General features: G+C 46.8%; 4 protein-coding genes across 11 annotated transcripts; 2 read left to right on the top strand and 2 right to left on the bottom strand.

Annotated features, from left to right (window-relative positions):
* Positions 1–12372: 12372 nt before the first annotated feature.
* Positions 12373–29416, top strand: LOC103636240 (SUPPRESSOR OF ABI3-5). Of its 8 annotated transcripts, none has more exons than XM_008658600.3 (16): positions 12373–12782; positions 16377–16509; positions 16705–16745; positions 16970–17714; positions 17798–17869; positions 17959–18051; positions 18130–18209; positions 19672–19825; positions 20301–20385; positions 20459–20550; positions 20624–20692; positions 20776–20946; positions 23322–23496; positions 23613–24524; positions 24839–25029; positions 29037–29398. In XM_008658600.3, exons 2-16 carry the CDS (start codon positions 16462–16464, stop codon positions 29214–29216), a joined length of 3108 nt encoding a protein of 1035 aa, XP_008656822.1. In that variant the 5' UTR covers positions 12373–12782; positions 16377–16461; the 3' UTR covers positions 29217–29398. The 8 variants fall into 8 exon arrangements, with proteins under 8 accessions (XP_008656822.1, XP_035817767.1, XP_020398226.1 ...); XM_035961874.1 differs by having other exon boundaries at positions 12375–12782; positions 19675–19825; positions 29037–29416; XM_020542637.2 differs by lacking the exon at positions 24839–25029 and having other exon boundaries at positions 12375–12782; positions 29037–29378.
* Positions 29417–30749: 1333 nt separating this feature from the next.
* On the top strand, positions 30750–32799 carry LOC542641 (40S ribosomal protein S24). The gene is made up of 5 exons (NM_001112165.2): positions 30750–30966; positions 31073–31114; positions 31209–31379; positions 32133–32219; positions 32309–32799. Exons 1-5 carry the CDS (start codon positions 30883–30885, stop codon positions 32336–32338), a joined length of 414 nt encoding a protein of 137 aa, NP_001105635.2. The 5' UTR covers positions 30750–30882; the 3' UTR covers positions 32339–32799.
* Positions 32800–32814: 15 nt separating this feature from the next.
* Positions 32815–34515, bottom strand: LOC100285164 (uncharacterized). Its single transcript, NM_001372180.1, has 5 exons — positions 33862–34515; positions 33608–33732; positions 33345–33511; positions 33142–33226; positions 32815–33070 (listed from the first exon to the last, which is right to left on the bottom strand). The coding sequence occupies exons 1-5, from the start codon at positions 34465–34467 to the stop codon at positions 32911–32913; spliced, it is 1143 nt and encodes a 380-aa protein (NP_001359109.1). The 5' UTR covers positions 34468–34515; the 3' UTR covers positions 32815–32910.
* A 6389-nt stretch (positions 34516–40904) lies between these two features.
* LOC103637431 (transcription factor RAX2) lies at positions 40905–42381 on the bottom strand. Its single transcript, XM_008659629.3, has 3 exons — positions 42198–42381; positions 41829–41958; positions 40905–41745 (listed from the first exon to the last, which is right to left on the bottom strand). Exons 1-3 carry the CDS (start codon positions 42331–42333, stop codon positions 41139–41141), a joined length of 873 nt encoding a protein of 290 aa, XP_008657851.1. The 5' UTR covers positions 42334–42381; the 3' UTR covers positions 40905–41138.
* Positions 42382–70507: the final 28126 nt, after the last annotated feature.

The following is a 70507-nucleotide window of genomic DNA, read 5'->3' as shown; positions in this document are numbered from 1 at the left end:
GCCGCGCTGAGTTGACGCCTCGGGGACATCTTCCGGTGGGCGGCCCTGGGGCTGTTTGTCCTTCCGGAAGATAGCCTCAACTGCCTCCTGGCCAGAGGCGAACTTGGTGGCGATGTCCATCAGCTCGCTCGCCCTGGTGGGGGTCTTGCGACCTAGCTTGCTCACCAGGTCGCGGCAGGTGGTGCCGGCGAGGAACGCGCCGATGACATCCGAATCGGTGATGTTGGGCAGCTCGGTGCGCTGCTTCGAGAATCGTCGGATGTAGTCCCGGAGAGACTCTCCCGGCTGCTGGCGACAGCTTCGGAGATCCCAGGAGTTTCCAGGGCACACGTACGTGCCCTGGAAATTGCCGGTGAAGGCCTGGACCAGGTCGTCCCAGTTGGAGATCTGCCCCGGAGGCAGGTGCTCCAGCCAGGCCCGAGCGGTATCGGAGAGGAACAGGGGGAGGTTGCGGATGATGAGGTTGTCGTCGTCCGTTCCACCCAGTTGACAGGCCAGCCGGTAGTCCGCGAGCCACAGTTCCGGTCTCATCTCCCCCGAGTACTTTGTGATAGTAGTCGGGGTTCGGAACCAGGTCGGGAACGGCGCCCGTCGTATGGCGCGGCTGAAAGCCTGCGGACCGGGTGGTTCGGGCGAGGGGCTCCGATCCTCCCCGCTGTCGTAGCGTCCCCCACGCCTGGGGTGGTAGCCTCGGCGCACCCTCTCGTCGAGGTGGGCCCGACGGTTGCGGTGATGGTGCTCGTGGCCGAGGCGACCCGGGGCCGCAGGCGCTGTGTTGCGCGTGCGCCCGGTGTGGACCGAGGCTTCCCGCATGAATCGGGAAGTCGCGGCACGATGTTCCGAGGGGTACCCCTGCCTTCGGGAGGTGGAGCTTTCGGCCCGTCGGACCGCGGCGTCCTCCAGGAGATTCTTGAGCTCTCCCTGGATACGCCGCCCCTCGGTGGTTGATGGCTCCGGCATCGCGCGGAGAAGCATTGCCGCTGCAGCCAGGTTCTGACCGACTCCACTGGAAGTGGGTGGAGGCCTTACCCTGACATCGTCGGCGATGCGATGCTGGATACCCTGGGGTAGATGACGCACTTCTCCGGCCGGAGGTTGGCCCGCCCACTCCTGCCCGATGTCCCGGCGGATCGGCTCAAGTGTTCCTGCTCCCTCGTCGAGCCTGGCCTGCATCTCGCGGATTTGCTCGAGCTGTGGGTCATGACCTCCCGCCGGGACGGGGACCACAGCTAGCTCCCGAAGGATGTCAACGCGAGGCACAGGCCTAGGGAGATCGCCGTTCTTCGGCATACCAAGATGGTTGCCTTCGTCAGGACCCCCTAGATCGACGTGGAAACATTCACGACTTGGGCCGCAGTCCTCGTCGCCGAGGCTGCGGCTACCGTCGGAACAGTCGGAAAGGCAGTAGTCACACACGGTCATAAAGTCCCGCATAGCGCTGGGGTTACCAAGTCCGGAGAAATCCCAACAGAAGTCGGGCTTGTCATCTTCCTCGGGCCCCGAGGGCCCGTAAGTCGAGACGGACGTCAGTCGGTCCCAGGGTGACCGCATACGATACCCTAGAAGCTTTGGACTCGCCTCTACTAGAGCGTCCACCAAAGCGAAGTCGCTTGGCGGGTTGAGGCTGAATCCAAAAGGCGTGAGATGGAAATCGGTTGGTACCTCTTGGTCGACGGGCGGTGACGAAGTCACGTCAGGGACTGACTGCACCGTCGTCTCAGGTACGAGGGTGACGCCCAACAAGTCCTTCACGAGCGTGCTGGCGTCGTCTGTTTGCTTGGGATTGGCGTGTTGCGGGGAGACGGCGCTCGTCTTCGTCTCAGACGCGAGGTCGATGCCCGACGTGCCCCCCGTTGGGGCGCCGACGCCATCGACTCGCTCGACAGCCAACGAGGTGTCGCCTCCTGCTTGGCCTTGGTTGCCCCGCCTCCTCCTCCGTCGGCGGGGGAGGGGACGGGGCGAGCTCGAATGTTGTTCTTCCACTATGCGGGGAAGGCGTCGTCGATTCCGCCACCGGTGAGCGGGCCGTCGGCCGCCATTGTCGCTGTCGCGCGGCGGGAGAAGGAGTATCATGTCATAGCTGCCGTCGAGGGACATGAACTCAAGACTCCCGAAACGGAGCACCGTCCCGGGCTGGAAAGGTTGCTGGAGACTGCCCATCTGGAGCTTGACGGGAAGCTGTTCGTCAACACGCAGCAGGCCCCTACCTGGCGCGCCAACTGTCGGTGTTTCGAACTCGGGGGGTCCCTAGACCGACGAGTAAATTATCGTCGCGTGCCCCAGCCCAGATGGGTCGGCGCGAGATGGAGCGCGAAGGGGGGAAGGAGCCGGAGGGAGACGGGCGTGAGAGGTGGAATCCCGCGGCCTTCGTGTTTGTCCCGCGCCCTGGTCGGGTGCGCTTGCAGTAGGGGGTTACAAGCGTCCACGCGGGAGGGAGCGAGCGGCCTCACGCGAGCGTCGTCCCGTCCTTCTCCGCGCGGCCAACCCTCATAAGAGGGCCCTGGTCCTTCCTTTTATAGGCGCAAGGAAAGGATCCAGGTGTACAATAGGGGGTGTAGCAGTGTGCTAACGTGTCTAGCGGAGGAGAGCTAGCGCCCTAAGTACATGCCATCGTGGCAGCCGGAGAGGTTTTGGCACCCGGTTCGTGTGATGTCGTGGCCGTCGGAGGAGCGCCGGAGCCTGGCGGAAGGACAGCTGTCGAGGCTGTCGAGTCCTTGCTGACGTCCTCTTGCTTCCGTAAGGGGGCTGAGAGCCGCCGTCGTCATAGAGCGTGCGGGGCGCCATCATTACTCGTATAGCGGAGCGAGCCAGATGGGACGCCGGTCTTGTTCCCCGTAGCCTGAGTCAGCTTGGGGTAGGGTAATGATGGCGCCTCTTGTGACGTGGTCGGTCCGAGCCCTGGGTTGGGCGAGGTGGAGGCTCCTCCGAGGTCGAGGTCGAGTCTGTCTTCCGAGGCCGAGGTCGAGTCCGAGCCCCTGGGTCGGGCGAGGCGGAGACCGTCGGCTGAGGCCAGGGCTGAGTCCGAGCCCTGGGGTCGGGCGAAGCGGAGTTTGTCGTCTTCCGGGGCTGAGCCCGAGTCCGAGCCCTGGGGTCGGGCGAAGCGGAGTTCGTCGTCTTCCGGGGCTGAGCCCGAGTCCGAGCCCTGGGGTCGGGGGAAGCGGAGTTCGTCGTCTTCCGGGGCTGAGCCCGAGTCCGAGCCCTAGGGTCGGGCGAAGCGGAGTTCGTCGTCTTCCGGGGCTGAGCCCGAGTCCGAGCCCTGGGGTCGGGCGAAGCGGAGTTCGTCGTCTTCCGGGGCTGAGCCCGAGTCCGAGCCCTGGGGTCGGGCGAAGCGGAGTTCGTCGTCTTCCGGGGCTGAGCCCGAGTCCGAGCCCTGGGGTCGGGCGAAGCGGAGTTCGTCGTCTTCCGGGGCTGAGCCCGAGTCCGAGCCCTGGGGTCGGGCGAAGCGGAGTTCGTCGTCTTCCGGGGCTGAGCCCGAGTCCGAGCCCTGGGGTCGGGCGAAGCGGAGTTTCCTATGGCGCCTGAGGCCAGACTTGGCTGCTGTCATCCTCACTCTGTCGAGTGGCATAGCAGTCAAAGCGGCGCAGGCGGCGCTGTCCTCTTGTCAGGTTGGTCAGTGGAGCGGCGAAGTGACTACGGTCACTTCGGCTCTGTCAACTGGAGGACGCCCGTCAGGATAAAGGTGTCAGGCCACCTCTGCATTAAATGCCCCTGCGATTTGGTCGGTTGGCGTGGCGATTTGGCCAAGGTTGCTTCTTTGTGAAGACTGGGCCTCGGGCGAGCCGAAGGTGTGTCCGTTGATGGAGGGGGTCCTCGAGCGAGACGTAGATCCTGCGGGGTCGGCTGCCCTTGCCCGAGGCTGGGCTCGGGCGAGGCGTGATCGCGTCCCTCGAATGGATCGATACTTGACTTAATCGCACCCATCAGACCTTTGCAGCTTTGTGCTAATGGGGGTTACCAGCTGAGATTTAGGAGCCTTGAGGGTACCCCTAATTATGGTCCCCGACACTACTCTTTGCTAATATCTTTTTGTGTTGCTTCAAGTTAAAATCACATTTAGAGAAGCAACGCCTTGCAAGAAAGAACTTGTGTTATTTCCCTTCTTATCTAAGCCCTCTTGCTTTATTCTCCATTGACCTATTAGTTGTATTGATTTATCAATTCCGCATTATTTGAAAGCAATACTCTTTACAAGCAAAGGACTTAGTTTTTATACTCCGATAATTGTGTATCTTGTTCTAACCACTAATCAAGGGATCTAGTTGGGGTGTAAAGTTATAATTTTCAGGTTTCGCCTATCCATCCCCCTCTAGGCGACTTTCAGCGCTCATCGACAGACAGCCTCCCCAACGGCCACTTTAGTGGTTGGGGCTATAAATACCCCCCAACCACCACACTCAAGGCATCCAAGTTTTCAGCCATTGCATTCAATACAAGAGCTCTAGACTTCACTCCAAGACACAAACAAGAGATCAAATCCTCTCCCAAGTCCGTAATCACTCCAAACATTTAGTGACTAGTGAGAGAGAGTTATTTGTGTTCATTTGAGTTCTTGTCGCTTGGATTGCTTTTCTTATTCCCCATTTCTTGTTCTCAACACCTTTGTAATCAAAGCAAGAGACACCAAGTTGTGGTGGTCCTTGTGTGGTCTAAGTGACCCATTTGATTGAGGAGAAAAGCTCACTCGGTCTAAGTGACCGTTTGAGAGAGGGAAAGAGTTGAAAGAGACCCGGTCTTTGTGACCACCTCAACGGGGAGTAGGTTTGCAAGAACCGAACCTCGGTAAAACAAATCACCGTGTCATCCGCTTTATTTCCTTGTGATTTGTTTTCGCCCTCTCTTTCAGACTCGCTTTTATTTCTAACGCTAACCCGGCTTGTAGATTGTCTTTTTAAGTTATAAATTTCAGATTTGCCTATTCACCCCCTCTAGGCAACTTTTAATACTCAAGTCCAAAAGTACTTTTCTCATTTCTCATAAAGTTTCATATTTAGGTCCATGTTTGCGCTCTTTTGAACTTGATATATTCATGCTCTTTATATACCTGATGAGGACATCAACCCCAACAAAGGAATGGCTACTCCAACTGAACCAACACAAGCGCCACCGGGACCACTCACTAGAGCTCGTGCATGTGAATTAAACTTCATGATGATTCCGAAGAATGAAGGACTAAAAGTTTTCTAAAGTGCATGCACCATCTATGCTCATGATGAATCTGCCCAGAATAAAGTCTAGGTGCTGCACCACCTATCTATCTTTTAGTTTGGAAAGAAATAATCAAGAAGGTGCTACACCACCTAAATAAGGAATGGGCATAAAGAGATGGCATGGTTGATTGGTGCCTATTCCCTGCCTTGTGGGCAGGAGATTGATTGGCTGATTGTGTGCCTAATTTCCTGCATTGTAGGGAGGCTAGTCGCCCACCTCCTCCTCTCTATTTAGCTAGGGGCTGCGCCTCCTCCTAGAGTTGGTTTTTTTATAGTTTTTAGCCATCATGCAAACTTTCCGTGTTACAATTGTGCTCAACGACCACCTGTGGACAACCTAGTGAACCCCAACTCATGAGTGATTGATATTCAGTTTTACCTACATCTTGTTCTTGCTTGTTTCTTCGATTGGTCGCAGGAATAAAACTTCGTGTTCAAGTAGATTTTGCCACCAGCAAGGTCAATAAACATTTGGAGTTATTTTGCGATTGCTTAGGAGCCACGACATGTTCGTTCGTAGTCAGATCGCGAGAGTCACCTCCTCCACCAAATCGAAATTATCCACCTCACCGAAAGATCGGGCACTCTAGTTATATCAATACATGTGTTCATGCTCATATAAAGACCGTTAGCTCAAGGTGGTGTGTTGAACATTTGATCACCAAAACACTGCTCGACGTGAAGGATGCCAGCGACTGCACGACACTGCTCGAAGCGTACATCTAGTATCTACATCGAGACGAATTCCACTGCATGTGTGTCTAGTGGTAATACCATGAGTCCATGACCTCTAACAATAGGAATTCTTGGTTTTATAAGGGCGAAAATTTTGTTTTGCGCTAGTATGCCTCCCCATAATCGTACAATATGTGGTTACAATCTTCGGTGATAAGAAATATTTTGGCGCATCCTATGCTACGGTCTAACGCCATTTACAATAACCTGGATCCAAGCACGAATTGGCCACACCAACAAAAATGCATTCAAACACCTGCACCAATAAGGTATGAGTGACAGATGCAAGCCTAGAGGGAGAAACAACGAGAACCTAGTGGGGCGCGACGTCGACGAGCCGAGGAGTGGCATCGTGAGCAGGGTAAGAGGATGAGAGCGAAACCCTAACACGCGAGGACAAATGGGTCACATATAGGGAGAAAACTTGCTCGACTTCCCGAGGACGAGAGGCTATGACCGCTTTTTCTGACCATTGCCAACCCGCCTTCGTTGTACGCGCTTCGGACGACAACTACCCGAGAATCGAGAATCTAGACGTTTAGGGTGAGATACACAACTTATTATCGCCATAGTCTGTAAAAAACTAGAACCAAACGGGGCATATAGTCAAATTTCACACCGAGATGCAGCAAACTGCAAGGATATGGTCAGATAATGCCTCATTAGTTACACGCATCATTTTGTTTTAAACTATCGTGTGTATTAACTTTTATTAAGGATCCGTTTGGTTGGCCACATTAGACTACACATTAGACTACAGGAGCTGCCTGAACAAATACAAAATAAACTATTTTATCCCGCCGGCATTGCTCGCGCGAGCCTGCGTGCGCGCCACAGCAAAACTGGACGCTAGAGGCGCAACATGCAAACGAAAAAAAACCATTGACTCCCCTCCCGCGAGAATTTTGCAAACATGACACTGTCTACGGCGGGCTTCAAACTTTTGGCACCGCCGTCGTGGCAATTGAACGGGTGGCACTGAAATCTCCCTCCAATTGTAAATTTGGCATCGCGCGCGCTTAATGGTGTTTAGCCCTTGTGCAGTGCCTGTGCTGCCCTCGCGCCGTTAGAAACTTGCCGCCGTCTTGTTCTCGCTGTCTCCTCTCCTCCTTATTCTCGCCCTGGCCGTCGTCTTCCTCGAGCTGCTCTGTTCGTCTCCGCGCACTGGGTGCATTCGAGCCCTGTCCTTGTCCGGATCTCGCCCTTCCCTGCCTCACCGGTTCCTGCGCCCGTGCTCCATTGCCGACCTCCGACGCTGGTGAGCTTTCCTTGTTCTGTAACCCTAGGGTTTGCAGATTAGGAAGCCGGCATGGATTCTGCCGCCGAGCATTGTGCCCAGAAGTTGTCCTTGGCGGCTGTTGCAGCCCGTGACACACTGAAAGCTTCTGCTGCCGCGAGTATTGTTGCTGGTGATTATTGCGCCACATTTTCGTTAGGTAACGATGTGGTTTCTACTCTGGATGTTCTTGAATCCGCTGTGGCTGGGGAAAATAGTGCTTTGCGATCTTACAAACAGGCGACTGCAGCCATCGATTGTGCTAAGGAGACAGTGGCCAAATATTCTGAGGTTTGTATTCTTAAACTTATGCCCTGTGATTGAAATGTGAAGTGAGGAAATGTGAAGTGAGGAAATGTGAAGTGAGGAAATTTGAAGTGAGGAAATGCTTAGCCCTGTGATGAAATCTTTGAAAATAGTCAACTGAATACTACACTTGTTGTTTTGATGCGATGAAATTTGTGAGGGCTATGGCTGTTTGAGCCTGTTTGTTGCTGTTTCATTGAATAATTTGACCTGGGGCTTGTGCGTTGAGATTATCAGTTTGCTTAGCCCTGTGATGTTTTCTTTGAAAACAGTGAACTGTATACTACACTTGTTCTTTTTATGTTAAAAAAATACTGAGGGCTATGGCTGTTTCAGCCTGTTTCATGCTGTTTAATTGAAAAAATTTACCTGATGCTTGTGTTAATGGAAGATGATCTACTTGATTAGCCCTGTGAGGTTTTCTTTGAAATTAGTAAACTGTATACTACACACTTGTTCTTTTTATTCTAAAAAATGACTGAGGGCTATGGCTGTGCCATGTTTGCAAAATTCTCCAGTTCAGTTAACATTGGTTGTTGCCCTATGATGTTTTCCATAGCAGTAACTGAGGGCATATGATCTTTCAATAAATACTGTGGCAGTATTATTGATATGGCTGTTTTCAGCCTGTTTGCTGGTTCCCAAAGATGACCCTGAACCTCAGCTCACTTTGGCAGTATTACTGTTGTGGATGTTTTTAGCCTGTTTTTGCAGTTGAGTTCAAATTAGTAGTTGCCCTATGATGTTTACAACTGCCTAGTACATATGATGATTTTTAAAAAAACTGAGGGCATATGCATGTGTCAGCAGTTTGGTTCATTTCATGGTATGTGGTTCATTTCATGGTATGTGGTTCATTGTTCAGTTGTAGCACCAATGGCTGTCCATATTCTAATGTTAATTTTGTTTTCAGGTGAACCAAAAACTTGCGCAAGCACTCAGATATGCCATGTCTCAAATGAGTGATACAGCTAAGAAACTTCAAGAAGCTGCCTCTTTGTGCTACACAGATGAAGATGTTGTAGACGGTTTCAAGCTAACTCAAGTAGCTCGTTCAATGGACGAGATAGCTGAAATGCTTGAAGTAACTGCAATTGACTGCCAGGTCTCGATGATGGATCCAACAAGTATGTTAGAAGCTGGCTATGCTAGTGAAGATACTGCGGTGTGGGAGGACGTATTCCGTGACCGAGAAATAATGAATCAACCATTACAAGCTGAGACACTTGCTGAGCATTGTGCTAAGTGGGGGCTTAATTACAATGAGATCTGGGATAGATCAGTGTAACTTTGGCTTGTGTAGTTCTTTTGTAATGAGTTCACTAAGATGAACTAGATCAGTGTAGCAATGGCTATGGTATTGTAATGCGTGATTTCCAAATTGTAAGACATCTTGAACTACTTGTGGGTACTTATCTTCTATGAAATGAAATGACTACTTGTGTTCTATTGTGTGATCTACTTTGAAGTGAGAGTGGTCATGTTAAACCATTTTCTGTGACAGAAAAGCAATCACTGGTGCTTGCAAGCATTGGTCCATGAGTGCTTGCTGCGCAGCTACTTGCCCATTTTCTGTTAACAGAATAGCAAGCATTTTCTGTTGCTTGCTCCATGAGTGCAGTAATGAGTTCAAATACTAGCTGCTATTTTGTTTGCTTTCCAATGAGAGGAGTAGTAATGAGTTCAAATACTAGCTGCTATTTCTGTCTATTTGAACTCATTTTCTGTTGCTTGCTCCATTTGTATCATCCATGCGTGCTTGGTGCTTGCTGGTTGCCCAGAAAATACTAGCTGCTACCTCCATTTGTGCTTGCTGCTTGCCCAGGAATTTGCCGAAAGCAAACATTTCCTCACACAGTAATGAGTTCAAATATACAGAAATACACAGAAATACACAGAAATACACAGATAAAAGAGGACATGGTAAATAGGTTCAGGGTCATACAAATGTTTGCTTTCCAATGACACAGAAATAAGAGGAAATGTTACTTAGGTATGGTACATAGGTTCAGGGTCATACAAATGACACAGAAATACCGTAGGTTCAGGGTCATACAAATGTCACTTAGGTATGTTACAGAAATACCACTGTCTCATACTCAAACATTCTTTTTCCTAGGTGTGATCTTTTTAACAAGGACACGAACTACACGTTCTTCGGGTGGCGACGAAGGTCTTTCAACAAGATCTTCAATAGCTGGTATAATTGCAAGGTGTGATCTTTCAACAAGGTCTTCATTAGCTTCATTCTCTTGGACATTTGCCTGTGATGACTCAGGTACATCTTCGGGGAACCAGCCTTTTGTTGAATTTTTCCTAGGCTTTCGCTTCCTGTTTTCAGAGATATTAGTTAATAGCAATAAAATAGACAATTCCGTCACATAAATTACTTAATATCATAAAATAGACAGATTAAATGTAACCTTTTCTTTGTCCCATTTAATGGACATTTGTAGCTTGCTTTCATGTGCCCTAGTTCACCACAGTTTGGACACTTGATCTTGCCCCGAATGCTTTTCTTACCACTGTCAGTGTTAACTTTCTTTTTTCCACTACCTCCCTCAAGGCATCCTTTCATCCTATTTTTCCTCTGTCGACCCACAACTCGTTTTCCAATTGGAGCACCAACTTCTTTTGCGAAAGGGACTTCTGGCCAAAATGATTTGTCACCAATAGGTGGAACCACCCTTGAGTATGCTGTTCTGAAATGAGATACAGAGTAGTAGTCATCGACAAATTCCTCCATTCTGACATCCCTAAATTCTTGTGCTGTTATCAAGCACAATGTATGGTTACATGGTTTGCCCGTGTGCTGCCACTCTTTGCAAGAACATTCCCGCAAATGAGCATTGACAATGTGCTTTGAATGCACATCATTGTTATCCCTTACCTCAGCAATGTAGTTGTCAGCTTTACGAACTGATAAATTACTTAAACCTCTTGTTCTGCCGTGTAGGATATGCAGAACCGACGGTAAAATCTTTCCTTGCAACTTCTGTGCAATCCTCCTCCGCCTGTGAAACATCTCCATAATTTCCTCCCTTATCCTTTCAGCCAAATCACACATAGCATTTTTAAGCCCTTTGCAGGCATCTGAACACAATGCTAACAAAGGCAGATCCCCCACAACCTTGTGCAACTGATGAAAGAACCATGTCCAGTTTTCAGTATTTTCTGCCTCAAAAAATCCATATGCTACTGGATACATCCAATTGTGCCCATCAACACCTATTGCACAACATAGGTGACCATTCCACCTTCCATTGAGAGCTTTGGAGTCAGCACTTAGGTATGGTCGACACCCACCCTTGAAACCAGAAATGCATGGACCGAGCGCACAAAAAAATCTACTAAAGAAAGGACGCCCCTCATCCATTTTGACATCAAGCTCAATGACACTATCTGGTGACTTTTGCATAACTGCTTCTCTCCAACGCCAAAGTAGCTGAAATCTCTCTTCCCAACTTCCAAATAATTCCTTCAAAGCTTTCTCTTTCCCATGCCAAACTGTGTCATATGCAATTGTACAACCAAAAGTGTCCTGCAATGTAGTTTGAAGCTCCTTAGCACCCATATGAGGCTTCTTCATAAGCAAAGGAAGCGCACGTGCAGCAACCCAAGCTCCGGTAGGTGTAGTCGTCTTACGTCTACCACTTGATGTACAAGTATGTTTGTCATTCAAGACAATTACCTGAAAAATTGGTTAAATTGTCAAATACCTATATTCTTTGAATTGTACATGTTAAGTGAAAAAGCTATAATCTCAGCTTACTTGAATTGTAGGAGAACCTTTCGTCTTCGGTCTAACATGAATGCTCCAAGGGCAATCAGGCCCTTTACAATACCCTCTAAATCTAGTCTTATTTGTTGCCTCAATTCCAAGCTCAAACTCTTTATTTATGGCGTATTGCCTGATTGCGAGTCTGAATTGCTGCATTGTTGCATACAAGCTGCCAGGCTCCATGACTGGATTGTTCATATCATATATGGTCCTAGTCTCATCGAGGACTGCATCAGAGCACGGAATGCCTTCTCCCAATTCATCTTCACATGGAATGCTATTTCCAAAACGGGAAGCACTTGAATCATCTTCCCTTCTATCATCTTGAGAATGCAGTCCAAGCTGATAATATAGACCTTGTTCACTAGTGAAATCATTTCTTCCTTCTTCGTTGTTGGTTTCTTCTAACATTATTGAATCCCAATCAATTTCATGAATTCCATGGCCACTCGCCTATTCACCAGAAACAGCTGTTATGTAATATGTAACTACTAACTTGCATACAATAAATTAAAACTACTGACCACTGTAGGTTGTGTCCCAATACAAGTCAATGTCCACTCGTCTTCTTGGACAGTGTATGCAGTGGTTTCGTCCATGGTGGGAACTACCTCTTTGTTGGGAGTATTATTCATAGTACACTGCACATAAAATGGTGCTCACTGGCTGGTAACCTGTAGTACTGTTTACTACGCTAAATGGAACCGCCCAATGGAAAGGAACGAAGCAAATGAATTTCTTACCAGAGCCGGCAGCGTTGGGGGACTTCAACCGCGCAATGGAATGGGCCTCAGCGCAATGGACCACTGGCGCAGGAACCGGCGACGCAGGGAAGGGCGAGATCCGGAGAAGGACAGGGCCCAGTGCGCGGAGACAAAGACAGCAGCTCGAGGAACACGACGGCTAGGGCGAGCAGAGTTGGGGCGAGGAAGACGACGGCCAGGGCACAGAGAGAATGGAATACGGGACCTTCACGGGCGACGGTAGAAGAGGAAGACGGTGGCAAGTTTCTAACGGCGCGAGGACAGCACGGGCACTGCACGAGGACTAAACACCATTAAGCGCGCGCGATGCCAAATTTACAATTGGAGGGAGATTTCAGTGCCACCCGTTCAATTGCCACGACGGCGGTGCCAAAAGTTTGAAGCCCGCCGTAGACAGTGTCATGTTTGCAAAATTCTCCCCTCCCGCACCCTGGATGTTTCACTTACGGTCGCGACTCGCGACTCCGCCCGCCTGCCCAGCGATAGCGCCATAGCGGCGACCGGCGAGCTCCAATATCACGCGGATCGGCGGCGGCGCCCTTGCCCCGGAGCCCCGCGGCGGCGCGGCCCTGTCCCCGTTCCCCGCCCCGGCGGTAGGCAGCCCCGTCTCCTGTCGAGCGCTCCCACCACCCCAGCCCCGGCGCCCCCGCTCCCAGCCCGACCGCTGTATCCGCGGCGACCGGCGTCCCGAACGGACGCGGCCCGAGCGCCTGGTGAGAAGCGCCCCTTTTATTCTCCCCTCCATTATCTTCATGTTAGCAAGTTTTCCCCAGGCCCCTAACTCTAACTTTTCTTTATATGCGATATAATATGTTAGCTAGTTGTTGTTAGATTTTCTTTGATTTAGTTCAATAATTCTATTGATGTAGCTTGCAGATGTATGCAGTGGGAATTAGGGATGCATTGGTTGATTACTTAGAGCATCTCCGACAGAGCCTTAAATCAGTGCCCTATCTTGAAATACAGGGCTTAACTCATAACAAACAGCTGCAACAATGCCACATTTTATAAAATTTTATAAAAAACAGAGCAGACCATGAAGTGACCCAAATATACTACATCACGGATTGATGCCCTATTCTTGTTTTCTACATCATCCTCAATCTTTTTTCCTAATAATGTAATTTATTTTCTAAAATACATGATTTAGGGCTTAACTATTAGAGATCAGTTTGGTTTTAGTGCCCTAAACACTTTAAATGATGTTATATTTTATTTTTTGAGGCACTATTTTGAGGTACCTTGTTGGAGATGCTATTATGCTTCAGCCGGTTGTAGGGGCGGGCACCTTTTTTACCATAAATCGAAAACCAAACCGAACCAAATTTTTGGTTTTTTCGGTAGTTTGGTTCGGTTTCGGTTTTTGTATCTAAGAAGTCCGGTTTTTGTATCGTAATCGGTTTTCACCGTATACCGAACCGAAATATAAAAAAAAACGAATACCAAACTTTATCAATTCTCAAATTTGACTATTCGATTAGGTGAACTAAATGTGTGATACAATTAAATTGTTATTCACTTATTTGTATGTGATGTATGATGTATCTCTAATATTTATACCTATATAATTTTTACTTTATAAAATTATGTGTAATCTATCATGTAAGCTTATTGTATGTATTGTCTTGAGTATAAGTTTGGTATTCGGTTTTTACCGAAAAGCCGAAGTAAAAAACCGAAACCGAACTTCTTGTTTTTCATTTTCTAGAAAACCGATTGGTTTCTAATGTCTGAAAACCGAAGTTTTTTAAATCCGAAAAGCCGAACTGATGTTTAGAAAAAAACCGAATGCCCAGCCCTAGCCGGTTGCAAAGGGCATTTTTGGAGTTGATTTTGTCAAAACCAAGCGGAGAAAAAAAGATGACTAGTAGTTTTTTTTGGACGATTGTCTTGTCATGTTCATTGAGAGAGACATTTTGGATGATGTGGATGAAGCTGACATAATTAAGACTTTCACGGCCATTAGAAAGCGTAGGCCCAAAAAGTAGTGATGTGATTCTATTTGGCATTTAAGCTTTTATTGTGTATATTTCAAACTATTAGTGTGCTGTATTGAACTATTTGTATGATAATTTAAGACTTATTATGCTATTTTAATAGTTGTGTACTGAATTGTGGCACAATTTTTATGATACTTTACCGAATTGCTAAATGGATTTTACTGGTTTGCTTATGAATTTTTTGGTTCGGCATACTCCATTCAAAAATCCTAAATCCACCACTGTTCACTCGGTTACCTGCGACGACTTGGTTATCCTACCAGGTGCCCATGTTGCCCTTCCCTGGCAACAAGCACCCACTGTATGCCCACCCCATTCTCTTTGTGTTGTGGAAACTGAGCACCCAAAGTCTAACCTAAGCTATTTGGATATTTGCAATTGGTACTGATGTAATTGCAAGTTCATACATGTGTTATGTGCCTCCTAACTTTATTTTTAGCAAAAAATTATCGGTTGTACATGTGTACAGTGTACACACATGTCATTTGCTGGGTCTGCCCCTGTTACGCTCAAAGGTCGATCGAATGATCTCAGTTGGTGGGCTTTATACCCTGAGCCTTGGGTGCAGAGCCCATTCGTTGGTAATTTGTTTTTGTGGTGCCTTGATTTGTTGTCCTGCTTTATGTTAGAGGGGACACACTAACCAGTTCAACCCACTGCTTGGGTTGAATTGGTTAGTGTGTTCACTCTAACATGGTATCAGAGCTAGAGGTCTCGAGTTCGAATCCTGGCAAGAGGCTTCATTTGTGTCTCCGTCCCTTTATTTTCATGTTTGTGCCTTTATCTCTGGCTGCACGTGAGTGGGAGTATTGAAGTGTATAACTGTATAAATGGATTGCCTACTTTCTCCTAACAGTTTAAGTTTTTGGGTTGAACTGATTAGTGCATTCACTCTAACACTTCATTCCCAGCTAGGGTTATATGCCACATTTGTGGTATTGCTTTTTTACGGTTTAGGTTATCATATATACATTATTTATGCAAATTAGATTATTGAATGACGAGGTTGATGCTAATCGCTACACCACGTGTTTTAGATTACAAGCTTTGCATATTCTTAGATTTTACTTGAAGCGATATGCCAGAATTTGAGACTTTGTGGTTTTATATATGCACATTCAATTTAACTACTTCAGGCATGCTACCAACCTTTATCATGGGATTTACTCAGTTTATATGTATTTATCTTTTTTTGGTCATACTAAACTTGAATTGAGGTCTCAAGATATGTTTACTATCAATCAAATTGATTTATTTTCTTCTGTGACAGATCAACTTTTCCTGAGATACATTATAGTCATCGGTGGATCATTAGCACTAGGCTGAATCCCCTTAGTCCTTATCTTGTCTATGGCATGAAGAAATAATAAGCCCATAGACATATCAGTTATAACCTTTGTGTTTGGCCCAGTTAAGGATGACGTCATGAAAGCAGAAGTGGATAGTATTGTCTACCAAGGCTTGTTTTTTTAATGTTTTATTGCATTTTTGGGAAAATGGGAACCAACGGGGCTCGTTTTCAAGGTTTTATCATGCTTGTAGGAAAAACAGAAATCACGAATATGGAGATGATAACGGTTTATACTATCTCTTGCCATTTTAATGATATATCATTTTGTGCCGGAAATTCTTGACGGCAATCGTTGCCATTTTTTTGCTTACCCCACACTTCCAGTCTTGTGCTATTTGATCCTATCACCTATGTACGGGTTGACATGTCTGCGTTATCATTCCTATGTATAGTATATTGTGTAGTCGTTTTTACTATGCATTATCGATTACTGGCTGATATCGACATGTCGCGGTACAACTCACTTTCTTCAATATCATTTTCGTTTCTGTGGGAAGGTATGGAAACAGAAACAATTTAGGCCTCTTCTAACTGTTTTGATCTCCGCCCAGCCATATGCTTTCATATGTTTATGTCAGGTAGTCATGTGTTACTATTTTATACATTAATCATGTAAAAAATATTACATTCTCAAAGTTCTGCTATGTGTAGATTGTTCTTGTTGTGGACTTGTAGTGATGCTAACATACGTCTGGATTCATAAACCACTAGCATTTTGTATGGCCTCATTTTGAATTATGTAATCTCATAGGAATTCTTCACTATTTTGTTCGTTTCCAACAAAAGCATTTCATTCCAGACAGGCCTAATTATTATATAGCTAATAATTTCATGCCATAAGTCATCAATTGAACTATTAACAATTCTCTCATACCTTAAATTATTATTGGTGGCCATATTTGGGGTTCCTTCTGGCTAGGTGTTTAACTCTTATCATGCCATGTATTTCTTTACAGGCTCACAGAAAATCTGCACACAAAACTACAAAAGTTTAAGGTCACCAAGAACCTTGCAGGATAACACAAGTGCTGGATTTTGGAAATGGACCATGGGCTTTATGCTCCACAACATGGATGGGAGAACAACAGTGTAATTGCAGTCTTTTCCTTTACTAACTACTGAAGATGATGAAATAGCAGAATTTTGGCCATGTGATTGGCCTCTGTGTATCCAGCCTTTAGTTGTAAAGGAGTTCAAGAAGAGGCCGTTGCTTAAATGGAATGGATTTACCTGCCTGTTCTGTAGAATTTGTTGCTGACTCCACTTATTCTGTTGAATCTACAGGCATCAAATGGGTATGGTGCAATCAATGAGCCAGATTTTAGGTAAGGCAACTGGTCATTTAGTGTTCTGTTAACTGGGATATTCATGTCCTTTATTCCTGTAAAAACGTCATTTTTTTTTCTCTAGCAAGCTGATATATGTTTTTATTTGGTACTGGGTTAACTCTTCAACAAGTTCTCTTCTTTTGTGATTTGTGTCATGCATTTAATATTTATATAGTGTTCTGTCATATTACCATATCTTCCCCTATTAACTTAATTTGCAGGTCTGGTGGATCCTACAATGGTAGGAGATCTGTGGATGAAGGTTTTCCTAGAGATTCATATGGGAGGGGTGCATACTGTCAGGATACACATGATAGAAATATGTATGCACCACCGCCATCTGTTGGTGGAATATGGTCTCAGCCTCGAAGGAATCATGATGAGGAATATGCAACTGCAAGAGATCACAGAAGGCACAATACTGATTATCACAATGATGGAAAACATCATGAGTTTGATTCATACAGAGTTGATAGACTCCATGATAATTATCATGCTACTGACAGCTATTATGAATCTGGCAGTCGCCCTGATTTTGGTGTTGATAGGAGCAAAAGGATTGGAAGCAGAGAAAGTGCGGAGTTTCATGGTGAGTTTGAAGACCGGTACCACAGTTCTAACCAAAGCAGAGATGACAGCTATGAGAGAGATCATGAATATGGTCATTATGATTATGATTCGGACCATGAGAGAGGCAGGAGAGATAGTAGCTGGAAAAGACGCGATTCATGCGAGAGCAAACGTGAAAGAAGTGGATTAAGTCGTGAAAGAGAGGAAAGTCCATACATGCGCCATAGCCGTTCTCGATCACATGGACGTGATGACCGATCAAGATCATGGTCTAGATCAAGATCTCCTCGTGCGAGAAGTCATGGTCGGAACCAAAGAGATGGCCTGTATGATGATAATCGATTTGACAGAAGAAGGGAATATGATTGGGATGATAGGAGGCATGGTGATTCAGTGGTATTGACATACTGCATACATACATACATTTGTAGCAGTGGCTTTGGAATTTACAAACCATGAGTTTGCATTCATGTTTGCAGGCCCCATCTGCCACTGTTGTTGTCAAGGGACTGTCTATGAAGACTAATGATGATGACCTATATCAGATTCTTGTACAAGTTCTTCATAACTTCTTGCACCGGTTTTAAGTGTATTGTCTATTGTCTCGTTCGTTTTAATCATTTCGCCTGTTCTCTTGTAGTCTCAGTGGGGCCCTCTACGCAGTGTACGTGTGATCAAGGAACGGAATTCTGGCATGTCTCGTGGATTTGCTTTTATTGACTTCTCCACTGTGGTACTAATCAAACAAGTGTTATTACATCACTCATCCAAACTTCCATGGACTGTTAACACAGCTGTATCCTTTCCACAGGAAGCTGCCTGTAGAATGATGGAAGCTACTGGAAAGAGTGGTCTCCAAATTGATGGCAGGAATGTGTTCTTTCAGTACAGGTATATGTGTTTTTCTATTTAGAAATAAGTACGTTTCACTGCCATCCTATTCAATGTCCTCCATCCTATGAAATCTCTGTTAGCGTGCTTGTGAATAAATGAGTATGCAGTGCATGATTGCACTGCTTTTCTAAATTAGCGTATTGAGGAGTTGACGAGTTGTATTATGCTTTTGGAATTGTTGTCCTCTTTTGGATCCTATGTAACTATACTTACTTGGGATTGTCTTAAGCTATGAAGTTCTCATGTGTTTTGGCTGTATATTCTGTAACTGGCGTGGGTAATTATAAGCTAGCTGTACTGGCCATGTTTGTTTCTGCTTATAATCTGATTCTCGGTGAAAAAGGCAAGACTCCCACCAGAGACCAAACACTTTGGTTATTTCTGTTTTTTTTTCTGAACTAGCACCATCGAGAATCGAAAAAATCCCCACAGCATGGTGATCAATTGATCATAATCGAGTCTGCTGTAAGTGGTAACAATCGGGGCCATTAACATTAGCAATCCAGTAACTCCCACTCTCAGTTGGCTAGCACATAAGGCTATCCGCAGTGCAGATTACTCCATATCTTTACTCTATAAATATTCATAGACTACTCATCAAGATTCCTTACTCTATATTATAATCCTCCGCACTCATATCCCTCTATATCAACTACTACGTATTCTATTCATTCTAATCTAACTACTATTTTTTCTATAATCTATATAATACATGATTTTGCCATCCATAACACTAGTACCGGAAGGAAATCCGTAGCGCCATATTTGGCGGGACGCTGTAGCAACGCTGCCATAGCGTGGCACATAGCGTATGGCGCCGCGATCTTTTTGACTGATAGCGTTCCTGCATGTGCGTTACCGGGGGTGTTCCTGTAGCGCAGTGCAGATAGCCTAACCAGACATGATACTCTCATTTCTCTTTCCTCTTTGTTCAATTTTAGGCCACTTGAGCTTTGTCCTAAATCAAACTTACCTGACTTCGACCAAGTTTATAGAAAAACACAATATATAGTTATATACAACATCAATTTTACTGGAATCTCTATGAACTATGTCTTGATATTGCATTTATTTGAACATGTAGATGTTATTACATTTTTCTAAAAACTTGGTCAGATTTAGAGAAGATTGACTTAGGATAAAGGTAGAGTGAATATAATTTGGAATGGAGATGTAATTATTTTGATGACATAAGATCACGTGACTCTAATTCAATTATCATTGATAAAAAGATTAAGCAGTTCTGTAAGATTCCAGTGGGGAGAAGTGGTGCTACTTTATTATGTTACCATGGGAAGGTGGTTGTGATCCTTATATGTCAACAAGGTTCTGTTAGTGCATGGGTTGGTTGGATGTGGGGCGAGCCTTGTCTTCCTTTTATTGTTTTACTAGCCTTGCTCATGTGTTTATATGAAAATTCCTTCCAGTGCAGGTAGTTCTAACACTGTCTTTACTGCAGTAGTAAACCAACCGGTGTAATGGGTGGGTCTTCTCCTGGACAAGAAAATCTTACAAGGCCTACTTATGGGCCCCGCACTGTTGCTGCACTCTGTGACTGGATTTGTTCTATATGCGGATGTATGAATTTCGCCCGCAGGACCTCCTGTTTTCAGGTATTTTTAGGCCTAATTTGGGAACTCCATTTTCCCTTGGAAAATGAACTAATTTCCCTTGGGAAAATGGAAATCCCTTGGGAAAATGGGGTTCCCAAACTAGCCCTTATGGATATTATTTTCCATATCACATTTCCATTGCCCCGTGCCACACACCCCATCTGACCAACTTCTGTACAATTCCTTAATCCTTATCGCATCTGCCACTTTCCTGAGTCCTGACCATCGTGGCCTGTAGTTTAACTGGTGAGTGGGATAGTGGCAGGGCAGGGTGTTGTGTTGGATTTCGTCTACTTGTTAGGTTGTTTGACTTAAATAACACCGCTACAGTGTTGTGTAATTTTCTATTTTTCTATATGTGCATGAAAATACTACCACTCTACTTTGCCTCATTTGTACTAAGCTAATAGCTGGGTAACTAATTATTTTTCAGATTTTCCTCTGGCTAATCATATGTTTATCTGTATTTGCATAGTGCAATGAACCTCGTGCTGAGGATGCTCTACCAGCTGATGCGACAGGTTCCTCTCCACACTTTGGGAGAAAGGGATCTGAACTAGGCAAGTTCAGTTTTATTCTGGATTTATCTGAACTATGTATTGTGCTGCCTTATTTAGTTGCTGTCATTTGCAGGTCCAACTCATGTTTTAGTTGTTCGTGGCTTAGATGAAAATGCTGATGAGGAAATGCTTCGGTACGAATTTGCTAAGCACGCACCATTAAAGGTGGGGAATAAACTAATTGCTTGATTCGGTTTCTCTTGTTTTTCTGGACACATTACATGTAATTTCTCGCCAGGACATCCGCCTTGTTCGGGATAAGTTTACTCATGTGTCTAGAGGTTTTGCCTTCGTTCATTTCCATTCGGTAAGTAGTGCTGTCTGGTGGATTGAGTTGACCTTTTTTTATGTATATAGTTCCTGACAATTTTCAACATCCTGTTGTGACAGGTGGAAGATGCTACGAAAGCTCTGGAAGCTACAAATGGGATTACACTCGAGAAAAACGGTCAGGTTTTGCGTGTAGCATATGCTAAAAGTACACATGGACCTGCATCAGGGGGCTCACAGTCAAACAGCCTTGCTGCAGCTGCCATTGAGGCTGCATCATTTGCTCAACAGGTTTGTTATAGTTCCTGACACTGTAATATTAAGCATTTACCGAATTTGGTTCTTTGTGAGCTGCACTGTCAAATTTTAGAGACTTGACAATTCTGAAAGCATGGAGATTAGAGTATTGGACATATGAAAAAAGGGAACATATCAGGTGCAACCATATATATTTATGCAACCGTGCAACCAAGACAAACATGGAGATGGTAGGACATTTTTAAAAATATCTAGGGTAGGTGGGAGGGTTGTTTTGAAACCCTATTTTTAAAAAGGTTCTCCCACCTCTATATTTGTCTTGGTTGCACAGTTGCACTAATGTGTATGGTTGCACCTGATATATTCCTTATGAAAAATATCACTATATTTGTTTCTAGAAGCACTTAATAGTCATTATTTACTGATGGAAAATGCATAAAAATCTGAACCACTTTTTTAGAAATGCTAAAATGTCAAATAAGCAGAATCTAAGGTTAGAGAGGCATTGAAAAGGATGAAAGGCGTAAGGTGATGGGCCCTATGGTATCCCAATTAAAGACATGGAGATGCCTTGGGAACACAACTAATAGTATGGCTAACCAAGTTGTTCAACTATGAGCCTGTTTGGTTCATTTTTTTTTCTGACCAGCTTTTCTGAGAATCTCGGTGTGGGAATAATCTGACTATCGTGGGGATTACAAGCAGAGGAAGATGAAGTGGTCCATAGGGTTCAGGATCTAGAAAGTTATGGATTTTTACTATCGTGATGACTCGATCGATTATGTGTTTATGTTGATTTTGGATGGTTTTACTAAAGCGATTTTATAAAAGCGGGCTGAAAAGCTATGACGTTTGACAATCCGCAACAACTTTTGGTGGCTAGAAGCTGAAAAAAGCCCAAACAAACAAGGCCTATATCTTTCAATCAAAGATGTCTGATGAGTGGAGAAGTATATTGGTACCGATCTATAAAAATAAGGGAGATGTTCAAATCTATACTAATTACCAGGGGATTAAATTGATAGCCATACTATGAAGCTATGGGGGAGAGTTATTGAGCATCGTCTGAGAGAAATAACGAGGATCTTTATGAACTACTTCGGTTTCATGCCCGAAAGGTCAACCATGGAAGTCATTTTCTTAATAAGACAAGTGATGGATCAATATAGGAAGCAGAAAAGGACCTACACATGGTTTTCATTGACTTAGAGAAGGCTTATGACAAAATACCATTGAACGTTGTGTTGTGGGCTTTGGACAAACATAATGTTCCAACCAAGTACGTTGGAATCATTAAAAACGTGTACAACTATGTGACTAGTGTTCGAACAAGTGATGGAGACACGGATGACTTCCTGATTAAGAATAGGACATTAGGACTGCATCGAGGGTCAGCTTAGTCAGCTTTAAGTTGTTGCCTTTTTTTTGCCTTGGTGATGGATGAGATCACAAGGGACATACAAGGGGATATCTCTTGGTGTATGTTTTTTTTGCGAACGATGTAGTGCTAGTTGAAAGTCGGGCAAGAGTTATGGCAGGAGACTCTAGAGTCCGAAGGTTGTAGATTCGGTAGAACTAAAACCGAATATATGATATGTGATTTTGGCACTACTAGAAAGAGATGTTAGTTTGGAAGGTCAAGTAGTACTCAGGAAGGATACCTTTTAGTATTTAGGATCAATGCTACAGAGACGCGGATATTGATGAAGATGTTGGCCATAGAATCAAAGCAGGGTGGATGAAGTCGTGTCAAGCATGCAACGTTCAATGTGACAAGAGTGTATCATAGAAGCTAAAAGGCAAGTTTTATAGGACGACGATCAGACCTGCTATGTTGTATCATTGTATGGTGCAAAATGTTAGCTTACAAAAAGATGACATGTTCAACAGATAAGTATTGTAGAAATGCGTATGTTGCGTTGGATTTGTGTCCATACAAGAAGGGATCGAGTCTGGAACAATGATATATGTGATAGGCTAGGGGTAGCACAAAATGACGAAAAGCTTCTCCAACACTGGTTGAGTCCGGAGGCATCGGTGCATAGTGGAATCCTAAGTTGTGATAGCAATGGATTGGAAAGAGAGGCGGGAGAAGACTGAAGTTGACATGGGAAAATGAAGTAAAAGAAAAATGATTGAATATACCCAAAGATTTAGCCTTAAATAGGAGTGCATAGACTATAGCTATCCATGTGAACTTTGACTTGTGTTTTTTTGTTGGGTTTCAATTCTAGCGTATACCACCTTGCTTGGGATTAAAATGCTTTGCTGCTGCTGCTGTTGTCAAATAAGCAAAACAAAAAAGGACAGGGGTTTGATCATCACATTCTCATGTTAACTAAGCACGAAGTTTAGGCATCTTGTAGACATGTTGCTCATTGGTTTAATACCGTTGCCTGTTGGACCAGTATGATGCCATAGGTTGGGCTCCAAAAGAGTACAATCCTGATGACAAACAGAACAGTAACTTTGAATCTCAAAAAGACGATGGCAGTGGCACAGCACAGTCGGGATTTGTTTGGGATGAAAAATCTGGTTACTACTATGATTCTGCATCTGGATTCTATTATGACGGAACAACTGGTAAGTTTATGATCTACCACATCAAAATTTTGTTAAAACCACTACTGATGTTGTTGGTAATGTTACGGTACAGATCTTTTCCCATTTATGTTTTAGTATGTAATCTTGTGTTGTAGGCCTTTACTATGACAGCAACTCTGGAGTTTGGTATTCGTACGATCAACAGACTCAACAGTATGTCCCTTGTACTGACCAGAGCAATACTAAGGCAGCCGGGGAGACGTCCAGTGAAAACATGATCTCAGATAGTATTTGTGGGAAAAAGGTTGTGATCTCTGCGCCTGCTGCCACAATTAAACAAAACAAGAAAACATCACTCCCTGATGCTGTTCAAGCTGCTGCAAATGCAGCCCTGGCTGCAGAAAAGAGAGAAAAGGAGAAGGCAAAAGAGATTAAGTTGGCCTCAAAAAGTAGTCTCATAGCTAATAAGAAGAAGATGAACAATGTCCTAGCCATGTGGAAGCAAAGGAATCAAGAAGGGCAGGCCGCACGGATTGTCATTGATGACAAAGAACCACCAAATTCTGATGATAGATTTAATCATTCACATAGTGGAACTGGTTTCTCTTCGAAAAGCAAGCCAAATTTTGAATTTGAAAATGCTATGGATAATTCTGTTCGCCAAGGAATTGCATCGACCCAAATGTTGGATTCTGATGTAAAGCCTAGACCTGTCAGTAACAGCTTAGGTACTACAGTTATGGGTGTCATAAGAGGTTCTACTAGAGGAGTGATCAAGTCGGATACTACGTTTCATGCATTATCTGATGCCGGGAGCACTGATTCCCGCACCACTATAATCACAAGATCAAATGGGTTAATGACAAGTCCTGTGGAACTTGTAACTCCTGCACCCTACAAAACTGATGTGTCTGCCTTAGTCTCTAATACTTCATCGGGAGTTTCTGGGAGTGGTAAACGTCGGTTTTCTGAGGCACCAGGGCAATCCCAGTACAGGGATCGAGCTGCAGAAAGACGGAATCTGTATGGATCATCTCTTCGCACTGATGCTGTTGGATTGGATTCAAGTAAGAATACACTTTCTTAAGTTTTTCTTTATCGCGTACAATTGTTGTCATTTTCCCATTGTCATTCCTTCAGCACGATGTGTTAGTAACAGCAACATACTGTCCGTTCAGATTTTTTTTGTTATTCTCATCATTATCATTTTGCTGAAGCATCATTGTCAGTATTAGTGTTGGTATAAGGCTGACTTGGTATTTCTGGGAGTCTTTTTGTTACCATAGGAATATGTCCTTGACCAACATACAGTTCAGGAATCTTATTTTTTGTTTTGTTTGTAAGCTTTTTATTGATTTTCTGGAAATTACCTGTTGTCAAGCTGGTCACTATCCGTCCCGAAAGGGTCCAAGTGAGATAGGGTCGATGCCATTTCCTCCTGGCGTGGGTGAACGTTCTAATGGTGAAATTGGCAACAACGAAAACTATGAAGTTATTACCGCTGATAGCGCAATCGACGAAAGCAATGTGGGTAACCGTATTCTACGCAACATGGGTTGGCAAGAGGGACTGGTAAGTTCATGTCCCACATATTTCTCAGTTTGAGATGCTCTCAGGCTTGATAGCATTTTCCATGAGTGTTTATGCCTCTTCTTTATTTCTCTTGCTAATGCAATTGCATCTGACTTTGCAATCTAATTTATGTAAGTTTTTTATGAGAAAAAGGTAAATATGCCTATTTGTAATAAGGCAGTTGTATCAAATTTATTTTAATGCAGCTCTCTGGTTTTAACCGGAGTACTTTGGAGCTTGGTACGCTATTAGTATGTTAGCAAATCTTAAGCTTGTCTTGTTGATCTCTTTACAGAAATAATTAATGAAGTATACCTCTGTGTCTTGACTTGATTCTGAGTCCATGTGCTTCCTTTGTGTCTAGACTCTACAATGTAGGAATCAGAAGTCACTGACATACTTAGTCTGAGTGAGAAGATGCCTAGTTTTTAGCCTAAGTGAGAAGATGTCTAGTTTTTAGGTGCGTGCCTGTAGGGAAACATCGCTTTGAGAACAAAGTGGTGGAAACTGAAAGGAAAGACGACAGAAGCCTTCAAGGAAAGGGTCATCAAAGAGGGCACTCGGAAGAAGACAAACAATAATTGGGAGAAGATGGCAACCTGCATTCGGAAGGTGGCTTTAAAGGTGCGTGGAGCAAGTGAGCAACCAAAGGGAGTGGAGGCGAAGCTAAAGTTTTTTGGTGGTGGAATGAGGAAGTCTAAAGGGACCTATTAAGGAGAAGAAAGCATGCTATAGACGTTTGTACCATGACAGGAGTGGACAACATAGAGAAGTATAAGGTAGTAAAAAAGACTCGTGGCAAAGGGTAGGGCGTACGAGGATTTTTATCAAACGTGAAGGAAGGAGGGTGAAAGGAGAGGACATATATTGGGATTGTTAGGGTTCATGAGAGGAAGACAAGGGACTTCAACCAAGTTGAGTGTATTAAGGACAAAACAGAGTACCTTTTCATGGAGTATGAGGTCATATGTAGATGGTGAGGGTATTTTAACAAAGTATTTAATGGGGACAATGGGGATGTAACCTTTACTACTCTTTCGATGACACCAATAAGCACTTTGTGCGTAGTATCCAAGAATCCAAGGGTAGAGAGGCATTGAAATGGATGAAGGGGGTAAGATGATGGACCCTAATGATATCTGAGACATGGATATGCCTTGGGGACATAGCTATACTATAGTTAACCAAGTTGTTTAACCATATCTTTTGGTCAAACAAGATGTCTGACAAGTGGAGAAATATTTAAGGGAGATATTCAAAGTTGTATTAGGTATCGGGAATTAAGTTTATGAGCCATACTACGAAGCTATGAGAGAGTTATCGAGCATCATCTCAAGGGAATAACAACAATCTCTGTGAAACCAATTTGGTTTCGTGTCTAAAAAGTCAACCATGGAAGCCATTTTCTCAATAAGACAAGTTATGGAGTGATGTAGGGAGCACAACCTACCCATGGTTTTAATTTACTTGGAGAAGGCCTACGATAAAATACCAAGGAATGTTATGTGGTGGGTTTGGTCAGACATAATGTTTTAGGGTGTGCTTGGTTCTGCTTTTAACACCTGTTTCTGCTTAAAAAAGTAGAAAGTTGGACCATAGGTCTCCCACCCAGCCCTTGCTTTTCCCACCGCAGTTGCTTTTCCGTAGTTGAACTCATGAAGGAGACAGATTCTTGCTTTTCCAACGGTGGCAACAAAGTCAAGTTCGAAGAATTTACCCACCTGACATCGGTTAAGGGGCACTAGACTGTTATTTCTCTTTCTTTCACCTTTTCTCTTTCATCGTTTTCTTCACACTGTTCAATCCAAAAGCTTAAGCTATTATAGAAGAAGGTAGTCAATTCACTTATACATTTCAACATCTTCACGCACGTGCAGCCAGAGAGGCGCATACGTGGAAATAAAGGGGCGGAGGCACAAACTTCTGTAGGTTTTGAACTTGAAACCTCTGATTCCGATACTATGTTAGAGTGGATGCAGTAACCAGTTCAACTCAAAAGTTTAATCTATTAGGAGAAGGTAGTCAATCAACTTATACACTTTAATTTTTCAACACACATCGAGTAGGGACCAAACAAAACCCAGAGAAAAGCTAGGGTTCGGCCGCATGCCCTCCCACCATCCCAGTACCATATCACTGTCCTCTACAGTAGCCTTGGCGGCTTCCGTATGCGCGACCCCCTCTCCAGGAAGACGCTGTTTAGTTATTTAGTTGTTTTTAAGTTATTTTGTAGTTATTTATATGTATGAAATGTTATAATAGGGGTTGAAGTAGACATCTGAATTATTAGGATAAATTTAATATTTTGAAATAGATACGTATAGGATTTGGCGCTAATATTTAGTTATGTTGTTAAACACATTATAAAAACAAGAAAAAATGTCGCATATTTTTTGTGCATTATTTGCTTCCCACAACGAAAAACATGAAAAAACATTTGAATCCATATTCAAATTTTATATATATATCATTTGAGAAGATATATGACAAAATTTGACGTTTTCTTTTTATGAATCTTAACAAGTTCAATGCTAAAAACAAGAATACGGATTTACACAACAGATTAGCAGATTCTTTATTCACAATCGAAGCAAAAACAAAAAATTAACATATGAACCAATATCCGCTTGCATCTCTAACTATAATGGTGAAAATTATGTCAATCATCACGAATAATGTTGCATGTTGCACCACGGTCAATTTGCATATAAACAGTCTTGCAATAGATCATATGAAGTCTACATTCTCACATCAGTTTGAACCAAACGACTTTTAGCTTTTTCACAACAAACAACTCTCAGCAGACATCATAAGCAATTTTTCTCAAAGCAGACAACTGAACCCAGCGCACCTTTAATGAAGTATGTTGGACTCATTAAGGACATATACAACAATGTTGTGATGATGGAGACACGGATGACTTTTCGGTTAGAATAGGACTACATCAAGGATCAACTTTGAGCCCTTGTTGCATTAGTGATGTGTTACAAGGGGCATATAAGGGGAGATGCCTTAGTGTATGTTTTTTTATGTAGTGCTAGATGACAAAAGCCGGGCAGAAAAATAGGAAATTAGAGTTGTCACGGGAGACTCTAGAGCCCAAAGGTTTTAGACTCTTTAGAACTAAAACTGAATATATGAGATATGAATTTGGCACTACTACACATGAGCAAGATGTTTGGAGGCCAAGTAGTGCCCATGAAAGATATCTTTAAGTATTTAGGACCAATGCTATAAAGCGACGTGGATATCGATTAAGATGTTAGCCATGAATCAAACCTGTGTGGATGAAGTGGCTTCAAGCATGTGGTGTTTTAAATGACAAGAGGGTACCACAGAAGCTAAAAGGCAAATTTTATAGGACGATGATTATACCTGCTATGTTGTATGATGCAGAATGTTGGCCTAAAAAAAGACATGTTTAATAGACAAGTGTTGCGGAAATGTGTGCGTTGCGTTGGGTTTGTGGCCGTATAAGAAAGTAATGAGTTTGGAACGATGATATATGTGGTATGGTAAGGGTAGTGCCAATTGAAGAAAAGAGGTCGAGATGGTTTGGATATATCCAATGAAGTCCTCTAGAGGCACCAATGCATTTTGGATTCTAAGGTGTGATAGCAATGAAAAGTGGGACAGGAGAAGACTGAAATTGATATGGGACGATACAATAAAAGGAGACTTGAATGGACAGAATATAGCACAAAAATTAGTTTGAACAAGAGTGCATGTAAAACAAGATATCCACGTGTCTAAATCTTGTGGTTTTCTGTTGGGTTTGAACTCTAAACTATCCAACTTGCGATAAAAAGCTTCGTTGTTGTGGATAAGATGTCTAGCGTGGAATAAATAGTTTGTTGGACACGAGAAGTGATTCCATCCAGGGGAAATCAGTGTGCCCATATTTCATGCATTGTGGAAAGTGCAAAAAATATTGTATTGTATTCCTTCTAATGTGAGTGTGCATTTGTATTGTTTTTGTTTCTTGCAACTATTACGCAAATATCCAGGGTCTCGGAAAGGATGGCAGCGGTATCAAGGAACCAGTCCAGGCAAAATCCGTGGACGTCAGGGCTGGACTAGGAAGTCAGCAGCGGAAGGCTGATCCAATCCTGGAGGCCAAAGCCGGAGACAGCTACAAAACCATCATCCAGAAGAAGGCCATGGCAAGATTCAAGGAGATGTCCTAGCTAGACCTTTTTTTTTTGTATATTCGGTTGTCGTATTTTGTCGTCCGTATACTTTTTTTTTTACAATCTGTGCACTGTTTTGCTTGTGTTTTTTTTCTTCACAAACCTAGCCACTGAATTGTGATTTATTATCCTCAAAGGGGCACCGTGTTTATCTTATTATTACTATGTAGTTCGAGACCTGGATGCTTTTTTTTTCATGTGTGTTGGGGTTTTCATTTGCACGACGAATGTGCCCGATCAGTTGCTTTGCCACACATGATGTGGCGGTACTGCCTCTACATCTTATCGTGGCACAGGTTGTTTTTTAAACGGTGTTAGAGATTGATGATTTTACAAACTTGGCAACTCTATTTTTTCGTGAATTTTCTATTTTTTAAAGAAAAATAAACTAATTTCCCGGAAATGAAAATCCCTTAAAAAAGTTGTCAAATTAGCCCTCAGTAGTCGATTGAGCGGTGATTTTGAGGGATTGAGAAAATATATTGGACTTTCCAAGCGACCAAACTATTCTACCAATGCATTCAATGCATGCAAAAAATATTCCACCAGGAGTCTTAGATATTCTGAACCAAAATTAGTCTAACGTCTTTCGCAAATGTAGTCAAACACTTAATGGCAAAAAGTATATAGTTTTAATGATTAATGATAACACTAGATTATTAATCAATGATAACACTAAATTATTATGATTAACATATGTTTTGTCGTCAATTTAAGTTAGGTAACATTAATGATGATTGATTGGACCTATATGATTTTTGTGTACCTAATATTTAAAGATAATTATCTATAACACTATAATTCATCACTATAATTTATCAGTTTTAACTTTACAAAACTCACCTAACCAAATCACCCCTATACTCATACCCTTCACTAAATCCAACAAACAAATTTCACCCAGACTTAACATGCCATCAAAACCAACGATTCAGATCGCTAGATAATCCTATCTCTCCTACTCAAATTTAATGAGCAATGTTATTTAGATCACCTCTCATCCCTCCCTCTCCCTAGTGACCCCGCACTCCTAGCCTCTCCCTTCCTTTGCGTCCCACTGCCCCTCTCCCTCACTCGTCACCGTCGACGTCCACATCTCCCCTTGCGTCATCGTCGCCGCTGACCCCTCCCTTCCCCTCTGCGTGATCGTAGCGTTAACACGTGTTATATGCTAGTTAGTTTTCAAAGCAAGCTGGTAACGAACTCCAAGATTGATTGTGAACGAAAGAGATATCAAGTATTAAATGTACAACTAGTGTTATTGTAAGACTATAGTTTTAGTTGGCTATATCTGACATGGAAATATTATAAAGTCTATTGTTGGCTATATTATTGAACTTGTTCGAAAACTCCAAATTGCTCACTCTGCCATTTTTCATGATTGTTTTACTCTTTTGTGATGCAAGTAGATTCGATCGACTCAGCCGAGGCCATCCAAAGCACTAATGACCAGACCATAAGGCGGCCCGTTTGAAGACGGCCCATCGTACTTCACCTAGAAACATCACCAACGGCATCTCCAAGCCCACTATATAAACAACCGCTTCGCCCACCCCTAGGGTTTTCCGTGCCGCCACCCAGCCCCTTAACCCTCGTTCCTCTAGCCGTCTCGCGCAGCCACAGCCTCCATTTCTCCTCCGACGGCGGTGCGGCTAGCTCAACCATGGCGGACTCCAAGGCCACCTCGGCGGTCACCCTCCGCACTCGCAAGTTCATGACCAACCGCCTGCTGGCCCGCAAACAATTTGTAAGTGACGTCCATCAGACCAACACCTTCCAATCATTCCATCGGTGCTCCCCGTCTCGTCCCCATCTCTCACTAAATCTCTGCCTCTCCTCCCTCATTCTTGCAGGTGCTTGAGGTTATCCACCCCGGCCGCGCCAACGTCTCCAAGGTGAGATATCGGCCCCGGTACTGTGTGCGCGGCTCATATGGCGGGAGCTTCTGGCCTGGATCTCAGGGTTGTTCTGCTTGTTCTCTTTGTGTAGGCGGAGTTGAAGGAGAGGCTTGCCAAGATGTACGAGGTGAAGGACCCCAACACCATCTTCGTCTTCAAGTTCCGCACCCACTTCGGTGGAGGCAAGTCCACTGGCTTCGGCCTCATCTACGATAACCTCGAGTCTGCCAAGAAGTTCGAGCCCAAATACCGCCTCATCAGGGTATGTTGTCGCCTGGCCCTTGCTTTCGTTACCTGTAGCTATGATGTTATAAACGCTTGATTATATATACGATGTTATAAACGCTTGATTATATAAGTTTGATAGTTGGACAGTAAAATGCCTGATTACTGATTAAGTACCGCTGGCATCATATGTGTCGCTGTTGCTAATGTCTTGGTAAATGGTAAACTCTTTTGTTCTGTCACTTCGTTTTTTTGTGGGAGCAAGGAGCATCATTGCACCTGTGAAACTAGAGATTGGATGTGGCTAGCACTGCTTCTCTGTAAATGGTTTCACATTGATATGCGTGTGACGCTAATTGTTTGTAAATGGTACCTGCGATTGAGATCATGGTAGTAGAAACCGATGGACATGCAATCTCTATGCTGAAATTACAGTTTTTGCTGTAGCGTGCCTTCCATTCTTGTTGTAAGCTGAGAAACAGTTTTCACTACACAATCTTGTCATTATAATATTTACATTTACGTCACAATAGGTCAACTCCAGATACTTGTCTATATATCATGATGCAATATAGTTTCAACATTGAACAAGAACTGGTCGTGATATACGTCCTCGTTGGCAGCTCTTTTCCTTTGCCGATCTTATTAGTACTAATGCATCATTACTTTACTGGAAGGACATGTCATGATTGGTTTGTAAGTTCTGATTGACGTGAACCTGATGGATGCTCACTATACTGCCGCTACTGAGGCTATTCATCTGCTTGAATTTTTGTGTTTGTATTGCCAGAATGGTCTTGCTACTAAGGTTGAGAAGTCCCGCAAGCAAATGAAAGAGCGGAAGAACAGGGCCAAGAAGATCCGTGGTGTCAAGAAGGTGAGCTATCTACTGACATGCAGTCCTCTTGTGAAGTTTATATTACTTACTGTGCCACGTGTGTAATACATGCTTTACGTCTTTTACAGACCAAGGCTGGTGACGCCAAGAAGAAGTAAACAGTCATTTATATTTCTGTATTACTGTCCTGAACTCTGGGTGGTCGTCTAGTTGCAATGTCATAATTATGGTCGTGTTAGGTTTTGTTCCGCACTCAGCAGTAAGTGAAGTTTTGTAATTCCTGGATGTGAACCTACCCGGATTGGCTGTAGCATGTTGTGAGATGAGAAGGCTATTTTGTCATGCAGTTGTGTCATTTGCAAGCCAATCCATTTTGTCATGCAGTTGTCATTTGCTCACCTCTGATCCATATCAGCTTTGATCGTGCTGCATTTGCGCCAGTGAACAGTGATTGCTCATGAACTAGTTTTGGGTTGCAGTTCGGTAGTTGTTTGGACCTTTGTTTTCAAGGCTAGTCTATTTTTCTTACATTTGTGAATGCCTTAATGGCATGATGTTATCAGTTGTTGGAACAAGTATTTGTTAATGTCGATGGTGCACACACGATAGTTACACGCCATTATGGGTACATTATCATCCAGAGTAAGAGGAGCGCATTGAATTACTGTCCGATCATTCTGGGTATATGATCATCAAGAGGAGCACAATGAGCAACTGTCTGGTGCCGACGTCAGTTCCTGTTCTTGATGGCGCTCTTGACCATGTTCCCGGGCATGGAGGACGATGGCGTGACGGCCTTCCGGATCTTGAAGAGGTTCCACGCCGTCCCCACGGCGTGGCCGGCCGTCGCGAACGCGTCTTGGGTTGCCTCTCCTGCGTTCTCGCCGTACCTGAATCGGCCGCATGAAACAATCTTCTACCCAAATTTCGTTTTTTTTAACCGACATTCGAGTGTTCTTACCTCCTGGACACTGCACCAGCGACGACATTCGAAGTTGCAGCGAGTGACTTCTTCTCGGCGTTCTCTACCGCATCCATTACTTTGTCTGTCACGGACGGAAAGGCAAGGAGTGATCCACATAGTTTTGGACATCTCATACATTCTTCCACACCGAACATTATGCTTTCAAAAGCGGTTGGCGGCAGCAGCAGCAGGGCACTCACTGATGGCGTCAAGAGATGCCAGGATGACCTCGCCGGGCACGGTGGCGAGGAATGCTCGCCCTTGCTTGGAGCGGATCAGCGGCGCCGCCATGGACCCGGTCACCGAGATGACCGTGTCGAGCAGCGACTGGCTCATCTTCTCGGTCATCTCCGACAGCTTCCTGACCCTGAATTGATCAACGCAATCAGCAAAGCTTGCTATTAACATGAGCATAGACAGTAGATGCAGGACAAAAGAAAGCATGCATAGGTTCTTGAGTTACCTCTTGAGACTCTTGTTGACTGCTCCAGGCTTGGTGTTCCTGTTGGCGCCACCAGCGGCGTCGCCGAATCTGCTCCGTGCGCTGCCGGCAGCCTGTGGGCGAAACAGATCGGCTCCTCTCTGAACCTGCAAGCAACCAACAATGGTCCGGGACGTGAGACATGACGCACAGCAAAGCTATTCTCCACTGGATGGACTTGTCACTTGCCACAGAGCACGGGAGGGGCACTGGGCAGCGTACAGAAACAGAAGCACCTGGCTGGCGTAGGCCTCGCTGCACATGAAGATGCCCTTCACGAGCTGGCCGGTGCCCGCGGCGATGGCCTTGGCCAGCACGCCGTTGTAGCCTTCCACCCTCGGCGCGAACTCGTTCCAGTACCCGTCCCCCGACGCAACAACCGGCCCCGGCTGCGGCCGCGCCCTGCTGGAGCCCTTGGACGGCGGGACCACCGCCCCGGAGGAAGGCGCGGAGAAGCAGGCGTTGGAGCGAAGCAAGCCGTCGAGCGACGCCAGCGCGGAGGCGTCGGCGCCGGCGCCGGCGTTGAAGGAGACGCCGTAGTTGAGGAACGTCCCGTCCTTGTCCGCCGCCGGCAGCGTGAAGAGGTAGTGCAGTGGGTCGAGCCTGACGACGGGCTCGTCCCGCGCCAGCGGCCAGCCCAGGTCCCTGCCGACGCGCACCGCGGTGGCCACGGCCACGTCGTCCTTGGTCAGCCTGACGACGGCGAGGTCCCCGCGCGCGAGCTCGACCGGGCCGTCGGATGAGCCGGCCAGGAGGTGCACGGACGCGCCCGGGACGCGCAGCAGCGTCTCCTCGTGGATGCCCCGCGGCCTGGCGGACATGGCGGCGCCACAGCAGCCCATGCTACTACTACTACGTACCGAGCGGGACAAGTGATTCAGATAGCTGAGGCCGCGATGACTGATGACAATGTAAGTGTTAGGCAGACTACGAAGATGGTCTCAAGGACGTTCTGCCAGAAACATGTTTATGTATGTATCCTATCGGACTGGAAAATTCGAATAATTCCATGAGGGCGGTCATTGCTTTCTCGTTACTTTTGCGGCGAGCGCCTTTATTCCATCCTTCTCGGCTAATACATTCGCTTCACATCCCCAAAGCCAAAGAATGGTAATGGATGAATGGAATAACAGCCGTTGCCGTCCAAACATTTGGTTGATGTAGATGTAGTAATCGAGGGTAGGGTTAAGATGGTGGCTGGCCAACAGTTCATCTGAAACAGAACTAACAGTTGTGCAAGCTAGTTTACAGTCCAGAGCGACAGAACCGACTCACTGAGTTAGCAGCAACTGTCACCTTTGGTAACGAAGCAGATCACACAGATGCAAGAGGCACATAAAGCAGCCATATGCAGCATCAGAAAGCAGCACTGTGATTGTGAAACACTGTATTATGCTGATGGAATAGCCAAACCGAATAAGTGAACGTATATTTCGTAAAGGAAGAGCAATACATGTAAGGGAAAAAAAGTGAGCCAGTACCCTAACACGAAAAACAGGAATAAAATAAAATAGAAAAGGAAATGAGGGGCCCGAGAATCTAATGTGGCGTTTGGTTTCTCAGTCCCTGTCAATAGCACTATACTAACTGTGCCGGCTTGCCTCGCAAGAGAATGAAAACGGTTGGAAAAATCCGGTAATTTTTCATTAGTGGATTTTCCGGCCATTTTTGGATTTATCGAGATATATAATAAATGGTAGGAATCAGGATAATGGGTTCCAAAAATGGTACGGTAAACGATGAGATGTATAGACCGTTTCAGATTTCCTATTGTTCAAAAGTAAATAATTAATATTAGCATGATCATTTTATTACTTATTGATAGTAGTCATTTTTTAAACCAAACACTTTATATAAGATTGATTTTAAACAACATGTAATTTAAACAATTTGCATTAAAACACTTTTGTGTTTAAGACTTATGTATTGTATGGTTAAAACTTTTGAGTCAGCATGTATTGTGTTTAAGACCGCTTCACTCTCCCGCGTGAGAGTGAAGCTGGCCCACCGTGCCCCATACTCGGCCCAAGCACGACACGACACGACCGATGGCGGGCCCGTGCTGGTACGGTCCGACCTCTAGTGCCGTGCTTGGGCCGAGTATGGGGCACGATGGGCCAGCACGGGCACGACACGATTAGGGTTTAGGCACGGTTAGGCACGACTCCTAATAACACATACCCCCCTCCTCCCGCGGACCCACAGCTCACTCGCCGCGTCAATCTCTCTCTCACTCTCACAGCTCACTCACTCTCTCTCGAACGCTCCGCGACTCCTGGCGACCTCCGGCGATTTGGAAAGCAACGCCTCCATCCTCTCCCTCACGGCCTCACCGCCTCTCCGCCGCCTTATCTGGTCCTCTCCCTCTCCGGCGTCTCTGCTGGTAACACAATCCTCTGTTTAGGTGGTGCTCTCTTGCTTGTGTCGCCTCTGGATCTAGTTCGAAACCCTAAGTTTGGTGCTCTGATATCAAACTTTTGTTCTTCTTCTGGTCTCTCTCCCCTCCAACTTCGGTTGCGTTAATCCTCTACGACTCCCTCTCCCTGTAACGCTGCGTCGGTGCGTAACCCACTAACCCTAACCGTGCTTTAACCCTAATCATCGTGTCGTCGGGGTTGGATCTGGTGCTCCGTCTTTGGTAAGTTGCTAATCACGTGCTTGTGCTTCTGATTTGTGTTTTTCGCGTCTAGATCTGTGGACTGTTCTGTGATTGTTCTGTGACGAACCCTAACCATGCTTTAACCCTACCCGAATTGAAGGTTGGAGCCATGAGGGATCGATCTGGTGCTCCGGTCCGGCTTTGGTAAGTTGCTAATCATTTGAGGTTTGCTTGTGCTTCTACTTTGTGTTGTCGCCTCTGGATCTTGTTCAAACCGACGAACCCTAATCTATTATACCGCCTTGTTCTGTGATTGAAGGTTGGATCCGTGAGGGACCGATCTGGTGCTCCGGCTTTGGACCTTTGGTAAGTTATTAATCTGATGCTTGTGATCTGTGCTTGTGATCTGTGAGCTGTGTTCGAACCCTAATCTATTATACTGCCTGCTTGTTATGTGATTGGAGCCGTGAGGGACCGATCTGGTGCTCTGGTCTGGCTTTGGTAAGTTGCTAATCTTTTGCTTGTGCTTTTGATTTGTGTTTGTCGCCTCTGGATCTCTGGTCAAACCGATGAACCCTAATCTATTCTAGTTCCTTGCTCTGTGATTGGAGGTTGTAGCTGTGAGGGACCGATCTGGTGCTCCAGCTTTGGTAAGTTATTAATCTGATGCTTGTTTGTGTGATCTGTTCTTGTTAGTTGTGACCTGTGTTCGAACCCTAATCTAGTATATTGCCTTCTTGTTCTGTGATTGTAGCCGTGAGGGGCCGATCTGGTGCTCTGGCTTCGATCTGTGCTTGATGGCCGACGACGACACCGTGCCTGCACAAACTGGCGGCAGTGAGGCTGCAGTTCCTTCAATGGAGCCCATCAATATAGATCCTGACCCTACCGTGGAAGAGGCTAGGGGTACAGACACACCTACAAGTTCTCGGGTAAGAAATAGAGCCTCCACATCTGATGTTTGGAATGATTTTGACAAGATATATAAGGTTGTTGATGGTGTGAGGGTAAGGTGTCAGGCTAAGTGCAAAGTTTGCAAGTGTGTTTTGTCTGCTAAATCAACTGGTGGCACTGGCCATCTTAATCGCCATAGAAATGCATGCAAACTGAAGCATGGCAGAAATGCCTTTGTCCAGTCCCTGCTCCAGTTTAATCCTGATTGTAGTGCTAGATTGTGGGAGTACAATGCTGATGTTGCTAGGTTTGAGATGTGTCGTTTGATATGTAGGCTTGATCTACCTATTTGCTTGGCTGAATCATCTTCTTTTGAAGAGTACATTAAAAAGGCTCATAATCCTAGATTTTCTGCTGTCTCTAGGCAAGCAACCACTAAAGACATTAAAAAGTATTACAATGATTCACGTGCTAAGCTTGTTAACACATTTAAAAATTCTGTTTCTTCTGTTGCTGTGACATCTGATATATGGTCTGGGAATGCTAAAGAGGATTACTTGAGTGTTGTTGTACATTATGTTAATTCTGCATGGGAATTGGAAAAAAGGATAATAGGACTAAGGCTAATTGATGGCTCACATAGTGGTGAAAACATATCTGAGAGAATATTTGAGGTGTTAAAAGAATATGGTCTTAATGATAAAACCTTTTCTGTAACCCTGGACAATGCTTCTGCTAATACCTCTGTTATGGTTAGACTTACTCCTCTACTTAATGGTTATGTTGGGGATGTTTGTTTGCATCAAAGGTGTGCATGTCATATTTTGAATTTGATTGTTAAGTCTGGTTTAAAAAGGATTCAACCTTATCTAGAATCATTTAGAACTGCTATATCATTTTTGAACTCTTCTAATCAACGCATTGCTTTATACAAATCATATTGTATTGCTATGAATACACGTCCTCGTAAGTTTGGATTGGATATGGAGGTAAGGTGGAACTCCACTTACCTTATGCTTAAGCATCTACTGCCTTACAGGAACACATTTGATGTGTTCATTCAAACTCACTACCCTAGAGCTGTAGGTGAACCTTTGCTTTTGTCTGATGATCACTGGTATGTTGCTGAAAAAATTCTGGTATTCCTTGAACTATTTTATGACTCAACCTTTGTTCTATCTAGTGTCTACTATCCAACATCTTCATTGATGATGAATCATATAATTCAGATTGCTAAACATCTAAATTCATATGAACATGATAGATTGCTTGGAACTGTTGTTTCCTATGCAAACTAAGTTCCTTAAGTACTGGAGGGATATTCCACTTCTCTATTCATTTGCATTCATTCTTGATCCTAGAGCTAAATTGAGGGGCTTCAATAGAGTTCTATCTATTTTAGCTGGTGTCACACACCATGATTACTCTGGTTATTTAACTCTTGTAAGAGCACAATTAACTGAGGTATTTAACAAGTATGAAGCTAAGTTTGGTGCAGTGCCCTCAGTTAGACCCTCACAAACAACAAGGACTGGTAAGAAAAGGACTAACTGGGGTATGATATATGGTGATGATGATGATTTGTTTTCAACCCCAATTGGTGGAACAGGTTCTTCTTCCAACCCCACTTCATCTGCTTCTCTCTCTAACACACTTCAACTAGTGCTTTGCTGCAAGCAGCAAGCAATTGTGCATCTCTTGGGGCTGGTTCTGAGTTATCAGCATATTTGGATAGTGATACTGTCCAGAAGTATGATGATGACTTTAATCTGTTGACGTGGTGGTAGGATCACAAGCTGACCTACCCATCTCTTTCTATGTTGGCTAAGGATGTACTAACTGTGCCTGTCTCTACCATTTCATCAGAAAGTGCTTTCAGTCTCACTGGCAGGATTATCGAGGAGCGTCGACGTCGACTGACCTCGGAGATGGTCGAGATGCTGACCTGCATCAAGGACTGGGAGGAAGGGAATGCAAGGACCCAACACACTGTTGAGAACAAAGAACTTGAAGACTCATTCTCTGATCTATATCTTGATGATGAACAAGTTCCAGTTGACACTCCAGGGTCCTCTCATGCATCTCAATCTCAGACACCTACTGATCCACAACCACATGTCGAAGACTGATCTTATGTAGCTAGTTTGATCATATTTCAGCTGATGTGCCTGTAACTAAACTGTACACTGTAAACAATGTCTGTGACTCTGTGATATGTAAGAACACTAAATGAGCTGTGGGTTGTACTCTTTTTTCCTATCTAGGGTTTCTCACAAGGGTGAGTTTTTACCTAGATAGGTTTTTAATGAGACAACCATTGCACTAAACAGCTCAATATTAGCTATTTTAGTATGTTTAACTGTGTTTTGTGAATGCATATGTAATTGGATTGTGTGATTTCCTTTGTAGTGCTCGGGCCGGCCCTGGCACTACAGGCTGATCGTGCCTGCCATGCTAGCACGGCACGACTAAGGACCCTTAGTGCCGTGCCTGGGCCTAGGTTCAGGCACTAGTGTCGGGCCGGCACGTCACGTTTACTAACCGTGTTAAACGGGTCGTGCCTTTACTAACCGTGTTAAACGGGTCGTGCCCTAACCGTGCTGTGCCTGGTGCCGTGCCGTGCCGGACCGGGCCGTCCGTTTGGCCATCTTATAGGTTGAACAGCCGGACCGAGTAGCTACGTGGGCTATACGCTGCGAGCAGATTAGAGGAAATGATTTCAGCATTGTTATGATTGGACGCCATCTAGCTCGTCTTGTAAACGTGTTGGTTCATGACTTATAATTTTTTCCCCATGAAAGAGGGGAGCGTCAAACGTCGGCAGGTTTCTTGCATTAGGCTGCTCCATCTCTTCTTTGCATGCTTCCTTTGGCTGGTTCGAGTGGTATTACTTACTCGATTCATGATCACCTAGTCCACGTCGGTTATGCTCTAGTCAGAACTTATCATCAGTCAACAGCCTCATCATACGCCACGTTGCTTCTCTCCTCCAGGGTAACCATTTTATACCTCTACTGAAAAAACATATAAAATAATGTAATCAAATATTTTTATTAAAATAAAATCACTCGTAAAGTACATGCAACTAAAAATAAAAGTTACATAATATTAAAAAAAAAATAAAAATTACATAATAATTAAATGAGGGTAATCAGCGAGTGCTTCGTGCATTTGGATCTTCTCAGCGAGTTCTTCTTACAAAACGAGGGTAATTTCTCCCTCAATCATCTTATTTGAGTCGGAACTCGGAACTCGTTGAAAGCATGACACTTTTGAGAGCTGGAATACAAGGAGTACGGTGGGTAAAACGAGCTCAAAGGTGTGAGAAATGAGCTTCGTTTAGGTTCCCCTCTCTCTATATATATTGAAAATAAAATTTGTTACGGCCGCCACGTCGTATGAGCTATATTTAGAACATCATTGAGTATATACCGGATGTAAACGTTATCTTCAGACTCTTACATTGACCACTCAGAGACCCACAAACACAGATCAAAATTTACAAAATAACTCTTTAGTAATTTGTTTTTCTTCTATTTTTATGGACCAGCAGTTAGTATATGTGAGGGGCTGTAAAAGGAATTCTTTACATCCGGTATGTAAACAATTTTTTTCCCAAAAGTAAGTGCGGGTAGTAGGGGGCCGTCGTAAACTTGTGATGGCTGGTAGTCCGAAGAGTCGAAGTCGGCTACCTCAAACTTGACACACTCTGTCATAGAATTGCGTTCAGTACCGAATGTGATAGGTAGAGTGACTTGTCCATTGAGTGAGTATTTTCCTGAAACTGTTTGGATTATCCCGAGATACGGTTTACTCCAGAGAACATTTATACATGTGGCCATGTGCTGAGTCGATGGAGGGAATTAGGGAGTTTTATATGCAGAGCACCTAATGTTAAAAGTACAAATATCTGCGACCAGTTTAGATATATCAAAAGATACTAGTTTGATGTCATAAATTTTGGCGCCTTTTTTGTATGAACTCGATTGGACTTGAATAAAGTCCCGACTTAAGACAACTTTATAAATCGACGTAAGACGAGGCCAGCAGGTCTTGGAAGGAGCAGGCGGACAGAGCCGGCCCGAACGCGTCGTCAGCAGCACCGTAAGCGTCGAGCAGGGCGGTGGTGGGCTCGGACAGCAGTGCTGCTGTGTCACGCACGTCCACCGTCCACGGGCCACAAAGTGCAGCTACCTGAGCTGCTAACCGTCGGGGTCGGGCTGCAGACGAGGACGACGATGGCGTCGACGCTTCGTCCCTGTCGCCAGTGGACGACGATTGCTTCCCGATGAGGCCCACGAGCTCGGCGTACAGCTGCTCGGACTTGAAGAGCAGCGTGTCGTCGGCGAAGGTTGTATCGAACTCGGTGAGGGCTGGAGGTGTCGGCGGAAGACAGGGTTTTTCGTCTTGGTGGGTATGGTGGATGTCGGCGGCAGCGGCGGCGTTGCTACTGTTGTCGCCGCTAGGAGGAGCAGGAGCTGGTGGTGGTGACGGCGGCGGCGGCGACCTTCCTTGTGTCGTGGACGTGGAGGACGACGCCAAGTACCGCTTCTTGAGCTTGGTGTTCCAGTAGTTCTTGACGTCGTTGTCCGTCCGTCCGGGGAGCCTGGACGCCATCACCGACCACCTGATGGCTCATGCATGCAGGGTCTGAGTTTAGCGTTAGCCACTTAGCCCGGCGCTCCCGTAAGAATTTGTTCGGTTGCGTACTTGCTTCCGATCTCGCCGTAGAGGGAGAGGATGAGTCTGTCTTCCTCGTCGGTGAAGCCGCCGTGCCGGAGCTCCGGGCGGAGGTAGTTGAGCCAGCGAAGGCGGCAGCTCTTACCGCACCGCTTCAGCCCTGTGTGTGATGACGTACGAGACGATAGTTAACAGTGCAAAACCTCATCGTACGTAAGCTTTTGCTTGCGTCTACGTAAACCGCAGCGCTTATAGAAAACCCACACAGACCAAATAAAAACCGAAGCCTTTGACCACCAACCAACCCCACTGATGTCTGCAGTTTGCGTTGTTCACGCGGAAAGCAACAAAGCTAATAATAGCTAGTTTCTGTAGTAGAGCTACGTACGTATTAATTACCTGCTCTCTGCGGCAGGGCGATCCAGTTGCCGGCATTGCCGAACCTCTGGACGAAGCTCCTGAGGACGGCGTCCTCCTCCTGAGACCACGGGCCCCGCTTCACCCTCGTCTTGTCGCAGCACGGCGACCGCCCCATATCGCCTCGATCGGCGCGCGCCCTCTCGTACGTCGTCCTGTCGTGACCTGCACTGCCGGCCGGCGCGAGCTATTTATAGGGTGTATAGGGACGGAGGCGGGCGACAGAATGCTGATGGGAGGGGAGCAGGGAGCGGGATTACTGGATATGTTTGGTCGCCTCTCCAAGCCGCCAACGAGCTAGCGCGCTCCGAACAAGTTGACCAAGCGTGCACTATGTCACACTTTACTAAGACTAGCCGTCCAAAATAAAGAACTAAGTTAGTTAAAGTATGACAAATTAGACAGCAAACAAACAGGCCAAGCTGTCACCGTCCGAGTCTCCAATCGTCGACGGCATCTACGTTAATTAGTTTGGGAACCTCAATTTCCTAAGGACATTTTCCTATAAGAAAATAAACTAATTTTCTTTGGGAAAATAGAAATTTCTTAAAAAATTGAGATTCTCAAACTAGTCCTTATATGTCAAGAAAAACACGAAATTGAGATTATCGGGTCTTGGGCAAGTAATTGTAGTATAGTATACAAAAAGTTACTATTTACTGGAATATCAGCTTTATTTTGGTCTATTTGGCTTACTCGAAATGAGGTGACATTTAATCAAAAACCAATACCATCAATTGTGCAGGTCATCTTCAGAGGTATCCACTGGTTCAGGTTCTGTAGACTCCTACAAAAGGAGGATGTACATCAACAAATTCTCGATGTGTGTCAAGCTCTAGAAGTGGTGGCGATGGAAATCTTTGCGTTTCATGGATGACGATCAAATGCAAGATTTGAGTGTGCCTAGTGTTTTCCATAGCCATGTTATTTGGTTTCGTCGAGTTAGTTTTATTTGGTTACTGTTCATTAAAGCAATATTTGACATGTAATGGTTGTACGCATGTGATGCGAAAAGTCGGAACTCTTGTTTCCACAGTCAAAAAAAAAATGTCAAGAAAACCACGAGAAAAGTTCGACTGCCAAGCAGCTACAGTAGTAGTACTGAATTGTCGTGTTGTGCATTATTATTTTGTGGCTTAATTTGAAGAAGTATTGCCCTGCAGGATGTTTAACAGGCATGAAACGCACGCCTCTGTGTGGACCGTCCTGCTAGGTACCCCCGGCACCGGCCGGCCATCTAGCTATCTTCTCACATCCATTGAGTAAACATAAATACATTATACATACGGCTGAAACTGAAAGCTACGTATATACAAGAAGTGCGCTTGGTCAAATCGACAACAATGTCCACAAGCTAGCCCTTTGCTTCTGTGAGTGATCTGACGACCATCAAGATACTCAAACATGCTCTCTGTATATATTTTTCAGTATAGTACGTACTTCTCAAACTAATTGAACCTATTTGCTATGTAGCCGACGCTGATATGTACGGCCCAACAAACTGCGAGGAATTTTGATCTGATCCTGAATAATGCAGTCTGTCCACTCGTAGAAACAACCGCTTGACTCGTTAAATTGAATCGGCTTTTCGGATAAGTGGCAGTGAGACGGACAAGTTTCTCCAGTATGTACCGGCCATCATCATTCAATGTACGGATGAATCTATACTACGTGCAGGACTTGCATACATATCGTTGACATGGTCGTACGGTCCTTGCTTATCTTCCCGTCAGAGGTCTGGAACACATGTACACACTACCGAAAAACAAGTCTTTGTCGAGTGTCAAGTAATTTGCTAAATTTTTTTTTCAGACACTTGACAATAAACTCTTTATCGAGTGTCAAAAATAAAACGCTAGGTAAAAGAAAACATTGTAAAGAGCTTTTCTTTTTGCTGAGTGCCAAACATAAACGCTCGGTAAAAAATAACACTTGGCAAAGAGCTTCTCTTTTTGCCGAGTAATTTTGTTTGCCGAGTGTTTTTTTATACTCGACAAAGTATTTGTTGAGTTCTGTAAAAAAGACTCGGTAAATAATTTTTTGCCGAGTGTTTTTTTATACTCGGCAAAGTATTTGTTGAGTGCCCGTAAAAAAGACTCAGCAAATAACTCTTTGCCGATAAAATATTTGTCGATTGTTTTTTGCCGAGTACAAAAAGACCTCAGACACTCGGTAAAGAAGACAGAGTTCAGTAATGACATAACGAAATTACACGATTCCGGCCTTCATTTAGAATTGAATGGATATAGCTTGTTTTAAAAATAACCGACAGTGTCTAGGCTAAAACGACTACACCTCAAGGTGATTTCAAAGTTTCAAAATGTATACCGATTTCCCCTCGTGTCGGGGACCATAATTAGGGGTACCCTCAAGACGCCTAATTCTCAGCTGGTAACCCCCATCAGCATAAAGCTGCAAATGCCTGATGGGTACGATTAAGTCAGGGATCAGTCCACACGAGTGACTCGATCACGCTTCACCCGAGCCTAGCCTCGGCCAAGGGCAGCCGACCTCGAGAGACTTCCGTCTCGCCCGAGGCCCCCTTTTTATGGCGGACACATCACCGGCTCGCCCGAGGCCTTGGCTTCGCTCAGAAGCAACCTTGACTAAATCGCCGCACCGACTGACCAAATTGCATGGGCATTTAACGCAAAGGTGGCCTGACACCTTTATCCTGACACGCGCCCCCGGCAGAGCCGAAGTGACCGCCGTCACTCCACCGCTCCACTGGCCAGTCTGACAGAAGGACAGCGCCGCCTGCGCCACTCCGACTGCAGTGCCACTCGACAGAGTGAGTCTGACAGGCAGTCAGGCCTTGCCAAAGGCGCCACGGCGAACTCCGCCCCGCCCGACCCCAGGGCTCGGACTCGGGCTAAGACCCGGAAGACGGCGAACTCCGCTCCGCCCGACCCCAGGGCTCGGACTCGGGCTAAGACCCGGAAGACGGCGAACTCCGCTCCGCCCGACCCCAGGGCTCGGACTCGGGCTAAGACCCGGAAGACGGCGAACTCCGCTCCGCCCGACCCCAGGGCTCGGACTCGGGCTAAGACCCGGAAGACGGCGAACTCCGCTCCGCCCGACCCCAGGGCTAGGACTCGGGCTAAGACCCGTCCGCCCGACCCCAGGGCTAGGACTCGGGCTAAGACCCGGAAGACGGCGAACTCCGCTCCGCCCGACCCCAGGGCTCGGACTCGGGCTAAGACCCGGAAGACGGCGAACTCCGCTCCGCCCGACCCCAGGGCTCGGACTCGGGCTAAGACCCGGAAGACGACGAAACTCCGCCTCGCCCGACCCCAGGGCTCGGACTCCGCCCTGGCCTCGGCCGAACGACTTCCGCCTCGCCCGACCCCATGGCTCGGGCTCGGCCACGGCAACGGAAGGCAGACTCAACCTCGGCTTCGGAGGAACCCCCACGTCGCCCTGCCTAGGGCACAGACCGCCACGTCAACAGGAAGCGTCATCATCATCCTACCCCGAATCGACTCGGGTCACGGAGAACAAGACCGGCGTCCCATCCGGCCAGCTCCGCCGGAGGGGCAATGATGGCGCTGAAAGGGAATTAGGCTTACACCTAGTTCCTATATAATTTTGGTGGTTGAATTGCCCAACACAAATCTTTGGACTAACTAGTTTGCCCAAGTGTATAGAGTATACAGGTGTAAAAGGTTCACACTCAGCCAATAAAAAGACCAAGTTTTGGATTCAACAAAGGAGCAAAGGGGCAACCGAAGGCACCCCTGGTCTGGCGCACCGGACTGTCCGGTGTGCCACCGGACATGTCCGGTGCACCAGGGGGACTCAGACTCAATCTCGCCACCTTCGGGAATTTCCAGAGGCGACTCGGCTATAATTCACCGGACTGTCCGGTGTACACCGGACAGTGTCCGGTGCGCCATGGGTGGTCGTCCTCAGGAACTCGCCAGCTTCGGGAAAAGCCAACGGCTCGTCCACTATAATTCACCGGACTGTCCGGTGTGCACCGGACTGTCCGGTGTGCACCGGACTGTCCGGTGCGACTCCGGAGCAACGGCTAACTCCGCGCCAACGGCTCTCTGCGGCGCAATAAATGCGCGCGCAGCGCGCACAGATGTCAGGCGAGCCCATGCTGGCACACCGGACAGCAAACAGTACCTGTCCGGTGTGCACCGGACACCCAGGCGGGCCCACATGTCGGAAGCTCCAACGGTCAGAATCCAACGGCAGTGATGACGTGGCAGGGGGCACCGGACTGTCCGGTGTGCACCGGACTGTCCGGTGCGCCATCGAGCAGACAGCCTCCCAACGGCCACTTTTGGTGGTTGGGGCTATAAATACCCCAACCACCCCACCATTCATTGCATCCAAGTTTTCTACTTCCCAACTACTACAAGAGCTCTAGCATTCAATTCTAGACACACCAAAGAGATCAAATCCTCTCCATATTCCACACAACGCCCTAGTGACTAGAGAGAGAGATTTGCTTGTGTTCTTTCGAGCTCTTGCGCTTGGATTGCTTCCTTCTTTCTTGATTCTTTCTTGTGATCAAACACTCACTTGTAATTGAGGCAAGAGGCACCAATTGTGTGGTGGCCCTTGCAGGAAGTTTGATTCCCAAGTGATTTGAGAAGAGAAGCTCACTCGGTCCGAGGGACCGTTTGAGAGAGGGAAGGGTTGAAAGAGACCCGGCCTTTGTGGCCTCCTCAACGGGGAGTAGGTTTGCAAGAACCGAACCTCGGTAAAACAAATCCGCGTGTCACACTCCTTATTTGCTTGCGATTTGTTTTGCACCCTCTCTCGCGGACTCGTTTATATTTCTAACGCTAACCCGGCTTGTAGTTGTGTTTATATTTGTAAATTTCAGTTTCGCCCTATTCACCCCCCCTCTAGGCGACTATCAATTGGTATCGGAGCCCGGTGCTTCATTAGAGCCTAACCGCTCGAAGTGATGTCGGGAGATCACGCCAAGAAGGAGATGGAGACCGGCGAAAAGCCCACTACAAGCCACGGGAGCACTTCATCGGAAGAGTCCCGCACCAAGAGGAAGGAGAAGAAGAAGGACTCCTCCAAACGGAAGGAGAAAAAGTCTTCCTCTTCTCACCACAAAGAGAAGAAGGAAAAATCTTCTTCCCACAAGCCGCATCGGAAAGGCGACAAGCACAAGAGGATGAGGAAAGTGGTCTACTACGAGACCGACACTTCATCAACATCGACCTCCGACTCCGATGCGCCCTCCGTCACTTCTAAGCGCCAAGAGCGCAAGAAGTATAGTAAGATCCCCCTACACTACCCTCGCATTTCCAAACATACACCTTTACTTTCCGTCCCATTAGGCAAACCACCAACTTTTGATGGTGAAGATTATGCTAGGTGGAGCGATTTAATGCGATTTCATCTAACCTCGCTCCACAAAAGTATATGGGATGTTGTTGAGTTTGGTGTACAGGTACCATCGGTAGGGGATGAGAACTATGATGAGGATGAGGTGGCCCAAATCGAGCACTTCAACTCTCAAGCAACAACAATACTCCTCGCCTCTCTAAGTAGGGAGGAGTATAACAAAGTACAAGGGTTGAAGAACGCCAAGGAGATTTGGGATGTGCTCAAAACCGCGCACGAGGGAGACGAGCTCACCAAAATCACCAAGCGGGAAACAATCGAGGGGGAGCTCGGTCGGTTCCGGCTTCGCAAAGGGGAGGAGCCACAACACATGTACAACCGGCTCAAGACCTTGGTGAATCAAGTGCGCAACCTCGGGAGCGCAAAGTGGGATGACCACGAGATGGTTAAGGTTATTCTAAGATCTCTTATTTTCCTTAACCCTACTCAAGTTCAATTAATCCGTGGTAATCCTAGATATACTAAAATGACCCCCGAGGAAGTTATCGGGAATTTTGTGAGTTTTGAGTGCATGATCGAAGGCTCAAGGAAAATCAACGAGCTTGATGATGCCACCACATCCGAGGCTCAACCCGTTGCATTCAAGGCAACGGAGGAAAAGAAGGAGGAGTCTACACCAAGTCGACAACCAATAGACGCCTCCAAGCTCGACAATGAGGAAATGGCGCTCGTCATCAAGAGCTTCCGCCAAATCCTCAAGCAAAGGAAGGGGAAGGACTACAAGTCCCGCTCCAAGAAGGTTTGCTACAAGTGTGGTAAGCCCGGTCATTTTATTGCTAAATGTCCTATATCTAGTGACAGTGACCGAGGTGACGACAAGAAGGGGAGGAGAAAGGAGAAGAAGAGGTACTACAAGAAGAAGGGCGGTGATGCACATGTTTGTCGGGAGTGGGACTCCGACGAAAGCTCAAGCGACTCCTCCGACGACGAGGACGCCGCCAACATCGCCGTCACCAAGGGACTCCTCTTCCCCAACGTCGGCCACAAGTGCCTTATGGCAAAGGACGGCAAAAAGAAAAAGGTTAAATCTAACTCCTCCACTAAATATGAATCTTCTAGTGATGATAATGCTAGTGATGAGGATGATAGTTTGCGTTCCCTTTTTGCCAACCTTAACATAGCTCAAAAGGAAAAATTAAATGAATTAGTCAGTGCTATTCATGAAAAGGATGATCTTTTGGATTCCCAAGAGGATTGTCTAATTAAAGAAAACAAGAAACATGTTAAGGTTAAAAAGGCTTATGCTCTAGAAATTGAGAAATGTGAAAAATTATCTAGTGAGCTAAGCACTTGCCGTGAGATGATTGACAACCTTAGACATGAAAATGCTAGATTAAATGCTAAGGTTGATTCACATGTTTGTAATGTTTCAATTCCCAATCCTAGAGATAATAATGATTTGGTTGCTAGGATTGAAGAATTAAACATTTCTCTTGCTAGCCTTAGAGTAGAAAATGAAAATTTAATTGCTAAGGCTAAAGAACTAGATGTTTGCAATGCTACCATTTCCAATCTTAGAGATAAAAATGATATTCTTCATGCTAAGATTGTTGAACTTAATTCTTGCAAACCCTCTACATCTATTGTTGAGCATGTATCTATTTGTACTAGATGTAGAGATATTGATGTTAATGCTATTCATGATCACATGTCGTTAATTAAACAACAAAATGATCACATAGCAAAACTAGATGCTAAAATTGCCGAGCATAACTTAGAAAATGAAAAATTTAAATTTGCTAGAAGTATGCTCTATAATGGGAGACGCCCTGGCATCAAGGATGGCATTGGCTTCCAAAAGGGAGACAATGTCAAACTTAATGCCCCTCCTAAGAACTTGTCTAACTTTGTTAAGGGCAAGGCTCCCATGCCTCAGGATAACGAGGGCTACATTTTGTACCCTGCCGGTTATCCCGAGAGCAAAATTAGGAAAATTCATTCTAGGAAGTCTCACTCTGGCCCTAATCATGCTTTTATGTATAAGGGTGAGACATCTAGCTCTAGGCAACCAACCCGTGCCAAGTTGCCTAGAAAGAAAACTCCTATTGCATCAAATGATCATGCTATTTCATTTAAAACTTTTGATGCTTCTTATGTACTTACGAGCAAATCCAGCAAGGTAGTTGCCAAATTTGTTGGGGGCAAACACAAGGGATCAAAGACTTGTGTTTGGGTACCCAAAGTTCTTGTTTCTAATGCCAAAGGACCCAAAACAGTTTGGGTACCTAAAGTCAAGAACTAAATTTGTTTTGTAGGTTTATGCATCCGGGGGCTCAAGTTGGATACTCGACAGCGGGTGCACAAACCACATGACAGGGGAGAAGAAGATGTTCTCCTCATATGAGAAAAACCAAGATCCCCAACGAGCTATCACATTCGGGGATGGAAATCAAGGTTTGGTCAAAGGATTGGGTAAAATTGCTATATCTCCTGACCATTCTATTTCCAATGTTTTTCTTGTAGATTCTTTAGATTACAACTTGCTTTCTGTTTCCCAATTATGTCATATGGGCTACAACTGTCTTTTTACTGATGTAGGTGTCACTGTCTTTAGAAGAAGTGATGATTCAATAGCATTTAAGGGTGTGTTAGAGGGTCAGCTATACTTAGTAGATTTTGATAGAGCTGAGCTCGACACATGCTTAATTGCTAAGACTAACATGGGTTGGCTCTGGCACCGCCGACTAGCCCATGTTGGGATGAAGAATCTTCATAAGCTTCTAAAGGGAGAGCACATTTTAGGATTAACAAACGTTCATTTTGAGAAAGACAGGATTTGTAGCGCATGCCAGGCGGGGAAGCAAGTTGGAGTCCATCATCCACACAAGAACATCATGACGACCGACAAGCCGCTTGAGCTGCTCCACATGGATCTATTCGGCCCGATTGCTTACATAAGCATCGGCGGGAGTAAGTATTGTCTTGTAATAGTGGATGATTATTCTCGCTTCACTTGGGTATTCTTTTTACAGGAAAAATCTCAAACCCAAGAGACTTTAAAGGGGTTCTTGAGACGGGCTCAAAATGAGTTCGGCTTAAGGATCAAGAAAATAAGAAGCGACAACGGGACGGAGTTCAAGAACTCTCAAATTGAAGGCTTCCTTGAGGAGGAGGGCATCAAGCATGAGTTCTCTTCTCCCTACACACCTCAACAAAATGGTGTAGTGGAGAGGAAGAATCGAACTCTATTGGACATGGCAAGAACCATGCTTGATGAGTACAAGACACCGGACCGGTTTTGGGCCGAAGCGGTCAACACCGCCTGCTACGCCATCAATCGGTTATATCTTCACCGAATCCTCAAGAAGACATCCTATGAACTCCTAACCGGTAAAAAGCCCAACATTTCATACTTTAGAGTTTTTGGTAGCAAATGCTTTATTCTTGTTAAAAGAGGTAGAAAATCTAAATTTGCTCCTAAAACTGTAGAAGGCTTTTTACTTGGTTATGACTCAAACACAAGGGCATATAGGGTCTTTAACAAGTCCACTGGACTAGTTGAAGTCTCATGTGACGTTGTGTTTGATGAAACTAACGGCTCTCAAGTAGAGCAAGTTGATCTTGATGAAATAGGTAATGAAGAGGCTCCGTGCATCGCGCTAAGGAACATGTCCATTGGGGATGTGTGTCCTAGGGAATCCGAAGAGCCTCCAAGTGCACAAGATCAACCGTCCTCCTCCATGCAAGCATCTCCACCAACTCAAAATGAGGATGAAGCTCAAGTTGATGAAGGGCAAAACCAAGAAGATGAGCCACCTCAAGATGATGGCAATGATCAAGGGGGAGATGCAATTGATCAAGAAAAGGAGGATGAGGAAGAACCAAGGCCGCCACACCCAAGAGTCCACCAAGCAATCCAACGAGATCACCCCGTCGACACCATCCTCGGCGACATTCATAAGGGGGTAACTACTAGATCTCGGGTTGCTCATTTTTGTGAACATTACTCTTTTGTTTCCTCTATTGAGCCACACAGGGTAGAGGAAGCTCTCCAAGATTCGGATTGGGTGGTGGCGATGCAAGAGGAGCTCAACAACTTCACTAGAAATGAGGTATGGCATTTGGTTCCACGTCCTAACCAAAATGTTGTAGGAACCAAATGGGTCTTCCGCAACAAGCAAGATGAGCATGGTGTGGTGACAAGGAACAAAGCTCGACTTGTGGCCAAAGGATACTCCCAAGTCGAAGGTTTGGATTTCGGTGAAACCTATGCACCCGTAGCTAGGCTTGAGTCAATTCGCATATTATTAGCCTATGCTACTTACCATGGCTTTAAGCTTTATCAAATGGACGTGAAAAGTGCCTTCCTCAACAGACCAATCAAGGAAGAGGTTTATGTTGAGCAACCTCCCGGCTTTGAAGACAGTGAGTACCCTGACCATGTTTATAGGCTCTCTAAGGCGCTTTATGGGCTCAAGCAAGCCCCAAGAGCATGGTATGAATGCCTTAGAGATTTCCTTATTGCAAATGGCTTCAAAGTCGGCAAAGCCGATCCTACTTTATTCACTAAAACCCTTGACAATGAGTTGTTTGTATGCCAAATTTATGTTGATGATATTATATTTGGGTCTACTAACGAATCTACATGTGAAGAATTTAGTAGGATCATGACAAAGAAATTTGAGATGTCGATGATGGGGGAGTTGAAATACTTCTTAGGATTTCAAGTCAAGCAACTCCAAGAGGGCACTTTCATTAGCCAAACAAAGTATACTCAAGACATTCTAAGCAAGTTTGGAATGAAGGATGCCAAGCCCATCAAGACACCCATGGGAACCAATGGGCATCTCGACCTCGACACGGGAGGTAAGTCCGTGGATCAAAAGGTATACCGGTCGATGATTGGTTCATTGCTTTATTTATGTGCATCTCGACCGGACATTATGCTTTCCGTTTGCATGTGTGCAAGGTTCCAATCCGACCCTAAGGAATCCCACCTTACGGTCGTAAAACGAATCTTGAGATATTTGTCTTATACACCTAAGTTTGGGCTTTGGTACCCTCGGGGATCCACATTTGATTTAATTGGTTATTCGGATGCCGACTGGGCGGGGTGTAAGATTAACAGGAAGAGCACATCGGGGACTTGCCAGTTCTTGGGAAGATCCTTGGTGTCATGGGCTTCAAAGAAGCAAAATTCGGTCGCTCTTTCTACCGCCGAAGCCGAGTATATTGCCGCAGGCCATTGTTGCGCGCAATTACTTTGGATGAGGCAAACCCTGCGGGACTACGGTTACAAATTAACCAAAGTTCCTTTGCTATGTGATAATGAGAGTGCAATCAAAATGGCCGACAATCCTATCGAGCATAGCCGCACTAAACACATAGCCATTCGGTATCATTTTCTTAGGGACCACCAACAAAAGGGGGATATCGAGATTTCATACATTAACACTAAAGATCAATTAGCCGATATCTTTACCAAGCCTTTTGACGAACAAACTTTTACCAAACTTAGGCATGAGCTCAATATTCTTGATTCTAGAAATTTCTTTTGCTAGCTCGCACACATAGCTCATAAATGTACCTTTGATCATATCTCTTTCATATGCTATGACTAATGTGTTTTTCAAGTGTATTTCAAACCAAGTCATAGGTGTATTGAAAGGAAATTGGAGTCTTCGGCGAAGACAAGGGCTTCCACTCTGCAACTCATACTTCGCCATCACTCCAAGCAACTCTCTATTCTTTGGGGGAGAAATGAGCATCAAAGAAAAGGACTTCGTCTTTGGGAGAGAGTAAGAGCCCAAAGATAAAGGACCGGACTTCGCCTTTGGTATAATCTTAACTCATTTATTTATGCCCAAAGAGGAAGATAGCACTTCGAGGGCTCTAATAATTCCGTTTTTGGCGATTCATGCCAAAGGGGGAGAGAGTATGAGCCCAAAGCAAAAGGACCGCACCACCACCAATTTCAAAAAACTTAGTGCTTTCCAAAAAAGTATTTTTCAATTGGTATCCTATTGTGTTCAAAAGGAAAAGAAAATTAGCTTTTCAAAAATATATGTCAAAACCCTCTTGAACACTAAGAGGTGGATCTCCTTTAGGGGGAGTTTTTGTTTAGTCAAAGAAAAAGCATTTGAAACAGGGGGAGTAAAATTTCAAATCTTGAAAATGCTTTGCAAACTCTTATTCATTTACCTTTGACTATTTGCAAAAGATTTTTGAAATGGACTTACAAAAGAATTTGCAAAAACAAAACATGTGGTGCAAACGTGGTCCAAAATGTTAAATAAGAAAGAAACAATCCATGCATATCTTGTGAGTATTAATATTGGCTCAATTCCAAGCAACCTTTACACTCAAATTATGCAAACTAGTTCAATTATGCACTTCTATATTTGCTTTGGTTTGTGTTGGCATCAATCACCAAAAAGGGGGAGATTGAAAGGGAATTAGGCTTACACCTAGTTCCTATATAATTTTGGTGGTTGAATTGCCCAACACAAATCTTTGGACTAACTAGTTTGCCCAAGTGTATAGAGTATACAGGTGTAAAAGGTTCACACTCAGCCAATAAAAAGACCAAGTTTTGGATTCAACAAAGGAGCAAAGGGGCAACCGAAGGCACCCCTGGTCTGGCGCACCGGACTGTCCGGTGTGCCACCGGACATGTCCGGTGCACCAGGGGGACTCAGACTCAATCTCGCCACCTTCGGGAATTTCCAGAGGCGACTCGGCTATAATTCACCGGACTGTCCGGTGTACACCGGACAGTGTCCGGTGCGCCATGGGTGGTCGTCCTCAGGAACTCGCCAGCTTCGGGAAAAGCCAACGGCTCGTCCACTATAATTCACCGGACTGTCCGGTGTGCACCGGACTGTCCGGTGCGACTCCGGAGCAACGGCTAACTCCGCGCCAACGGCTCTCTGCGGCGCAATAAATGCGCGCGCAGCGCGCACAGATGTCAGGCGAGCCCATGCTGGCACACCGGACAGCAAACAGTACCTGTCCGGTGTGCACCGGACACCCAGGCGGGCCCACATGTCGGAAGCTCCAACGGTCAGAATCCAACGGCAGTGATGACGTGGCAGGGGGCACCGGACTGTCCGGTGTGCACCAGACTGTCCGGTGCGCCATCGAGCAGACAGCCTCCCAACGGCCACTTTTGGTGGTTGGGGCTATAAATACCCCAACCACCCCACCATTCATTGCATCCAAGTTTTCTACTTCCCAACTACTACAAGAGCTCTAGCATTCAATTCTAGACACACCAAAGAGATCAAATCCTCTCCATATTCCACACAACGCCCTAGTGACTAGAGAGAGAGATTTGCTTGTGTTCTTTCGAGCTCTTGCGCTTGGATTGCTTCCTTCTTTCTTGATTCTTTCTTGTGATCAAACACTCACTTGTAATTGAGGCAAGAGGCACCAATTGTGTGGTGGCCCTTGCGGGAAGTTTGATTCCCAAGTGATTTGAGAAGAGAAGCTCACTCGGTCCGAGGGACCGTTTGAGAGAGGGAAGGGTTGAAAGAGACCCGGCCTTTGTGGCCTCCTCAACGGGGAGTAGGTTTGCAAGAACCGAACCTCGGTAAAACAAATCCGCGTGTCACACTCCTTATTTGCTTGCGATTTGTTTTGCACCCTCTCTCGCGGACTCGTTTATATTTCTAACGCTAACCCGGCTTGTAGTTGTGTTTATATTTGTAAATTTCAGTTTCGCCCTATTCACCCCCCCTCTAGGCGACTATCAGGCGCTCCACAAGCTCTATGACGACGGCGGCCCCCAGCTCTCTTACGGAAGCAGGACGACGTCAGCAGGGACTCGACCGCTCCAACAGCTGTCCCTCCGCTAGGCTCCGCCGCACCTCCGACAGCCACGACATCACGCCAGCAGGGTGCCCAGATCTCTCCGGCTGCCACATTGGCATGTACCTAGGGCGCTAGCTCTCCCTCCGCTAGACACGTAGCACTCTGCTACACCCCCCATTGTACACCTGGATCCTCTCCTTACGACTATAAAAGGGAGGACCAGGGCCTTCTTAGAGAAGGTTGGCCGCGCGGGACCGAGGACGGGACAGGCGCTCTCTTGGGGCCGCTCGCTTCCCTCACCCGCGTGGACGCTTGTAACCCCCCTACTGCAAGCGCACCTGACCTGGGCGCGGGACGAACACGAAGGCCGCGGGACTTCTGATAGTCGCCTAGAGGGGGGGTGAATAGGGCGAAACTGAAATTTATAAATATAAACACAACTACAAGCCGGGTTAGCGTTAGAAATATAAACGAGTCCGCGAGAGAGGGCACAAAAACAAATCCCAAGCGAATAAGCAAGATAGACACGGAGATTTGTTTTACCGAGGTTCGGTTCTTGCAAACCTACTCCCCGTTGAGGAGGCCACAAAGGCCGGGTCTCTTTCAACCCTTCCCTCTCTCAAACGGTCCCTCGGACCGAGTGAGCTTCTCTTCTCTAATCAAAGCCGGGAACAAAACTTCCCCGCAAGGGCCACCACACAATTGGTGCCTCTTGCCTTGATTACAATGGAGTTTCGATCACAAGAACAAGTGAGAAAGAAAAGAAGCAATCCAAGCGCAAGAGCTCAAATGAACACGGCAAATCACTCTCTCTAGTCACTAGGGTTTTGTGTGGAATTGGAGAGGATTTGATCTCTTTGAATGTGTCTAGAATTGAATGCCTAGAGCTCTTGTAGTAGTTGAGAAGTGGAAAACTTGGTTCACCATGAATGTGGGGTGGTTGGGGTATTTATAGCCCCAACCACCAAAAGTGACCGTTGGCTGGAGGCGTCTGCTCGATGGCGCACCGGACAGTCCGGTGCACACCGGACAGTCCGGTGCCCCTGCCACGTCATCACTGCCGTTGGATTCTAGCCGTTGGAGCTTCTGACTTGTGGGCCCGCCTGGGTGTCCGGTGCACACCGGACATGTACTGTTTGATGTCCGGTGCACCGGCATGGGCGATTCTGACTTCTGCGCGCGCTGCGCGCGCATTTAATGCACCGCAGGGAGCCGTTGGCGCCGCAGGGAGCCGTTGCTCCGCTGGCACACCGGACAGTCCGGTGTACACCGGACAGTCCGGTGAATTATAGCGGAGCGGCTGCCGCGCGAACCCGAGGCAGGCGAGTTCAGGAGGCCGAGCTTCCTTGGAGCACCGGACATGTCCGGTGCACACCGGACAGTCCGGTGAATTATAGCGCGCCGTCTTCCGAGAAATCCCGAGGGTGAAGAGTTTGAGTCTGAGTTCCCTGGTGCACCGGACAGGTACTGTTCACTGTCCGGTGGCACACCGGACAGTCCGGTGCGCCAGACCAGGGGTGCCCTCGGTTGCCCTTTTGCTCCTTTATTGAATCCAACACTTGATCTTTTTATTGGCTAGATGTGAACCTTTTGCACCTGTATAACTTATACACTAGAGCAAACTAGTCAGTCCAATATTTGTGTTGGGCAATTCAACCACCAAAATTATTTAGGAACCAGGTGTAAGCCTAATTCCCTTTCAATCTCCCCCTTTTTGGTGATTGATGCCAACACAAACCAAAGCAAATATAGAAGTGCATAATTGAACTAGTTTGCATAATGTAAGTGAAAAGGTTACTTGGAATTGAGCCAATATAACTACTTACTAGATATGCAAGGAATGTTTCTTTCTTATATAACATTTTGGACCACGTTTGCACCACATGTTTTGTTTTTGCAAATTCTTTTTGTAAATCCATTTCAAAGATCTTTTGCAAATAGTCAAAGGTACATGAATAAGAGTTTGCAAAGCATTTTCAAGATTTGAAATTGTCTCCCCCTATTTCAAATGCTTTTCCTTTGACTAAACAAAACTCCCCCTAAAAGAGATCCACCTCTTAGTGTTCAAGAGGGTTTTGATATACCATTTTTGAAATACTACTTTCTCCCCCTTTTGAACACAATAGGATACCAAATGATAAAGACTTTTGGAAAGCACTAAGTTTTTGAATTTGGTGGTGGTGGTGCGGTCCTTTTGCTTTGGGCTCATTTCTCCCCCTTTTTGGCATGAATCGCCAAAAACGGAATCATTAGAGCCCTTAAAGTGCAATCTTCCCCTTTGGTCATAAATAAGTGAGTTAAGATTATACCAAAGACGAAGTCCTTTTGCGTTTGAGCTTTTACTCTCTCCCCCAAGGATGAAGTCCTTTTCCTTGATGCTCATTTCTCCCCCAAGGAAGAGAGAGTTGCTCGGAGTGTTGGCGAAGTATGAGTTACGGAGTGGAAGCCTTTGTCTTCGCCGAAGACTCCAATTCCCTTTCAATATACCTATGACTTGGTTTGAAATAAACTTGAAAACTCATTAGTCATAGCATATAAAAGAGATATGATCAAAGGTATTCAAAAGAGCTATGTGTGCAAGCTTAGCAAAAGAAATTTCTAGAATCAAGAATATTGAGCTCATGCCTAAGTCTGGTAAAAGATTGTTCATCAAGTGGCTTGGTAAAGATATTGGCTAATTGATCTTTAGTATTAATGTAAGAAATCTCGATATCCCCCTTTTGTTGGTGATCCCTAAGAAAATGATACCGAATGGCTATGTGCTTAGTGCGGCTATGCTCGACGGGATTGTCGGCCATTTTGATTGCACTCTCATTATCACATAGTAAAGGGACTTTGGTTAATTTGTAACCGTAGTCTCGCAGGGTTTGCCTCATCCAAAGCAATTGCGCGCAACAATGTCCTGCGGCAATGTACTCGGCTTCAGCGGTGGAAAGAGCGACCGAATTTTGCTTCTTTGAAGCCCAAGACACCAAGGATCTTCCCAAGAACTGGCAAGTCCCTGATGTGCTCTTCCTATTAATTTTGCACCCCGCCCAATCGGCATCCGAATAACCAATCAAATCAAATGTGGATCCCCGAGGGTACCAAAGCCCAAACTTAGGTGTATAAGCCAAATATCTCAAGATTCGTTTTACGGCCGTAAGGTGTGATTCCTTAGGGTCGGATTGGAATCTTGCACACATGCAAACGGAAAGCATAATGTCCGGTCGAGATGCACATAAATAAAGCAATGAACCAATCATCGACCGGTATACCTTTTGATCCACGGACTTACCTCCCGTGTCGAGGTCGAGATGCCCATTAGTTCCCATGGGTGTCTTGATGGGTTTGGCATCCTTCATCCCAAACTTAGCAAGAATGTCTTGAGTGTACTTCGTTTGGCAAATGAAGGTGCCCTCTTGGAGTTGCTTGACTTGGAATCCTAGAAAATACTTCAACTCCCCCATCATCGACATCTCGAATTTCTGTGTCATGATCCTACTAAACTCTTCACATGTAGACTCGTTAGTAGACCCAAATATAATATCATCAACATAAATTTGGCATACAAACAAGTCATTTTCAAGAGTTTTAGTAAAGAGTGTAGGATCGGCCTTGCCGACTTTGAAGCCATTAGCAATAAGGAAATCTCTAAGGCATTCATACCATGCTCTTGGGGCTTGCTTGAGCCCATAAAGCGCCTTAGAGAGCCTATAGACATGATTAGGATACTCACTGTCTTCAAAGCCGGGAGGTTGCTCAACATAGACCTCTTCCTTGATCGGTCCATTGAGGAAGGCACTTTTCACGTCCATTTGATAGAGCTTAAAGCCATGGTAAGTAGCATAGGCCAATAATATGCGTATTGACTCAAGCCTAGCTACGGGTGCATAGGTTTCACCGAAATCCAAACCTTCGACTTGTGAATACCCTTTGGCTACGAGTCGAGCTTTGTTCCTTGTCACCACACCATGCTCATCTTGCTTGTTGCGGAAGACCCATTTGGTTCCTACAACATTTTGGTTAGGACGTGGAACTAAATGCCAGACCTCATTCCTCGTGAAATTGTTGAGCTCCTCTTGCATCGCCACCACCCAATCCGAATCTTGGAGAGCTTCCTCTACCCTGTGTGGCTCAATAGAGGAAACAAACGAGTAATGTTCACAAAAATGTGCAACCCGAGATCGAGTAGTTACCCCCTTATGAATGTCGCCGAGGATGGTGTCGACGGGGTGATCTCGTTGGATTGCTTGGTGGACTCTTGGGTGTGGCGGTCTTGGTTCTTCCTCATCCTCCTTTTCTTGATCATTTGCATCTCCCCCTTGATCATTGCCGTCATCTTGAGGTGGCTCATCTTCTTGATTTTGCCCTTCATCAACTTGAGCCTCATCCTCATTTTGAGTTGGTGGAGATGCTTGCGTGGAGGAGGATGGTTGATCTTGTGTACTTGGAGGCTCTTCGGATTCCTTAGGACACACATCCCCGATGGACATGTTCCTTAGCGCGATGCATGGAGCCTGTTCTTCACCTATCTCATCAAGATCAACTTGCTCTACTTGAGAGCCGTTAGTTTCATCAAACACAACGTCACATGAGACTTCAACTAGTCCAGTGGACTTGTTAAAGACCCTATATGCCCTTGTGTTTGAGTCATAACCAAGTAAAAAGCCTTCTACAGTTTTAGGAGCAAATTTAGATTTTCTACCTCTTTTAATAAGAATGAAGCATTTGCTACCAAAAACTCTAAAATATGAAATGTTGGGCTTTTTACCGGTTAGGAGTTCATATGATGTCTTCTTGAGGATTCGGTGAAGATATAACCGGTTGATGGCGTAGCAGGCGGTGTTGACCGCTTCGGCCCAAAACCGGTCCGGTGTCTTGTACTCATCAAGCATGGTTCTTGCCATGTCCAATAGAGTTCGATTCTTCCTCTCCACTACACCATTTTGTTGTGGCGTGTAGGGAGAGGAGAACTCATGCTTGATGCCCTCCTCCTCAAGGAAGCCTTCAATTTGAGAGTTCTTGAACTCCGTCCCGTTGTCGCTTCTTATTTTCTTGATCCTTAAGCCGAACTCATTTTGAGCTCGTCTCAAGAATCCCTTTAAGGTCTCTTGGGTTTGAGATTTTTCCTGTAAAAAGAATACCCAAGTGAAGCGAGAATAATCATCCACAATAATAAGACAATACTTACTCCCGCCGATGCTTATGTAAGCAATCGGGCCGAATAGATCCATGTGGAGTAGCTCAAGCGGCCTGTCGGTCGTCATAATGTTCTTGTGTGGATGATGGACTCCAACTTGCTTCCCCGCCTGACATGCACTACAAATCCTGTCTTTCTCAAAATGAACATTTGTTAATCCTAAAATGTGTTCTCCCTTTAGAAGCTTATGAAGATTCTTCATCCCAACATGGGCTAGTCGGCGGTGCCAGAGCCAACCCATGTTAGTCTTAGCAATTAAGCAAGTGTCGAGTTCAGCTCTATCAAAATCTACCAGGTATAGCTGACCCTCCAACACTCCCTTAAATGCTATTGAATCATCACTTCTTCTAAAGACAGTGACACCTATATCAGTAAAAAGACAGTTGTAGCCCATTTGACATAATTGAGAAACAGAAAGCAAGTTGTAATCTAATGAATCAACAAGAAAAACATTGGAAATGGAATGGTCAGGTGAAATAGCAATTTTACCCAAACCTTTGACCAACCCTTGATTTCCATCCCCGAATGTGATAGCTCGTTGGGGATCTTTGTTTTTCTCATATGAGGAGAACATCCTTTTCTCCCCGGTCATGTGGTTTGTGCACCCGCTGTCGAGTATCCAACTTGAGCCCCCGGATGCATAAACCTACAAAACAAATTTAGTTCTTGACTTTAGGTACCCAAACTGTTTTGGGTCCTTTGGCATTAGATACAAGAACTTTGGGTACCCAAACACATGTCTTGGAGCCCTTGTGTTTGCCCCCAACAAATTTGGCAACTACCTTGCCGGATTTGCTAGTAAGCACATAAGATGCATCAAAAGTTTTAAATGAAATGGCATGATCATTTGATGCATCAGGAGTTTTCTTTCTAGGCAACTTGGCACGGGTTGGTTGCCTAGAGCTAGATGTCTCACCCTTATACATAAAAGCATGGTTAGGGCCAGAGTGAGACTTCCTAGAGTGAATTCTCCTAATTTTGCTCTCGGGATAACCGGCAGGGTACAAAATGTAACCTTCGTTATCCTGAGGCATGGGAGCCTTGCCCTTAACAAAGTTAGATAAGTTCTTTGGAGGGGCATTAAGTTTGACATTGTCTCCCCTTTGGAAGCCAATGCCATCCTTGATGCCAGGGCGTCTCCCATTATAGAGCATGCTTCTAGCCAATTTAAATTTTTCATTTTCTAAGTCATGCTCTTTAATCTTGGCATTTAGTTGAGCTATGTGATCATTTTGTTTTTTAATTAAGGCTAGGTGATCATGGATAGCATCAACATTAATATCTCTACATCTAGTACAAATGGAAATATGCTCAACATTAGATGTAGAGGGTTTGCAAGATTTTAGTTCAACAACCTTAGTATGCAACATATCATTTTTAGTTCTAAGGTCGGAAATAGTAGCATTGCAAACATCAAAATCCTTAGCCTTAGCAATTAGTTTCTCATTCTCATTTCTAAGGCTATCAATGGAAACATTTAACTCATCAATCCTAGCAAGCAAATCAACGTTATCATTTCTAGGATCAATGCAAACATGAGAATCTACCTTAGTAATTAATTTAGCATTTTCATTTCTAAGGTTGGCAATAGTGTCATGGCACATGCTTAGCTCACTAGATAATTTGTTACATTTTTCTACTTCTAGAGCATAAGCATTTTTAACCTTAACATGTTTCTTATTCTCTTTGATTAGGAAGTCCTCTTGGGAGTCCAAGAGATCATCCTTTTCATGGATGGCACTAATTAGTTCATTTAATTTTTCCTTTTGTTCTATGTTAAGGTTAGCAAAAAGAATGCGCAAGTTATCCTCCTCATTTTTATCATCATCCTCATCACTAGATGTTTCATATTTAGTGGAGGACCTTGATTTTACCTTCTTTTTGCCGTCCTTGGCCATGAGACACTTGTGGCCGACGTTGGGGAAGAGAAGGCCCTTGGTGACGGCGATGTTGGCGGCGTCCTCGTCGGAGGAGGAGTCGCTTGAGCTTTCGTCGGAGTCCCACTCCCGACAAACATGGGCATCGCCGCCCTTCTTCTTGTAATACTTCTTCTCCTTTCTTCTTCCCCTCTTGTCGTCGCCCCTGTCACTGTCACTAGACATAGGACATTTTGCAATAAAGTGACCGGGCTTACCACACTTGTAGCAAACCTTCTTGGAACGGGGTTTGTAGTCCTTCCCCTTCCGTTGCTTGAGAATTTGCCGAAAGCTTTTGATGATTAGGGCCATCTCCTCGTTGTCGAGCTTGGAGGCGTCAATTGGTTGTCTACTTGGTGTAGACTCTTCCTTCTTCTCCTCCGTTGCCTTGAAGGCCACCGGTTGCGCCTCGGAGGTGGAAGGCTCGTCAAGCTCGTTGATCTTCTTGGAGCCCTTAATCATGCATTCAAAACTCACAAAATTCCCGATAACTTCCTCGGGGGTCATTAGTGGATATCTAGGATTCCCACGAATTAATTGTACTTGAGTGGGGTTAAGGAAAATAAGAGCTCTTAGAATAACCTTAACCACTTCGTGGTCATCCCACTTTGTGCTCCCGAGGTTGCGCACTTGGTTCACCAAGGTCTTGAGCCGGTTGTACATGTCTTGTGGCTCCTCCCCTTGGCGAAGACGGAAGCGACCGAGCTCCCCCTCGATCGTTTCCCGCTTGGTGATCTTGGTGAGTTCATCACCCTCGTGCGCCGTCTTGAGTAGGTCCCAAATTTCCTTGGCGTTCTTCAATCCTTGTACTTTGTTGTATTCCTCCTTGCTTAGGGAGGCAAGGAGGATGGTTGCGGCTTGGGAGTTGAAGTGCTCGATTTGGGCCACTTCGTCCGTGTCATAGTCCTCATCCCCTATTGATGGTACCTGTACACCATACTCAACAACATCCCATATTCTTTTGTGGAGAGAGGTTAGATGAAATCGCATCAATTTACTCCACATAGCATAATCTTCACCATTAAAAGTTGGTGGTTTGCCTAATGGGACGGAAAGTAAAGGTGTATGTTTAGGAATGCGAGGGTAGCGTAGGGGGATCTTACTATACTTCTTGCGCTCTTGGCGCTTAGAAGTGACGGAGGGCGCATCGGAGTCGGAGGTCGATGTTGATGAAGTGTCGGTCTCGTAGTAGACCACCTTCCTCATCCTCTTGTGCTTGTCGCCTTTCCGATGCGGCTTGTGGGAAGAAGATTTTTCCTTCTTCTCTTTGTGGTGAGAAGAAGATTTCTTCTCCTTCCCTTTGTTGGAGGAGCTCTTCTTCTTCTCCCTCCTTTTGGTGCGGGACTCTTCCGATGAAGTGCTCCCGTAGCTTGTAGTGGGCTTTTCGCCGGTCTCCATCTCCTTCTTGGCGTGATCTCCCGACATCACTTCGAGCGGTTAGGCTCTAATGAAGCACCGGGTTCTGATACCAATTGATAGTCGCCTAGAGGGGGGGTGAATAGGGCGAAACTGAAATTTATAAATATAAACACAACTACAAGCCGGGTTAGCGTTAGAAATATAAACGAGTCCGCGAGAGAGGGCGCAAAAACAAATCCCAAGCGAATAAGCAAGATAGACACGGAGATTTGTTTTACCGAGGTTCGGTTCTTGCAAACCTACTCCCCGTTGAGGAGGCCACAAAGGCCGGGTCTCTTTCAACCCTTCCCTCTCTCAAACGGTCCCTCGGACCGAGTGAGCTTCTCTTCTCTAATCAAAGCCGGGAACAAAACTTCCCCGCAAGGGCCACCACACAATTGGTGCCTCTTGCCTTGATTACAATGGAGTTTCGATCACAAGAACAAGTGAGAAAGAAAAGAAGCAATCCAAGCGCAAGAGCTCAAATGAACACGGCAAATCACTCTCTCTAGTCACTAGGGTTTTGTGTGGAATTGGAGAGGATTTGATCTCTTTGAATGTGTCTAGAATTGAATGCCTAGAGCTCTTGTAGTAGTTGAGAAGTGGAAAACTTGGTTCACCATGAATGTGGGGTGGTTGGGGTATTTATAGCCCCAACCACCAAAAGTGACCGTTGGCTGGAGGCGTCTGCTCGATGGCGCACCGGACAGTCCGGTGCACACCGGACAGTCCGGTGCCCCTGCCACGTCATCACTGCCGTTGGATTCTAGCCGTTGGAGCTTCTGACTTGTGGGCCCGCCTGGGTGTCCGGTGCACACCGGACATGTACTGTTTGATGTCCGGTGCACCGGCATGGGCGATTCTGACTTCTGCGCGCGCTGCGCGCGCATTTAATGCACCACAGGGAGCCGTTGCTCCGCTGGCACACCGGACAGTCCGGTGTACACCGGACAGTCCGGTGAATTATAGCGGAGCGGCTGCCGCGCGAACCCGAGGCAGGCGAGTTCAGGAGGCCGAGCTTCCTTGGAGCACCGGACATGTCCGGTGCACACCGGACAGTCCGGTGAATTATAGCGCGCCGTCTTCCGAGAAATCCCGAGGGTGAAGAGTTTGAGTCTGAGTTCCCTGGTGCACCGGACAGGTACTGTTCACTGTCCGGTGGCACACCGGACAGTCCGGTGCGCCAGACCAGGGGTGCCCTCGGTTGCCCTTTTGCTCCTTTATTGAATCCAACACTTGATCTTTTTATTGGCTAGATGTGAACCTTTTGCACCTGTATAACTTATACACTAGAGCAAACTAGTCAGTCCAATATTTGTGTTGGGCAATTCAACCACCAAAATTATTTAGGAACCAGGTGTAAGCCTAATTCCCTTTCAACTTCCACCTCTCTCACGCTCGACTCCGGCCACCTCGCCTCTCCCCCCTTCGCGCTCGCCCACGCGCTCGACCCATCTGGGCTGGGGCACGCAGCACACTCACTCGTCGGCTTAGGGACCCCCCTGTCTCGAAACGCCGACAGTTGGCGCGCCAGGTAGGGGCCTGCTGCGTGCTGACGAACAGCTCCCCGTCAAGCTCCAGATGGGCAGTCTCCAGCAACCTCTCCGGCCCGGGACGGTGCTTCGTTTCGGGACTCTTGAGTTCATGTCCTTCGACGGCAGCTACGACATGATACTTCTTCCACCGCCTCACGACTACGACAATGGCGGCCGACAACCCGCCCGCCGGCGGCGGAATCGACGACGTCTTCCCCGCGTGGTGGAAGGGCAACATTCGGGCTCGCTCCGTTCTCTCCCCCGCCAACGGAGGAGGAGGCGGGGCCGTCAAGGCCAGGTGGGAGGCCGCGCTTCGTCGGCCGTCGAGCGAATCGACGCCCCCGACGCCCCGACGGAAGGCACGCCGGACGTCGACCTCGCGTTCAAGACGGAGGCAAGCGCCGTCCCCCCGCGGCACGCTGACCCCGAGCAACAAGACGACGCCGGCGCGCTCGCGGAAAGCCTGCAGGACGTCGCCCTCGAACCAGAGATGACGGTGCAACCAGTCCCCGATGTGACTACGTCGCTCCTCGTCGACCAAAAGGTACCGACTAACTCCCATCTTGCGTCATTTCGACTCGGCCTCAACCCGCCAAACGACCTCGTTTTGGCGGGCGCCCTCATTGAGGCGAGTGCAACCCCACTGAGGTTCCGTATGCGGTCGCCTTGGGGCCGACTGACGGACGTCTCGACCTACGGGCCCTCTGGGTCCGAGGAAGATGACGATCCCAGCATCGGTTGGGATTTCTCCGGACTTGGCAACCCCAGTGCCGTGCGGGACTTCATGACCGCATGTGACTACTGCCTATCCGACTGTTCTGATGGAAGCCGCAGCCTTGGTGACGAGAGCTGCGGCCCAAGCCGCGAATGTTTCCACATCGAGCTAGGGGATCCCTCCGAAGGCAACCATCTTGGCATGCCGGAGGACGGTGATCTCCCTAGGCCGGTGCCTCGCGCCGACATCCCACGGGAGCTAGCTGTGGTCCCCGCTCCGGCGGGGGGTTACGACCCACAACTCGAGCAAGTCCGCGAGGCGCAGGCCAGGCTCAACGAGGGAACAGGAGCGCTTGAGCCGATCCGTCGGGACGTCGGACAAGCATGGGTGGGCCAACCCCTGGCCGGAGAAATACGTCACCTGCCCCAAGGTCTCCAGCACCGCGTCGCCAACGATGTCAGGATCAGGCCGCCGCCCGCATCCAGCGGGGTTGGTCAGAACCTGGCAACCGCAGCAATGCTCATCCGCGCGATGCCGGAGCCGTCAACCACCGAGGGTCGGCGAATCCAGGGAGAACTCAAGAATCTCCTGGAAGGCGCTGCGGCCCGGCGGGCCGAGAGCACTGCCTCCCGAAGGCAAGGTTATCCCTCGGAACCTCATGCCGCGACTTCCCGATTCATGCGGGAAGCCTCGGTCTACACTGGGCGCACGCGCAACACCGCGCCTGCGGCCCCGGGCCACCTCGGCAACGAGCACCATCGACACGACCGTCGGGCTCACCTCGACGAAAGGGTGCGCCGAGGCTACCACCCCAGGCGTGGGGGGCGCTACGACAGCGGGGAGGATCGGAGTCCCTCGCCCGAACCACCCGGTCCGCAGGCCTTCAGTCGGGCCATCCGACGGGCGCCATTCCCGACCCGGTTCCGACCCCCGACTACTATCACGAAGTACTCAGGGGAAACGAGACCGGAACTGTGGCTCGCGGACTACCGCCTCGCCTGCCAACTGGGTGGAACGGACGACGACAACCTCATCATCCGTAACCTCCCCCTGTTCCTCTCCGACACTGCTCGCGCCTGGTTGGAGCACCTGCCTCCGGGGCAGATCTCCAACTGGGACGACTTGGTCCAAGCCTTCGCTGGCAATTTCCAGGGCACATACGTGCGCCTCGGGAATTCCTGGGACCTTCGAAGCTGCCGGCAACAGCCGGGGGAGTCGCTCCGGGACTACATCCGGCGATTCTCGAAGCAGCGCACCGAGCTGCCCAACATCACCGACTCGGATGTCATCGGCGCGTTCCTCGCCGGCACCACTTGCCGCGACCTGGTGAGCAAGCTGGGTCGCAAAACCCCCACCAGGGCGAGCGAGCTAATGGTCAACGGATTGCTGCGCCTCCATTTCCCGGCGTCCAACAATGTGGCCGAGTACGAAGCTCTGGTCAACGGATTGCGGATCGCCATCGAGCTAGGGATCAGACGCCTCGACGCCCGCGGTGATTCGCAGCTCGTCATCGACCAAGTCATGAAGAACTCCCACTGCCGCGACCCGAAGATGGAGGCCTACTGCGACGAGGTTCGGCGCCTGGAAGACAAGTTCTTCGGGCTCGAGCTCAACCACATCGCTCGGCGCTACAACGAAACCACAGACGAGCTGGCTAAGATAGCCTCGGGGCGAACGACAGTCCCCCCGGACGTCTTCTCCCGGGATCTGCATCAACCCTCCGTCAAGCTCGACGACGCGCCCGAGCCCGAGGTACCCTCGGCTCAGCCCGAGGTACCCTCGGCACAGCCCGAGGTACCCTCGGCCCCCGAGGGCGGGGCACTGAACGTCGAGGAAGGGCAGAGCGGGGCCACGCCAGATCAAGATTGGCAGGCCCCGTACCTGCAATATCTCCGTCGAGGAGAGCTACCCCTCGACCAAGTCGAGGCTCGGCGGGTAGCGCGACGCGCCAAGTCATTCGTCTTGCTGGGCGACGAAGAGGGGCTCTACCATCGCAGCCCCTCGGGCATCCTCCAGCGATGCATCTCCATCGCCGAAGGTCGGGAACTGCTGCAAGAAATACACTCGGGGGCTTGCGGCCACCACGCAGCGCCCCGAGCCCTTGTCGGAAATGCTTTCCGGCAAGGCTTCTACTGGCCAACGGCGGTGGCTGACGCCACTAGAATTGTCTGCACCTGCGAAGGGTGCCAATTCTATGCGAAGCGGACGCACCTGCCCGCTCAGGCTCTGCAGACAATACCCATCACCTGGCCCTTCGCTGTATGGGGTCTGGACCTCGTCGGTCCCTTGCAGAAGGCGCCCGGGGGCTACACGCACCTGCTGGTCGCCATCGACAAATTCTCCAAGTGGATCGAGGTCCGACCTCTGAACAGCATCAGGTCCGAGCAGGCGGTGGCGTTCTTCACCAACATCATCCATCGCTTTGGGGTCCCGAACTCCATCATCACCGACAACGGCACCCAGTTCACCGGCAAAAAATTCTTGGATTTTTGCGAGGATCACCATATCCGGGTGGACTGGGCCGCCGTGGCTCATCCCATGTCGAATGGGCAAGTAGAGCGTGCCAACGGCATGATTCTACAAGGGCTCAAGCCTCGAATCTACAACGACCTCAACAAATTCGGCAAGCGATGGATGAAGGAACTCCCCTCGGTGGTCTGGAGCCTAAGGACGACGCCGAGTCGTGCCACGGGCTTCACGCCGTTTTTCCTGGTCTACGGGGCTGAAGCTATCTTGCCCACTGACCTGGAATACGGCTCCCCGAGGGCGAGGGCCTACACCGAACAAAGCAACCAAGCTAGCCGAGAGGAATCGCTGGACCAGCTGGAGGAAGCTCGGGACAGGGCCTTACTACACTCGGCGCGGTACCAACAGTCCCTGCGACGCTACCACGCCCGAGGGGTCCGGTCCCGAGAACTCCAGGTGGGCGATCTGGTGCTTCGGCTGCGGCAAGACGCCCGAGGGAGGCACAAGCTCACGCCCCCCTAGGAAGGGCCATTCGTCATCGCCAAAGTTCTGAAGCCCGGAACATACAAGCTGGCCAACAATCAAGGCGAAATCTACGGCAACGCTTGGAACATCAAACAGCTACGTCGATTCTACCCTTAAGATGTTTTCAAGTTGTTCATATACCTCGCACCTACGCAAAGTTTAGTCGTCAAGGAAGGGTCGGCCTAGCCTCGGCAAAGCCCGACCCTCCCTCGGGGGCTAAAAGGGGGGAGACCCCCTCTGCGTCGAATTTTTCCTCGAAAAAGGATCTCTTTTTAGCAGGATTTCTTTCGTGCTTCTTGACTACTTCGGAAAGCGGATCCTGGAAACGACGGAGTACACGTAAGCAGCCAAGGCTGACCGAGCCGAGGGACTCCTACGCCTCCGGGATACGGATACCTCACTCATCACCTTCTGCGATAAGTAACTTGCACTCGGATAAAGCGACTCCGTGGACCGAACAAGTCTTCACGTTCGGAAGCTCTCCTGCCGAAGCAGTCCTTCAAGCTTTCTCGACTAAGTCGGGGACAGGGCCTCATGGACGGGTGAAAGTACGCGTAAGCGGCAAGGCCGACCGAGCCGAGGGATTCCCACGCCTCTGGGATGCGGATACCTCACTCGTCCCTTCCGCGAAAAGCAACTCTCGCTCACACAAACATCCCTGTTACCGACAGAGTCCAGATGCTCGAAACAAGAGGAAAAAAGGCGCAGCTTCGCAAGCGTGGCGAGGGTGTGTTTTTTCTGGCCTCGGCGGCCGCAGAAAGCACACGCTACAAGATGATCTGATCCTGCAGGCTCGGGTCTTCACGCTGAAGGGAGCCGTAGCACCCTCGGCATCGACGACGTCTTCAGCAAAGCCCGACCCAGCCTCGGGCGGCGACGCGGCCCAGGGACTCCTCCGGGAATCCGGCCCGAGCAGGCGGCTCGACCGGTTACCCCTGGGGCCTCGGTCAACCGGCTTCCAAGGGCGCCAGCCCGACTCGAGGCCTCGACTGATCGACTTTGGCGTCGGCTCCGCTGACGGACAACACGACTAGGCTCCGGCCAACCAGGTTCCCATTCTCGAGCCAACTCCGCCTCTGTTCATACTGATATCGCTACCCCTGGCCTCGGTCCACCGAAGGGCGGCCGAGGGGTCTCTTTAACTAAGCTAGAGGAGCCCCAGACAACAAGGCCGAACGGGCCGAGGGATTCCTACGCCTCCGGGATACGGATACCTCACCCGTCACCTTGACACGGGGCGACTCATGCTTGGTAAAGCGGTTCAGATAATCAACAGGCGAGACTTAGTGCTCGAAAATGAGGAAAAAACACGGCTCCGTGCCGAAATTATATACATGTTCAGGCCCCGATAGCCACAATGAACAAAAAGCACTGGCATTCGAAGTGCCATTACGAACGGAACTCCGGTTCCCCCCTCCGCAGGTACG

This window comes from Zea mays, chromosome 8 (genome assembly GCF_902167145.1).
Source record: "Zea mays cultivar B73 chromosome 8, Zm-B73-REFERENCE-NAM-5.0, whole genome shotgun sequence".
Lineage (NCBI taxonomy): Eukaryota > Viridiplantae > Streptophyta > Magnoliopsida > Poales > Poaceae > Zea > Zea mays.
Note: the sequence above shows the minus strand (reverse complement) of the source record. Positions and strands in the feature narration are given on the sequence as shown.

Excerpts from the sequence above, each read along its gene's own strand:
- LOC103636240 (XM_035961873.1), top strand. The coding sequence starts at position 16,842 with ATGTTTTTATTTGGTACTGGGTTAACTCTTCAACAAGTTCTCTTCTTT. Across the intron at positions 17,715-17,797 it reads GGAGGCATGGTGATTCAGTG|GCCCCATCTGCCACTGTTGT; the intron begins GTATTGACATAC and ends TCATGTTTGCAG. Across the intron at positions 18,052-18,129 it reads TTATTGACTTCTCCACTGTG|GAAGCTGCCTGTAGAATGAT; the intron begins GTACTAATCAAA and ends TCCTTTCCACAG.
- LOC542641 (NM_001112165.2), top strand. The coding sequence starts at position 30,883 with ATGGCGGACTCCAAGGCCACCTCGGCGGTCACCCTCCGCACTCGCAAG. Across the intron at positions 30,967-31,072 it reads TGCTGGCCCGCAAACAATTT|GTGCTTGAGGTTATCCACCC; the intron begins GTAAGTGACGTC and ends TCATTCTTGCAG. Across the intron at positions 31,380-32,132 it reads CCAAATACCGCCTCATCAGG|AATGGTCTTGCTACTAAGGT; the intron begins GTATGTTGTCGC and ends TTGTATTGCCAG.
- LOC100285164 (NM_001372180.1), bottom strand. The coding sequence starts at position 34,467 with ATGGGCTGCTGTGGCGCCGCCATGTCCGCCAGGCCGCGGGGCATCCAC. Across the intron at positions 33,733-33,861 it reads GCGAGGCCTACGCCAGCCAG|GTTCAGAGAGGAGCCGATCT; the intron begins GTGCTTCTGTTT and ends GGTTGCTTGCAG. Across the intron at positions 33,227-33,344 it reads GGCATCTCTTGACGCCATCA|ACAAAGTAATGGATGCGGTA; the intron begins GTGAGTGCCCTG and ends CGTCCGTGACAG.
- LOC103637431 (XM_008659629.3), bottom strand. The coding sequence starts at position 42,333 with ATGGGGCGGTCGCCGTGCTGCGACAAGACGAGGGTGAAGCGGGGCCCG. Across the intron at positions 41,959-42,197 it reads CGCCCTGCCGCAGAGAGCAG|GGCTGAAGCGGTGCGGTAAG; the intron begins GTAATTAATACG and ends CATCACACACAG. Across the intron at positions 41,746-41,828 it reads TACGGCGAGATCGGAAGCAA|GTGGTCGGTGATGGCGTCCA; the intron begins GTACGCAACCGA and ends ATGAGCCATCAG.